At 37.7% G+C, this 72089-nt stretch overlaps 1 pseudogene; it reads right to left on the bottom strand.

The window, feature by feature from the left end:
- Positions 1-13042: 13042 nt before the first annotated feature.
- Positions 13043-26296, bottom strand: LOC132270466 (uncharacterized; annotated as a pseudogene).
- Positions 26297-72089: the final 45793 nt, after the last annotated feature.

Raw genomic sequence — 72089 nt, 5'->3', positions numbered from 1 at the left:
TCGTACCTGAACAAAACCCCCAGTAACTTCGGGGTGAGTAAACAAGTTTACTCGTAGAGAATGAGCATGCATAAACTCGATTTCTTTAAAGATTTTTACATTAACTTGAAACAATTGAAAAGGAACATGCCACATAAAGTTTATGTCAAAGTGAGACTCAGGGATCATCATAAGCTACTCATGCATTTGAAGTGAGTGATTGGTTGATCAACTAAACATCAACCTTCGCAATAGCACGAATCATTGTAAAATAGGGCTATTGGTCGGGTAAGTCGAACCACTGGGACTGCGCTAGTCTATGGCAACCTAAGTGTCTAGAATTGTTCTTAGAATGAGAAGGGGTTTATAGAGGGTTTTGTTTGTTTGTCACTTAAACTTAGAACTTAGAATGCATAAAATAGTAATGTGCTAGGAAGTAAAGAGATATAATACAAGTAGAGAAGCCTAAGGAAATGAATCCGCTCCATCCCTAAACACATGCTAGATTAGAGCTAAATTGGGGAAACAACATAAATATGTGACCATGGAATGCTACAACCAAAATTGCTACATTCCTTCAAGAAATTCATGAAATCAATGGCAAGTATAACCTATCAAAGATGCACATGTTTGAACTACCTAAACTAGTGTGTAGCCTTGGACATGCTTACTAAGTTAGAGATTATCAAGCCTTTAATCACATGATAGGAGCACATGGAGTCAAGAGTCAAGAATAGTCCATCAAAGGAGGGTCCTAAGCTATGGAATATCAAGATTCTCATACAACATGCCAAGAAACCCATTTCACAATCTCATTTCCAATGTCACTATAGAAATGCAAGGCATACAATCATGAGAAAATATGATCTAAGACAAGATAATACATTCATCATAATCATTTATAAGAAATTAGGTTCATTACATCAAGTGTAACTCTAGATTGTGAAATAATCACATATATACATCATTTTCCCCAAAATAAACTAAGGCTAGAACATGCTTACTAGAGAGGGCTTCATCACCTCCCTAGAAGAGGGTTTAGTTACCTATGGTGGCCCTAGATTGAAGAAGAAGCTTGATCCTCATCTCCATTTTCGTGCACCCTCCTTGAAGCTTCAAGAACTCCTCCTTCTTGCTCTCTTCTCTCTCCTCTATCTTGTAAAAATGAAGCTTCATGATATTGTGTGGCTCTTATACCTCTTATCTACCACCAAAAGGCCACCAACCAACATCTCCAACCACTTCATTAAAGAGGAAAGCAAAATGAAGAAACCAAGGTGCAAGTGGGCTGAAATGAGCCATTTCCGAAGGGCATTCTGCCCAAAATTCGAGCACTTTAAGCAAGGCCTCGAGCACTCGAATTTAGTGTAAAAAGCTCCATGCTTCACTTGCTCCGCCCAGACCTACTTTGTTTAAACGGCCATAACTCTCTGCTCCAAACTCCGAATGATGAACCGTTTGAAGATTTAGAAATATAATTCAGAGCTCTAAATATTTCATGTTTTGGTGGAGATCCAATTCTCAAGGATGGTTGGTCGAAAATGAAGATCAAGGCAGAATTTCATTGCTGCCAGGCAGTTCTGCGCGCCTCTGGTAACAAGGCCATAACTCTCTGCTCCAAGCTCCGAATGACAAACTGTTTGAAGATTTAGAAAGATAATTCAGAGCTCTAAATCTTTCATGTTATGAGGGAAGTCCAGTTCTTGAGTTTGGAAGGTCAAAATGGCGAGCAAAGTCCAGGTTCTACTGCTGCCAGAATTCAGCATTGGCACCTTTTGTTGCTCAAGATTCCACAAGGCCTTATTCTTGTTCCATTTTGGCCAATGAACCTGAAAATGCATAAAAACATAGAAATGAAGATAATCTACATAAATTAACATACAACGGACTTTACTAATGCAATTTAGGGCGCTTGAATATACAATATTCGGCGCTTATCAGTGAGATACATGACATACAAGCATACCGGTTACAAGTGTACTAAACGAAGATTAAAAACATGCAAGGCAAGTATACAAAACACAGGTATACTAAACGGGATCAGAAACACACAAGGCAAGTATACGAGACATGAGTATACTAAATGGAATCTAGATACAAGAAGGAAGTGCACAGTTTCAAGTATACAGAATGAGGTCTAAATACATGAAGTAAGCATAATGTCTATGCAATTAAACAAGGTGAGAAATACTCCATATAACACGACAAGGTTCTTAGATATTTAAGAGCTAACACTTGAAATCTAAGAGTTAAGAGATTTTACATGTTGATATAAATCATTACATATGGTCTATGCCACCTAGAATCTAAGTCAAAATGCTTATATAGGATCATTCCTAAATCATATCAACATGAAGCAACATGAATCACGATGTCTATGAAACTGAACAAGGTTGGGATAATCCATACAACATGACAAGAGGATACTAGAGTACAAGGATCACATTATCAATGCAATTTACATAATTAGGACATACCAATTAACACGACAAGAGTTATACATGAAATCAAGAACAAGGTATAATATCTATGCAATTAAACAAGGATGGAACATTTCATATAACACGAAAGAGTTTTAAATATTTAAGGAATGCAACACTTGAAATTTAAAGAGTGAAATCAGACAATGTGGAAACTTGGATATCGCCCAGATTAAAACCGTACTCTTGGGATCACTTTAGGGTTACTAACCCAAGGGTACCTTCCCCTAGTCTTGGGATCACTTTAGGGCTACTAACCCAAAAGTACTTCCCCTAGTGCGCACGATGGTATAGGGAACTCTCTATCTCCCATACTAGAGCCAAGTCCTAGCCATGTCACTTCTTGATTGATATCCCCGAGTTTCCAAAATCAATAAGTTGTGCAAGTTAAGATGGCATCAAGATACAAGTAATGCATTAAACAAGTTTCACACAGAACCAAGATTTTGGAAACACACAAGTCATGCCTAAGTTCTCAACTATCATGGCATGTGAAATGTCAATGAATCATAGTATGCATCTACATAGACTACGACTAAGATATATAGCACACGAAATCCACTAATGTAAATATGCCACAAATATAATATTAATGATTAAATTGTTTACTAAACAACGCATGAGTAATCAAACCAATCCAAGATAAGGGTGCAAGTTCGTTGACTACATTAATGAATCTAAGTTACAACAAGTCACGATACATGATAAAAAGTAAAAGCCCCATGAAATACAAGTTTAATTCATTAGAACACTAAGTAGAAATTGATTAGCCTAATTAATTAATTTCTCTAGAAATCAAAGTTGTCCAAAAATTCTTAAAATAACATATGTGAATGTCCATTCCATGGTGATTGCAAATATCATATCAATTTCACAAGGTGAGCAAGATAACATTATGTGGAATTTAATTAATTTAAATTAATTAAATCTCTAGATTTCAAAAGTTGTTCAAATGATCCCAAATAAATATATAACAAGGACTAAGTCATGGTCATACCATATATCAAGTCAAAAATGAAATACAAGTAAGGTACAATTAACTAGAATTTAAATCAAATTAAATTCATTAAATCTCTAGATTTGAAAACTCATTCAAATGGCTCCAAATAATTATATAACAAAGATCAAGTCAAGGCCATGCCATATATCAAGTCAAAAGTGAGTTATATGCAAGTCTAATTAATCATTATTTTCTCAAATTAATATAAAACATGCATACAACTTGTATTTCACTATAAAAACAATTAAAACCACTTAGAAAATAAATTATAACACCCCCTACCTTACAAGAGGATTGTTCCTCTTGAATTCAAGGCAAATCAACACAAAATGGTAAACCCTTTAAAGTTTATGTAGAGGAGGATGAGGGGAACAAAAAGTATTCCCAAGGTTAAGCTTGGAAATCAATGGAAGGCTCTCAAAAATCAAGGTCAAAGCTTAAGGCTTTAAGCTTCATCCATGGAAGCTAAGGTTCTAATGTGAAGGATAATGAAAAATGTGAGGGAGATGAAATGTGAGTGGAGGATTTAGAAGTCCTCCACTCACTAGGTGAACTAATACCATGGTCAACACACACTAATCTTGGTCAATTGCACAAAAACCCTTCTTTAAAACCATAATCCCAAAGTGGCCCAAAAAAAATAATTGCAAGACTTAATTGTGAGCCTACACTTGTCACAAATCAATGGCTCCTTCCTAGGCTTAATCTTAAGCCTACACTTGTCAACTATCCAAGCTAACAAGTGCACCAATCCTAGGCCAACAAGTGGTTGAATCTCCACCATCCACATGTTATCATCCAAGGTATCAAAGTGCTTCGACACAAATGTCAATAAGTGGACCAATGAGAGTGTGACACTTGTCACACTTTTTGAAAATTACAAAAAGGTCCTTTTTGAAAATATCTTCCAAATTAAATTGAAAAATGGTCCCCAAGACGAAAAATAATTACTTTAAGTAATTGCACAAGTAACCCCAAAAACAAGAAGGTTTCCAAAGAAAGTGTGCATCCACACCCCTAAAGAAGAAAGAGCACAAATGGCATGCATTTCTAGGAAAGTAAAAATACACGTTTCTAAGAAATCATATATCATGAGTGCATGCAAAAGTGGAAGCAAAACCAAACGCGAAAAGTGAGGTTGTGCCAACAAAGTGACAAATTGGAAAAAGACAAAAGATGAATAGTGTTCGAAAAGTGAAAATTCGAAAATGACTTGGTCCTCAAAGGAAGTTGTCAATCCAAGGAAAAGAGTCTCGGAAACCATTTCCAAGCACTCGAGACGACACCCAGTGACGAGAAACAGAACTCAGAAAAGAAATTTAAACAAAAAAAATTTATCCGTAAAATTTAAGAAAAAGGAAAGAAGGGAAAATGACCGGGTCATTACAGTTCTAACTCTACAGGAAGATGGCACCTTTTACAATAGACAAGTCGGTAAGGTGACATACCAATCAGAGTCTTATATGCTGTTCGGTAAGCCCACAAAGCATCGTTCAGTCTAAAAGACCAATCTTTACGATCAGTCTTACAGATGCTTCGGGAGCACTAGTTATATGCCAAGTTCAAGAAATATGAATTTTGGCAGCGGGAGGTGAAATTTTTGGGTTACGTGGTGTCAGAAAGGGGAATAGCGGTGGATCCAGCCAATGTTTCAGCGGTGGTTGAGTGGGGACAACCTACATCACCTACCAAGATTCAGAGTTTTCTCGATTTGGCAGGATATTATAGGAGGTTCATCAAGGGGTTTATCCAGGGGTTCTCAAAGATAGCGGGACCACTCACTCATTTGACTAAGAAGGGTGTACGGTTCGTGTGGGATAAACATTATCAGAAAGGTTTTGATGAGCTGAAGACTAAGTTGACTTCTGCACTAGTTTTGTCTACCCCACAGAGCGGAATAGAGTATCTTGTCTACACGGATGCTTCTTTACAGGGTCTTGGATGTGTTTTAATGCAGGATGAGCGACTGATTTCGTATGGATCTTGGAAGCTTAAGCCTCATGAGCTTAATTATCCAACACATGATTTGGAGTTGGCAGCTGTGGTCTTTGCCTTACGTATTTGGAGGCATTATCTGTTGGGTGAATCCTTCAGGTTGTTTAGTGATCACAAGAGTCTACAGTATTTATTCAATCAGCGTGAGCTGAATATGAGACAGCACAGATGGTTGGAGTTTGTGAAAGACTATCACTTTTCTATACAGTACTATCAAGGGAAAGCGAATGTGGTGGCGGATGCACTCAGTCGCCAACTTGTTGGTAGTCCTTCCGCTCTATTCACTACTAAGTGGAATGCATTAAAGAAGGTAGATGAATTGTCGGCTGTTTCATGGCTTGCATGGTAGTTACACCTTCTATCATTCACAAGGTTTTGAAGGCACAACTAACGAATCAGTAGTGCATTGACAAAGTTGCAGAGATAGCTTCCGGTGAGGTTCCATTTTACTATATTGGGACTGATAGAGGTTTGCGGTACAAGGGACGGTTAGTGGTACCTTCTGCTGATGAGTTGAGGAAGGATATGATGACTGAGACTCACCACTCTAAGTTTTCTGTTCATCCGAGAGGCAACAAGATGTATCAGGATATGAAACGACAGTTCTGGTGGGTGGGTATGAAGAGGGACATTACTCTTTTTGTTTCACAATGTAGTATTTGTCAGATGGTTAAGATTGATCATCAGAGGCCGCCAGGAGCTTTACAGCCACTACCATACCGGAATGGAAATGGGAGAGCATTTCAATGGATTTTATGGAGGGATTACCTAATTCTTTCAAAGATCACAATTTCATTTGGGTTATCGTGGACAGATTGACGAAATTGGCTCATTTCTTGCCTATTCGCACTGACTTCACTTCGGAGCAGTTGGTGAGACTTTACATTTCAGAGATTGTAAAGCTATATGGAATTCCGTTGTCTATTATATCGGACAGGGATTCGAGCTGTGTGTCAGGATTTTGGAAGAGTTTTCAGCAGGCTTTGGGTACAGAATTGCATCTTAGCACTTCTTATCATCCTCAGACTGATGGACAGACTGAGAGGGTTAATCAGATTATGGAGGATATACTTCGGTGTAATGTTCTTGATTTCAAAGGCGACTAGGAGGATTACATACCGCTTATGGAGTTTACTTATAACAATAGTTTCTAGAAGACTATTGGGATGGCACCATTTGAGGCGTTATATGGCCGACCTTGTCGATCACCTATTTGTTGGATGGAGGCTGGTAAGAGCAGATTCTTGGGTCCTGAGTTCATCAAGGATACTTCTGAGAAGATAACTCTTATTAGGGATCGTATGCGCACTGCCCAGAGTAGGTAGAAGAGTTATGCGGATCGTCGTACTCATGCTTTGGAGTTTCAGGTTAGGGATTAGGTTCTCCTCAAAGTGTCTCTTATAAAGGGTGTAATGCGCTTTGGGAAGAAAGGGAAGTGGTCTCCGTGGTTTGTCGATCCATTCATGATTACGGATTGGGTTGGAGCTGTTGCTTATCAGTTGGCACTTCCAGATAATTTAGATCGCGTACACAACGTGTTTCATGTTTCCATGTTGCGGAAATTTCTGCGAGATGAAGATTGGTATCAGCATATCGATGTTGGGGAGATTGGGTTGCAGCCGGATGCAACTTATTTGGAGCCACCATGTCATATTATCGACCGGCGGGAGCAAATCCTTCGTAATAAGGTTATTCCTTTGGTGCGTGTTCAGTGGAGTCATCACAATGAGGCTGAGTCTACTTGGGAATAGAAGGATGTCATTCACTCGCAGTTTTCTGAAATACTAGAAGAAGGTAAGAGCGAATTCTGAGGACGGAATTCCTTTTGTTAAGGGGGAAGAATGTAATACCCCTAATTTTAAAAAGGATATTCCTGGTATTTATTTATTATTAAATTTTGTTTTGGTTGTTTTATTTGTTTATATTTGCATTAATTGTTAACGTGCATATATGTTAATTTTATTGCTTTAATTGTGGTTAGTTATTTAATTGTTTTCATTATGGTGGTTTAATTGAATTTAATTATTTAATTGTTTTAATTTAATTGATTTAATTATAGTTAATTATTTAAGTGGTTTAATTTAGTTTTTTTAATTGAATTAAGTTAATTAAATTTAGTTGGTTTTAACGTGACTGTATGGTGGCACACATATAGTTATATTAGGGATACAGTTTATAGCCGACATAGATTTTAAATGTAGGTTGTTATATGGGCCGACTAAGGTTAAGATTAGGGCTCTGTCTCTATCACACTGGGAATAGGTTTATATTCACGTCTCTATATATATAGAACAGTACGTTGGTTTAGGGTTTGGGAAAAACAGACATGAATTGAGTTCTGTAAAGACAGAGCACTGTTGGGTCTGTCATGGGAAGAATAGGGAGGACCAAGGAGGTGTGGTGGTGGACTAACTAGAACCAGAGGAGGCTTGACAGTGGTTCGTGTTGCCGGAACAAGCAAAGTCTGAACATGCAAGTTCTTTTCTTCCTTCTTCCCTTTGCCTGTGTTCTGTGCACCTAGATAGCCTCTAGGAGATTTATTGGACAATAATTGAACCATGCATGATTGTTATATGTTATAATTGATTATCTGTACTCGGTGAAATTGATCTGAAATTTTTCTGTCATATATGGTTTTGTATGTCTCTGTTTTTGCATAAAAACGTTCATCTGTTTTAAATCTTTTGTTGAATCTTCTGCAATAAATCAAGGACTTAATCATCACTAGATGTAAATTAGGACCTGTAAGTTCAAAGTAGAGAAAGAACAGTAAGGTTCAAATGACCGGAAATAATGCAGGAAGTCATAGAAGTAGTAGAGATTGACGAAGGCTCCCGGAGAGGGAGAGAGCTGGCTCTGGAATGCAAAGAGCTGGCTCCCCCCATTGCAGAGCCAGCTCTAGGAGAGGTAGAGCCGGCTCTACCCTTCCAAGAGGCAGCTCTAGGTTGATATAGAGCCTGCTCTTTTATTTTTAGAGCAGCCTCCCATATTTCATGCAGTTCTGGGTTATTTAGGGGCACTGTTTGGCCGAGCTGTGGATTCTGAACAGTTATGAGAGTTAACTGAGGTGTTTAACAATGCCATATGGGTGTTATTAAGAGTCTCAGTACATAATTTAGATAGTTATGGGAGTAGGATGAATAGTATGAAAGTAAATGCCTTTGCATGCTATTACCGGTTAAAACATATTTGAATTGCATAATTTTAAATTAGTGAATTGCATAATTCTAAATTAGTGATTTAATAGATTATAACATGAGATTAAATCATATTTGAGAGGCACTATAGGGTCTTTAGTTAACTGGCTAATCCTATGCAAAACTTGGATTTTGGTTGCTTGTCTGTTCTTTATATTTCTGGGGTTTATCCAAATTGAACTAGATTATACTTTGAGTTATAATTACTGTACTAACAAACATTGCTTCTACAAGTCATTAGATGATGGATTTGGGATTTAAATGTTGAAAGCTTATGTATTATACTGCTTTTCACTGGAGGATAGTTTTAAACTGTAGTTGCTGAAATATCAAATATCTTCCTGCACTTATTTGGATTACGGTTTGGATTGTAGATTATTAAACTACTATATATGTGTTGTAATTTACATTGACATTGAGGATTGTATGCACCGGTATGGGACGGTGACATACTAGGGATGGTTTAGCTTAAAAACGCTAACCTAACCTACCAGATGGAAAGAGTGGATTGTAAAATATTGAATCCATCAATGTGTTTAAGTCAAATCAACTGACTAAGTTGAGTGACTTCTTGGATTAATTGGTTGTAGTTAAGCCATATCAACTGAGTAAGTTGACTGCTTAACTGGACGGTGTTTTGTATGTCTTCTCAATGAATAACTGAATGACATACTATGGTTTCGGACGGACTTTAGATATATGATTATGGTACCACGATATAAGCTTGAGTCTCAGAGTCGTTAGTTAGGGTGCGTATATGTAGTGGATGCGTAGCTGGATATAATAGGTAGGCATAACTTGTTAGGTCTAGGTACTCATGCCCACCTTTGGGTGTGTTTTTGTATGTTGCCTTCTATTCAGGTTGAGACCCCTACTATAGTCCAGTGAATGTCCTTAGTGTGTATATATATGTATACTTATGGACTAAATAGATATGTTAAGGGTATCTAGGGTGTATCTGCGTATCGGGTCACTATACGGATTACAGTTAGATTGGGACTTGCATGTGGGCCTAACCCACTCTCTTATTTTTTAGGTGCTCGTCAGTTCCAGGGTGATCGGTTGAGAATTCGATCTATAATAAATCAACCTTCGCAATAGCACGAATCATTGTAAAATAGGGCTATTGGTCGGGTAAGTTGAACCACTGGGATTGCGCTAATCTATGGCAACCTAAGTGTCTAGAGTCTTTTTAGAATGATACAGGGTGTTCATAGAGGATTTGTTGGTTGTTACTTAAGCTATGAAATTAAGATGCATAAAATAAAAGCTTGCAAGAATTGAAAGGAGATGAAATACAAGTAAAGAGGACTAGGGAAGTGAATCCGGCTCCATCCCTATACACATGCTAGGTTAGGATTAATTTAGGGGAAAAACAACATATATTATGGTCATGAAACATAGCAACACTTGGTTGCTATAGTATCCTCAAGAAGTTCATTAAATAAAAAGGCAAGAATAAACCATCAAAGATTCACATGATCAACTACTTAAACTAAAATGTAGCCTAGAACATGCTTACTAAGTCAAGGATTATCAAGCCCTAAATTCAATGATGAATGCACATGAAGCTAAGAATCAAGCATAGACCATCAAAGGGGAACCCTAAGCAACGAACTATCTAGGTTCTCTAACTCCATGCCATTAAACCATTTCATAACCTTGTCTCCATTCTCACCATGAAAACTCAAGCAATATGATTAATATAAGACATCATCTAAAACAAGATAATCAACTTACTGAAATCATCCATACATAAATCAACATTCATTATAACAAATGAAGTGCTCTTGGTTATAAAAAGACCATAGAATATACATTATAATCCCCAAAATATAGCCTAAATTAGAACATGCTTACAACGGAGGGGCCTCATCACCTCCCTAGATGGAGGTTTAGTTACCCATGGGAGCCTTAGAAGAAGGAAGAAGCTTGGTCTCCATCCCTATTTTCGAGCTCCTTTGTTGTAGCTTCAAGAACTCTATCTTCCCTTCCTCTTTCTCTCTCTAGAAATCTTGTAAGATGAGATATATCTTTGATATGTGGTTCCCCTCACCTTGTTGTAAACATTATCCTACCAAACCCTACCAAACAAGGCTCAACTCCCACCAAAAGACATCTCCAACCAACCCATAAAGATGGAAATCAGAAATGAGGGAATCAAGGAGCAAGTGGGCTGAAGTGATGGATCCCGGATTGCATTCTGCCCAAAGTTCGAGCGCTCGAAGTAAGCCCTTCGAGCGCTCGAAGTTCCATCAGCTTGCTCCTTTCTCTTGACCTACTTTGCACTACTTTGGTAAAATAGCCATAACTTTCTGCTTCAAACTCCAAATGATGAAACGTTTTAAGATTTGGGAAGCTAATTGAAAGCTCTAAATATGTTATGTTTTAATGGAAGTTCAGTTCTTGAGTTTATTAGGTCAAAAATGGTGAGCAAAGTAAAACTCCACTGCTGCCAGAACTTTAGCCTTGAGCACATTGATATTCAAAGAATCAACAAAACGTCATTTTTACTCCTTTTTGGCCAATGAACCTGAAAATATATAAAAACATGCAAATGAAGTTAATCTACATAAAATAATCAAATAATGGACTTAACTAATGCAACTAAGGGCGCTTGAATATGCAATATTCGGCGCTTGTCACACCCCCAAACTTACATTTTGCTAGTCCCTTAGCAAAACCAAAATGAAAAACTCAATGAAATGATAACAATGGGAATGCTACCACAAAAATATCAACCATGGCAAAATGAAATATATACATAGCTCAAATATAACTCGAAACAAATACAGGACTGGAGACGGGGTCATTAAGTAAACTACCATGCATATATGAAGCATTGATACAAAAATTGGCTAAACACATTTCAACATACATTCATCAGCATCTAAATCTATATAAATAACTCAATTGTCATCTCTTGAATGGAAATCAACTCTAACTTCAGTGAAAGTGGATTGGATTCTCAACATGCGGCTTTTACTTTCTTTTCCAATTCCAAGACACAAGTCTTCAAATCATTGGATTCCCTTTTAAATGAAGTCCCTAAGGCATAAATTTATTTACAAGACAACTTTTGCTACTTGCTGACAATTTATTATAACTCAAAAATGATACATAAAATGGTTGTGCAATGCTGAAATCCTTTAAGCTTTCTAACCAACCCATGTAGCAAGCGTTAGGCCAACAACTCCCAAACCAGATGGCTTTAGGGTGCTGAGTGTAGAGACACTTCTAGGGCTTAATAGCTCGAATTGGCATGGCTACGAACTCCAACGAACCATGTTTATTACAATATATATATATATATATATATATATATATATATTTTTTTTTTGAATGACCGTGCAATGTCTAAGTCTTTTAAGCTTTTTAACCAACCCATGTAGTAAGCGTTAGGCCAACAACTCCTAAACCAGATGGCTTTAGGGTGTTGAGTGTAGAGACACTCCTAGGGCTTAATAACTCGAGTTGGAAAGGTTACAAACTCAAACTGGTCATTATTTTCTTTTTCATTCTTTTCTTTTCTTTTTTCTTTTTTTTATTTTTATTTTTTATCATGCCAAAGGTATCCATCTATTAGGTTCATCAATTCAGATTAACTAGGTCAAGATCAAGGTTAATCAAGTTACATGCCTCACGGTTAAGTTTCCAATGTGCATCTGTGTATTGTGAAGCATAAAAGAGTATAAGATCCAGCGAGAATTTAATTGAAACATTTATAAAGACTAAATTGCATCCACATGATCATTTCAAATTCACATTTTTCTTTATTTTCAAAAATTCACAATTGCTTCTATATACAAGGTATTAAACATATGCTTCATCTCCGACAAGTTTCAAATTATACTATCATTGCTTAGCAAAAATGTGGAACCAAAAATGCAATATTGCACCCCCAAACTTGAATGACACATTGTCCTCAATGTGTGAAGACAAAGATGTATAAATAAAGAGCATATGGGGTAAAAGGAACAATAATACCAAGTGGACTGACGAAGGCAAAGGTTTCCATCTATGTGAATGCGCAAATGTTTCCCCCAAACTTGAAATGTGCCACCTGAAATGGGACACGAAGAAAAGGTAGAAACAACTACAAAAATAGTAATAAACAGTAAAACATGGAAGGAAAAATGCTGAACAGAAGATAACAGAAAAGCTAGAGAATTTACATTCAAAATGAAGTGGACATGATTACAAAAGGAACTGAAAGCCAATCATATCTAACCAGAGAAACCCGTGCATAGCACAGTCCTAAAGTTTAAAAGTAAAACAAAAACAGAAAGGAGAAATATACACATGTGAAACAAAAAGATAAAGTCCAATACTAGCAACTATCTACGAGGCCGGGGGAAAACGGGCGAAGATGGTATTGAGGAGAGATTGAGTCACACGCCATTCCTCCTGGGCCATGCGATGGTCCTCTGCCGCAACACGTCGGTCGTCTGCAGTAAGACGATGGTCTTCTTATGCACGGAAGTAGTCCTCACCACGGTCCGAGTGTAGTCTGCCAAAGAAATCTCAAAATGATCCATTCGCTCATGAATACAGGCAAGGCTAGCCCTGATGAAGGCTTGGTCCGTTGGAAGATCAACAGGAGGCTCGTCCCATTTAGCATCCTCCGCCATGGGATCAGCCTCAAAAAAAGGAGGAGATAGAGAGCAGGGAAATAGAGGGGCAGCGAGCTGAGGGTGCCGAGAATGGCTAAGAACATTGGTCCACCGGCGGAGAGTAAAAGTCTGAATCTTTTTGCCTCTCGGTTCATGAGGGGAACAATGAAGCCTTTGTGTTTCAAGAGCGTGATAACAAAGAATGGCAATAGCAAAGGCCGATTTTTAAGATGCTGTTGCTGTGCATTGATACACTCGTCCCAGGACCGTATAAATGTGTCCCAAATGAGCTCCGGGATAGAGAACCATTTGCCTTGGTCCATGGCATGCAAGGCTTGCAACATCAAGCCTCGGCGCTTGGTGCTATGCGCCAAGGGGTAAACATTATGCTTGAGAACGGAGTCAAGGAACCAAACTCGCTCCGGAAGAATGGATTTGAGGGTAAAGCTCCGGGGTCGATGAGGGTCATCCACGTTAGAAATGGCAGCGACAACCTGCTCCACAGTTAAAGTATCCGGCTCCTCATATAAAGGAAGATTCTTACAATTGACAATGTCATCGGGGCACTCCAGAGGACAGCCAGAGACTACTACCATGTCAGCAAGAGTGAAGGAAAAAGGGATGCCATCAATGGATGTGGTGAGAGAGACAGGCGGCTCTTCAGGGTAATTGAGATTCTGGTAGAAGAGTCGCACCACACGGGGGTAGGTGACTTATGCAACGGGTTGGAAAATGTGCTGAAGGTGCCGGTTGACTAATTCTGCGGCAGCCCATGAAGTGGTGGGAAGAGTGTCAAAGACACCCGTGAGCGGGAAGAGAAGCTCATAATTGAGCTTTTTATCGAGCCAAGGGGCTCGGGGCTGCTCATAAGGAACGACGGGGACATCCTCATAGGGTCTAGGATGACGAGAAGGGCCAGCACGAGACATTTGGAGAGGCGGACGTGGTTTGGGAACTTCAGCGAGTACCTGGCATGCACCAAGAAAGAGAGAATGTGAGAATGAGAGGAATTGATGAAGAAACCCAAAAATTTTTACACACAATGCTCTCTATCTTAGAGCATAGCAACAATCACTACCAAACTCCAAGGATTTGATGCCCATACACCTCAAATGAAACACAAATGGAACAAAAAGAATGAAGGGAAAGAGTGAAGAGACATACCTTGAAAGAGGAATGAAGAGAAGTACGGATGGAATGAGGAGGAATAGTGGGGGTGATGGGTATTTATAGGGATGGATATGCAGGAATGAGATGAGTGAAATGGGTAGAGGAATTCTGGAAGGGAGGGGAAAAGGTAGGAGGACATGGGTGGTTGGTGCATGAATGAGAGTAGTGGGATGGGTTAGGAGGTAAGGGAGAAAGAGAGGAAGTTGGAAGGGTTGAGGTCGTGGGGTGATGGAAGGAGTGTGGGGGTGGGAGGGAAGTAATGGAGGAAAGGAAGAAGGAAATGGAGGAGTGAGGTCGTGGGTTGAGAGAACTGAAAGACGCGGGAGAGAGAGAGTCAAGATTAAAAAGGAGGGAGGAGGTTCGAGCGCTCAAACTTAGTCCTTCGAGCGCTCGAAGTTTGGGTAGTAAGTTTCGAGCGCTCGAAAGTGACACTTCGAGCGTTCGAAGTTTGGACAGTGGGCATGGATGGAATTTCGAGCGCTCAAAGGTTGTCTTCGAGCGCTCGAACTTGAGGCAGTAGCTGGTTGAATGAAAAATGAAAGCTTCGAGCGCTAAGCTTGGACTTCAAGTGTTCGAAATTGGACCAGTGAGCAAAAACCTGAGTGAACTGACTGAAATTGCAAAATTTTCAACATCCCTTCAATGCATGGATGGAATTTGGGGAACCATGATCCAACAATGCATTAAAAATGAGAGGTTACACACATGTGTAGCATTCCAAAGATCCGATGAAATTGCTAGAAAGAGATGGAAACATCCGGGAATGAAAACAAGGGTTGAGAAGGTCTAAGAAAACTAGTCTGAATTGTGGGAACACAATTTAAGATAGTTCCAGATAAGGTTAAAGTTTTGGCTTTTCTTAACCATTTCCCCGAAAATTTCAAGGCTCAGGCAATTGGAAATTAGGGAAGCATGGAAATAGAAAGAATTTCTTCCCTTGAGTTGCTAAATTTAAAGTCGATAGCTAGACGAAGCTAGAGCAGGCATTAATCCTCATAAATTGGGTCCGTCAAGAGGACTTTCTCAATTTTTCAGGTTGGGGCTATGCCATCAATGCAAGGCTTAAGCCGTTGGCCATTAACCTAGAAGAGCGATCCTTTTGCAGGATCTTGGAGTTCGATTGCTCCATAAGGGAAGACAGTAGTGACGATGTATGGACCATCCCATCTTGACCGGAGTTTACCGGGAAAGAGTTTCAAGCGGGAATTGAAAAGCCAAACCTTTTATCCTGGGGTGAAAGACTTGCTGACAATGTGCTTGTCATGAAAAGCTTTAGTCTTTGCCTTACAGATTTTTGCACTTTCATAAGCATCATTTCGGATCTCCTCAAGTTCATTTAGTTGCAAAGCACGATTAGAGCCGGCCTGTTTGAGATCAAAATTTAGCCTTTTTATGGCCTAAAAAGCACGGTGCTCTAATTCTACCGGGAGATGACACGCTTTGCCAAAGACAAGTCGATATGGCGACATGCCAATGGGTGTCTTATAAGCCATCCGGTATGCCCAAAGTGCATCTTTTAGCCTTAGTGACCAATCTTTGCGGTCCGGTGGAACCGTTTTTTCCAAAATGTGCTTAATCTCCCAGTTAGAATCCTCTACTTGACCGCTCGTTTGAGGATGGTAAGGGGTAACAACCTTATGAACAACGGAATACTTAGAAAGAACGGATTTAAGATAATGATTTCTGAAATGTGATCCGCCATCGCTGATGATTGCTCGGGGCGTACCAAAACGACTAAAGATATTAGATTGAATGAACTCGATCACGACTTTATGATCACTGGTTCTGGTGGCTGCGGCTTCCACCCATTTGGAAACGTAGTCCACTGCTACAAAGATGTACTCATAGCCATAAGAAGGTGGAAATGGTCCCATGAAGTCGATTCCCCACACATCAAAAATTTCAATTATTAAGATGGAAGTGAGGGGCATCATGTCTCTTTGGGACATGGATCCGAGCCTTTGGCATCTTTCACATGATTTACAGAAATTGTATGCATCTCAAAACAAGGAGGGCTAATAGAATCCGCTTTGAAGAACTTTGTGAGCGGTGTTTTTGGCACTGAAATGGCCTCCACAAGCAAGGGTATGAGAAAAATTGAGGATGCTTGTGGTCTCAATTTCGGGAATGCATCGCCGGATGATTTGGTTTAGGCAATACTTGAATAGTTCCGGATCTTCCTAAAAGAAATGCTTGACTTGGGAGAAGAACCAGTCCTTCTCTTGTTTGGACCAATGAGTTGGAATTTTACCTACCGCAAGGTAGTTGACAATATCCGCAAACCATGGAAGATTTGCATGAGAAATCTGGAAGAGTTGCTCATCTGGAAAGGAATCACGGACAGCAGCAAAATCGGAAGATTTTTCAATGAGTAAATGAGAAAGATGATCGGCGACAACATTGTCTGCCCCTTTTTTGTCCCGGATTTCAATGTCAAACTCTTGAAGTAAGAGTATCCATCGAATCAAGTGGGGTTTTGTCTCTTTCTTTGCTAACAAGTGCCGAAGGGCGGCATGATCCGAGAAAACTATGACCTTGGAACCTAGAAGATAGGAGCGAAATTTATCCAAGGCATAAACTACAGCTAGCAACTCTTTTTCAGTAGTGGTGTAATTTAATTGAGCATCAGAAAGAGATCGACTAGCGTAATAAATAACGTATGGGAGCTTATCCACTTGTTGACCCAAAATCGCGCCTACTGCATAGTCGGATGCATCACACATGATCTCAAAAGGAAGAGACCAATTAGGCGGTTTCATTATTGGGGCAGATGAGAGGAGAGTGTAAAGTTTAATGAAAGCTTCCATGCAAGCTTCATCAAAATTGAATGGAACATCCTTGGCTAAGAGATTGCACAAGGGCCGTGAGATTTTGCTAAAGTCTTTGATGAAGCGACGATAGAATCCGGCATGGCCAAGAAAAGAACAGATTTGACGGACGGAATTCAGAGGAGGAAGATTAGAGATTAACTCAACTTTGGCATTGTCTACCTCGATTCCCCGTTTAGAGATGACATGTCCTAGAATAATGCCTTCTTGGACCATGAAATGGCTTTTCTCCCAGCTTAGAATTAGATTTGTCTCCTAACACCTTTGGAGCACCAGAGATAGATTTTTGAGACAAGAATCAAAGGAGGAGCCAAAGACGGAAAAATCGTCCATGAAAACTTCCAAGAATTTTTCAACCATATCGGAAAATATGGACATCATGCACCTTTGAAACGTTGTCGGAGCATTGCATAGCCCAAAAGGCATGCGACGATATGCAAAGGTTCCAAAGGGACATGTGAATGTTGTTTTCTCTTGATCTTGGGGGGCGATTGCCACTTGGTTATAGCAGGAATAACCGTTAAGAAAACAATAGTAGTTTTGGCCGGCTAGCCTTTCTAGGATTTGATCAATAAATGGGAGTGGAAAATGATCTTTCATAGTTGACGAATTGAGCTTCCGGTAGTTAATGCACACACGCCACCCGATGGTGGTTCATTGCGGCACCAGCTCACCCGCTGAATTTTCAACAACGGTGAGACCGAATTTCTTGGGAACAACTTGTGTGGGGCTTACCCACTTTCTATCAGAGATAGGGTAGATGATTCCTGCATCTAGCAATTTTATCACTTCCTTCATTACCACTTCCTTTATGTTAGGATTTAACCAATGCTAAACCTCTCTAGTAGGCTTTGTGTCCTTCTCCATATGAATGCGGTGCATACAAATGGAGGGGTCAATTCCTTTCAAGTCAGCCACTGCCCAACCAATAGCTTTTTTGTGCTCTTGTAGCACCGCTAAAAGGTTGGTTTCTTGGTCCTTTAGAAGGTCTGATGCAATGATGACCGGGAGAGTTTGATTTGAACCAAGGAATACATACTTGAGATGGGCCGGGAGTGGTTTAAGCTCAAGTTGTGGTGGAGATTTCAGAGATGAAACCGAAGGAGTAGTGGAAAGCTGAGGAAGTGGCTCTTTTGGAATTTTCCAAGGGGGAATATCCATGATAGCGTCAACATAAAACAGAGAATTAACATCTTGGATGGATTGATCAATGTCAAAGTTTGAGAAGTCGAAATGAAACATGTAAGTTTCATGGGGATCCTTGCTTAGAATGAAGGGGAGAGATTCTTCGACCACTTCATCAATGACATCAACAAGGAAACAATTATCCTCATTGGAAGGATGTTGAGTTGCATGAAAGATGTGGAGTTTGACTTGCATGTTTCCAAAAGCAACGCCCATCACCCCGGTTCGGCAATTAATTGAAGCATTAGCCATAGCTAAGAATGGCCTACCAAGGATCACGGGAATGCGCTTTTTTGGATCATGGACTGGTTCCGTGTCAAGGACCATAAAGTCTACCGGGAAGTAGAATTTATCCACTTGGATGATAACATCGTTAAGAATGCCTCGTGGATGCTTGATTGATCTATCGACAAGTTGCAAAACCACGGAAGTCGGCTTTAGATCTCCCAAGCCAAGCTATAAGTAAACTGAGTATGGAATTAAATTCACACTAGCTCCTAAGTCAAGAAGGGCTCTCTCGATTTTGTTGTCACCAATGACACAAAAGATTGTGGGGGCACCCGAATCCTTATACTTTGGAGGAGTGCTGTGTTGAATGATAGCACTAACATTTTTAGTTAACCTCACTTTCTTTGACAAATGATTTTTAGAAGTGCGCTTTTGAGTGCATAAGTCCTTGAGAAATTTTGCATAGGGAGGGATTTGCTTGATGGCATCTAAGAGGGGCAAGTTGATCTTCACTTGCTTAAAAACTTCCCACATGTCTTGAATTTTACAATTCTTGTTCCCAATATGTGTTGACTCTTGAAGACGTTGAGGAAACGGAGCTTTTGGCTCATAAGTAATTTCCACATTCGGGTTAACATGTGTGGGATTTTCGTGAATGGTATTTGGACCAGAAGAGCTTGGAATTTGATTGGAAGAGCTTGAATTTGGATTTTTCAAAGGAGGTTCTTTTTCATTTTTGTCTCCACCAACCTTGTTGTCAACCACTCTACCACTCCTAAGGGTGGTGATTGCTTGAACATGCTCACGGCTCGGCCCTGCTTACTAAGTCAAGGATTATCAAGCCCTAAATTAAATGATGAATGCACATGAAGCTAAGAATCAAGCATAGACCATCAAAGGGGAACCCTAAGCAATGAACTATTTAGATTCTCCAACTCCATGCCATTAAACCATTTCATAACCTTGTCTCCATTCTCACCATGAAAACTCAAGCAATATGATTAATATAAGACATCATCTAAAACAAGATAATCAACTTACAGAAATCATCCATACATAAATCAACATTCATTACAACAAATGAAGTGCTCTTGGTTATGAAAAGACCATAGAATATACATTGTAATCCCTAAAATATAGCCTAAATTAGAACATGCTTACAAGGGAGGGGCCTCATCACCTCCCTAGATGGAGGTTTAGTTACCTATGAGAGCCTTAGAAGAAGGAAGAAGCTTGGTCTCCATCCCCATTTTCGAGCTCTTTTGCTGTAGCTTCAAGAACTCTATCTTCCCTTCCTCTTTCTCTTTCTAGAAATCTTGCAAGATGAGATATATCTTTGATATGTGGTTCCCCTCACCTTGTTGTAGACATTATCCTACCAAATCCTACCAAACAAGGCTCAACTCCCACCAAAAGACATCTCCAACCAACCCATAAAGATGGAAATCAGAAATGAGGGAATCAAGGAGCAAGTGGGCTGAAGTGATGGATCCCGGGGAGCATTCTGCCTAAAGTTTGAGTGCTCGAAGTAAGCCCTTCGAGCGCTCGAAGTTCCATCAGCTTACTTCTTTCTCTTGACCTGCTTTGCACTATTTTGGTAAAACAGCCATAACTTTCTACTCCGAACTCTAAATGCCGAACCGTTTGAAGATTTGGAAAGCTAATTCAAAGCTCTAAATATGTCATGTTTAATGGAAGTCCAGTTCTTGAGTTTGTTAGGTCAAAAATGGTGAGCAAAGTAAAACTCCACTGCTGCCAGAACTTTAGCCTTGAGCACATTGATATTCAAAGAATCAACAAAACGTCATTTTTGCTCCTTTTTGGCCAATTAATCTGAAAATATATAAAAACATGCAAATGAAGTTAATCTACATAAAATAATCAAATAATGGACTTAACTAATGCAACTAAGGGCGCTTGGATATGCAATATTCGGCGCTTACCACCGGCTTAGAGCTTGGTCGTGTAGTGCAGATATGGACTTCCATTCCATCGAATACGTAGGACTCTCTCTCCATAGCTTGTTGCTGGATGTTTCTTTCAGTTGTTTTTAATTCAGTTTGGTTTATTATTAGGGGTCCACCAGAGATAGATTACGGAGTTGTTAAATCTTTTGGAGGTTTTGGATTATTGGGATTTAAGTATTTATTTTAAAGGATTTTGTTTTAGTTTCTTTCGTCTTTTAATATTTATTCTTATTTCATTTTGGTCATCTGTGTTCATTTTAAAATATTAATTGTTTGATATTCCCTCGGGTTTGGGCCTGGGCCTGATCAACCCGTGTCTCGGATCCGAAGGGTATCACACTTAGTGTCATCTCGAGTGCTCTGGAATGATTTCTGAGACTCTTTTCCTTGGATTGATAACTTCCTTTGAGTACAGCGTCATTTCAACATTTTCATTTTTCGGACACTATTCACTTTTCATCATTTTCCCTATTTTGTCTTTTCCCCATTTGTTACTTTGTTGGCATAACCACACTTTTTGTGTTTGGGTTTTGTTTTTGACTTCATGTATCTTCATTCTAAGTGGTTTCCATGAAATACGTATCTTTACTTTTGCAGAAAAGTACTTTGGTTGGTCCCGGTGTCCAAAGGGGCTTGGATGCACAGTTCTTCAGAATGTCTTTCTTTTCTTGGGGTATTTTTCATAAATATATTTTAAAGATATTTTATTTTAGGAGTTTCTAAAAAAATATTTTTGGGTGATATTTTCATTCAGGGCTAGTTCAGCAGTTTTCACTTTTTGGAGGGGCCATTGTGTAATTAATGAAAGTTATTACAAAATACCTTATTTTAAGCCTGGATCCTCGTACGGGATTCATTTTCACTTTTCGTTGAGTCGCGTACTATTAGAATTTCCTTCTGGTTGTTTTTCTTCAGTTTCAGGGTTTTTAGCCCCCGTTGCCGAACTTGTTCGGGACATATCTCTCTGCTCGGGACTCAATTTTTGACGCCGTTTCCTCCGTTATTCATATTTTCTCATTTTGGTTCTTTTTTGTTCACAGGGTTTTTCCGTTTGAGTACGTCTGCTCAAATTTCACTTTTTCAGATTCAGTGGGGCCAGTTCGGGACACTTTTTGAGTTTTTCTATATATAGGGTGTCTTTAAGTGAACAATTAGATTTCACTCTCTCTCTCCCCTATCTTGGCTGGATCCCTTTGCTGCCATCTTCTCTCTCCTCTTTTGAGCTCCTTCTCCTTAGTGAAACGCCGTAGTGCCTTAGTGTTTTGTGTTCGCCTTGCCGAGTCCTTCGTTTCCACCGATTAGAATCTTGTTTTAGCTATTTCTTGAGTTAAAGTTTGAAGTCAAGTTGTGATTTTGATGGGGCTTCCTTGGGGTTCTTGTTCACCGTGTTGTCCCCGACAAAACCTAGAACTTTCGTTGGATTTGGAGCGGTTTCATTTTGGTGGCTTTTGAGATTTTCATCTCAAATTGAGGTAGGGGGTGTTTTAGGATTTTATATGTGTTGTATTGAGTGTTTTCCATGATTATACAACTTGTTTGCATGCCTTGTATCAATCTAGAAAATTAGTAATATTTATTTCTTTGTATAAGATTTAAATTTTAAGGATGTATATAACTTAGAATTGAATTGAGGCATGATGATAAATTATGCTTTGATATGTTTGTTAACATATATTAAATTATAATTATTTGAATAAGAATTGCACTTTTATTTAATAATTATCTTTTGTGATAGTTTAATTCTTATGGACGTACATTGCATAAAATTAACTTGTGAAATGCTTTTAAATTAACTCTTTGCATGTTTTTTAACATACTTTAATTTGAGGGCATTTGGATGAGTATGAAAATCTAGAGATTTTAATTAAAAGGATTAATTAAAATCTATTTTAATGGTTCCATTGGCCTAATTAAGTTTCTAACTTGATATTTGTGATGACTAGGACTTGTATACCAGCATATGTTAATTTGGGACTATTTGATGTTGTTTTAGAATTTAGGGATTTGATTATCATGAGTTAATTAAATTTCATTTTATTGTTCAAATGGCCTAATCAAGTTTTTGAATTGATATATGTAATGATCAAGCTATGTTGTATAACATGTATTAATTAGGGACCATTTGGTTGAGATTTGAAGCTTAGAGAAGTTAATTAGTTTACTTGATTAATTTCCATTCTATTGCATTATTGATTTAAATCATGTGTTTGACATTGGTATTATGTTTGAAGCATGATTTTAGACTTATAATGGATTTATGAGATTATGTTTTAATATTAGATTATATTGTTATAGCGTGTAACGAATCGCACACTGAAGATTCGACATGTGATGTTATTATAGCGTGTAACGAATCGCACTCTAAAGATTCGACGTTGTCATCTTATAGTAGTTGTGGATTTAGAGCATGTATTGTGTGGTTTCAACCTATTTGTGCATGAAGGTAGTTTCGTGTATTATTTAATACGTATATAAGTTGTTAACTTATTTATTTTGGAGTCACTTGGGACATTGTTACTATAATATGGCTAGAGTTTGGCTCTAGTGCGGAAGGTATGAGTTCTCTCCGTCTAGATAGTACGTACTAGGGGTGGTATTACCAGCGGGTTAGTGCCCGTAGTAGCCGTTGAGGTCTCGGCAGAATTCCGAGCTTATATGTCCAAGTCTTCCACTATTTGATTTCGCACTTTTAGATTTGAAGTTGATAACTTTGAGAATCTATGTCTTGATGTGTGGTATTAGAAATTCTAATTATACTAAATTGCTATATTTAATTGATTTCGCACTTTTAGATTTCAAGTTGATAACTTTGAGAATCTATGTCTTGATATGTGGTATTAGAAATTCTAATTATACTAAATTGCTATATTTAGTTGATTCGCACTTTTAGATTTCAAGTTGATAACTTAGAGAATCTATGTTTTGATGTGTTGTATTAGAAATTCTAATTATACTAAATTGCTATATTTAGTTGATTTCGCGCTTTTAGATTTCAAGTTGATAACTTTGACAATTTATATCTTGTTACTTTGTATAGCATGTTTTTATATTGGTTAAGTTGCATAGATATTGTGATTTGTGTTTTATTATTCAAATGTGACTTAGGACTGATCCTATAGATTCATTTGGAACATAGACGTTAGGTGGCATGACTCACTTTGGTTTTCGCATTTTAGATTTCAAGTTAATGACTTTAGGATGCTCCATGAGTCTCATCTTGACATAGACGTTAGGTGGCATGAGCTCCTTTAATTAGCATGTTTCACCTTAAGGTGATAAAATTGTAAAATGCTAGGTCGATGCATGCTCATTTCCTACGAGTAGCTTTATGTTACTTACCTATGTAGTGGGGACTTTTTTTTCAGGTACAGGAATCAAGGTTAAAGATTTTCATTATACTTGGATGATTTGTGGACTTGAAGGTTTCCATTCTTGTGAAGGTTGGCTATAAATGCCATTTGTAGCCTTATGTGTCAAATGTGTATATTTGATTATGAACTTGTAATGTGTGCCTAAGCACACTTTTTGATTCTTATTTTATGCATATGACATGAGGCCAAGGGCCAAACTTATTTTGGAATTACATATATGTCGTGGATGTTAAATCTTGTCTTTAATGAGAATATACGAAAAATCATGCATTTTAGTATGCTATTTTGCACTGGAGCATGCATTGTGTATCAAATTCATCCATTAGCATTCATTAATCATGTATGAAGTGTGGCCAAGGGCCAAACGACATTTTGACACCATTTCATAATTTTGAATTCCAAGTTTCATTTTTTGTCATTTTGGCCGTCGGGGGGTCGTATTTTGCATTGGCGGTATTTTTAAGCCGTGGATAATTGTAACACATCCTAATAAGTAAGTTACATTTGTGTGCACAATCATTTTCAAGAAAAACTTCTTCTTTGGTGAAATGAGCCTCCTATGGACTCATTTTGCATCTTTATTGCATAATCTGGTCTAGGGGCATTTTGGAGTTTTTATTCAAGAAATAAATTCCTGTCTCGACATGGTCACTTAGAAAACATGATTTTATGGGGGGTTTCTTCTTCATGTTTTTTCATAAAATTTCACCTTGGTACCGGAAATCCATCGCAAAGTTCAGCTTTCTGTTTTCCATTTTAGCAGCTTTTTGACCCTCATGACCTGATTTTATAGAGGGGCATTTTGGGCATTTTGCAGCGAGTTTTTTTTTTCAATTTCTTCATTGTCACATAGAAAACTCAATTTTCAGGGGGGTTTCTTCTTTGTGTTTTTCCAAAAAATGTAATCTTGGCCCTTAAAAACCCATTTTTTCCCGAAAAACCCCTACTATCAGCTTTTTGCTAAGTTTCAGTACAAGTGTGTGAGTAGTAGGCTCCTCGTAACCGGTTAGATGAGTTGGGGTAGAGTGTGAACCTTCTATTTTTACCTCCTAACCAGTTAGGAAGGTCTCCTAACCGGTTAGATGTGCTTGGTAGGCTACTTTTGACCGTTTTGCCCTTTTTTCTTCCGTTAGCCATATCTTCTTCATCCGGACTCCAAATCAAGTGATTCTTGAGTCTAAGTTTATTGATTTTTTGTTGTCTTTCTAATGGTGTGCTCAGTAGTGCCCACTTCCATGTTAGAAATGACCATTTTTTTCCCTCAGTTCATTCTTGTTCGTTTTTGAAATACCGCTTCCGCATTTGTTTCCTTTGGGTTCCGTGACCTCATTGAGGGTCACATTGGTGTCTTAGAGACGTGTTGCATCTCTAAAGACCATTGTTTCATCTTTTGCTTCCATATTCTGGATTCGTTTTGGGTCATCACAGGACACACTGGATTGTAAAATCCAGGATCATCACAAAAGTATTACCCCGCTAGTAGGACCAATGCAATGAGAACGACCGTTTGGGAATTTTCTCAAAGTGATGGAAAGCCATTACATGAAGCTTGGGAATGTTTGAATAATTTACTACGAAAGTGTCCACATCATGACTTTCCTAAGTGGTAACTCGTTTAATGTTTCTATTAAAGCTTATTCGACACTCATAAGCAAATAGTGAATGTTTCTTGCAGAGTCACATTTTTGCTAAAGCATGAAGATGACCTATGGGTTCTTTTTGAGAATATGAGTGAGAACTCCATGCACCATTCTACATCTTCTCGGTCAGGGCATGTTTCTAATGTGGGGGGAAGGAAATTTTCAAATCTATGTCATGTAGATAATTCCATGGAGATTGCCACTGAGGTTAAGAGTCTTACTTAAAGGTTTGATCAATTTCTTTCGAGTCAAAATTTGGCAAGTTAATTATCCTCTCATTCCCTTCCTCAAAATGAATCATACATGACTTGTCTTAGCTTTACTCATAACACTTCCAATTATCCTCATGGACATTCTTCACCGAATGAGTCTCAAGAGCAAGTCATTGCTGCTTTTTCTCGTCTGGTGCAAAATCCCTACTCCAATACATACAATACCGGATGAAGGGATCATCTAAATTTCTCTTGGAGAAATCAAGGAGCTGGTGCAAACCCTCCTCATCCTCAAAACGTTCAAGGGAAGTATGTGCCTCCATATCTCCAAAATTCTCATACTCAAGCTTATCATCCTCCATCCTACTCTCATCAAAATCATCAAAATGTGAATCACTCTTCCAATCATCAAGCTTCAAATCCTCAATCATACTATCATCCACCTCAAGCACCTCAAAGGAACTCTACCTTTGAGGATAAGGTTTTAGCCGCTTTGGGTAATCTCGAGGCGAATACTTAATTGCTCCATTCCCATTCCCAATCTATTATAAAACTTGATTCCCAAATTGGGCAAATTGCAAATTCTGTTAATGTAAGGGAGAAAGGAAAGTTGCTAAGTCAACCCGAGCCAAACCCCAAGGCACATTACATAGTGGAATCAAATCCTACATTAGGATTTTCTGACCATGAATAAGTGCAAGCCATAACCACCTTGAGAAGTGGTAGAAGAGTTGATAAAAAAGGTAGAGTTGCCTAGTGAAGTTAGTGATCCAGTGCAACCAAGTGGTTGCCCGCTCCTAATTCCCAAATCCATTCCTACTTCGTTGGAAGAAAGTGGTCATATTAAGGATATTCTATCATCATCATCATCCTCCCATTTGGAGAAGCCTCATGAGCCTATAACTCCGTTTCCTCAAACTTTGAGAGACACTTCTCCTTTTAGAAGACAAGAAGGAAAGATCCATGATATGATGGAAATTTTCAAACAAGTGATAATTAACCTTCCTCTTCTTGCAATTCATCAAATTTCACCGTATGCCAAGTTCTTAAAGGACTCGCGTACTCAAAAGAGGAAGTCCAAGACTCAAGCACCAAAGAAGGTGTTTCTTATGGAGTAAGTGAGCTCCATTATCAAGTATAACACCCCCCTAAGTTCAAAGACTCCGGCACCCTAACCATTTCTTGTGTTATAGGGAACCATGAGGTTCATAGGGCTCTTTTGGACTTGGGAGTAAGTGTTAACCCCATTCCGTACTCTGTGTATTGTCAATTGGGTTTGGGTGATCTTAAGCCTACTTCGGTAGTTCTTCAACTAGCTGATAGATCTACGAAATAACCAAGGGGAATTGTTGAGGATATCCTCATCAAAGTCAAAAAATTCTACTTTCCAGTTGACTTTGTAGTGCTTAATACCGAACCGGTACCCAATCCCACCAATCATATCCCAATCATCCTAGGTAGACCATTCCTTGCCACCGCCAATACCGTAATTAATTGTAGGTCGGGCATCATGGACATTTCCTTTGGCAACATGATAGTTAAGCTCAATGTTTTCAATGCAAGCTAGCATCTGATAGATGAAGGCGAGTGTTTCCTAGTAGATGTATTGGATGACTCGTGGAAGAATCTCTTCCCTCCATTCTTTCAAAGGACCCTCTTGAAGCGTGCCTTGCTCACTTCAACATGGATGCTTTCGACATCGATAGCTCCATTTGCAAAGTGAATACTCTCATGGATACTCATACAATTTTGGTGTGTGCACAAAAATGTGTTTTAATATTTAGAATTGAGAATGTGCTAAGTGGGTGATCGGTTGATAATATGACCTAAATTTAATCAACCTTCGCAATAGCACGAATCATTGTAAAATAGGGCTATTGGTCGGGTAAGTCGAACCACTGGGACTGCGCTAATCTACGGCAACCTAAGTATCTAGAATCATTTTAGAGTGATATGGAGTGTTCATAGAGGATTTGTTGGTTGTCACTTAAGTTATGAAATTAAGATGCATGAACTAAAAACTTGCAAGAATTTAAATGAGATGAAATTCGATTAAAGACAACTAGGGGAGTGAATCCGTCTCCATCCCTATACACATGCTAGATTAGAGCTAAATTAGGGAAAAACAATATATAATGGCCAAGAATTATATAGCAACTCATGGTTGCCATATAATTAACAAGAAGTACATTGAATCACAAACAAGAATAATCCATCAAAGGTGAATATGTTTAGACTACCTAAACTAGAGTGTAGCTTAAACACATATACTTAAATGAAAGACTATCAAGCCCTTGACACAATGATGAAGCACATGAAGGTAGGGATTAAGCATACACCATCAAAGGGCTTCCCTAAGCAATGATCTATCAAAGTCACCTATCAACATGTCATTAAACCATTCCATAACCTAGTTTCCATTCTCACCATGAAAACTCAAGCAACATGATTAATGTAAGAGGTCATCTAAAACAAGATAAACAACTCAAATAAATCATTCATAGCAATATTAACATTCATTACAACAAATGAAGTGCTCTTGGTTATGAAAAGACCATAGCATATACATTGTAATCCCCAAAATAAAGCTAAACTAGATCATGCTTACAAGGGAGGGACTTCATCACCTCCCTAGAGGGTGAGTTAGTTACCCATAGAAGCTTTAGATGAAGGAAAAACCATGCCTTTTCCCTCCATTTTCGAGCTCCCTTCTTGTGGCTTCAAGAAAACCTTCTCTTGCTCTCCTCCCTCTCTCTAGAAATTCTGCCCTTCCAAGATATTTGATAATGAAATGCTCCTTTAGCTTTTGTAGGCAAGAAAACCAACCAAAACCCCTCAAAACAAGGCCCTCCACACATCTTCTACCAACTCCAAAAAGAGGAAATAAGAGATGAGGGTGACAAGGCACAAGTGGGCTGAAAATGAGGACTTCCGGAGGGCATTCTGCCCAATTTTCGAGCGCTCGAAGGTGGCTCTTCGAGCGCTCGAAGCTACTTTCCAGCTTGAGCCACTTTGGCAAAATGACCATAACTTCCCGCTCCGAACTCCAAATGACGAACCATTTGAAGATTTGGAAAGCTAATTCAAAGCTCTACATAAACCATGTTATAATGAAAGTCCAGTTCTGAAGGTTGGAGGGTCAAAAATGAGGAGCAAGGTCGAAATCCATTGCTGCCAGGCTGTTCTGCGCACCTTTGGTGAAAATAGCATAACTCTTTGCTCTGAACTCCAAATGAAGCAAACTTTATGTCTTTGGAAAGCTGATTCATAGCTCTTCATGTTATATGTTTTGATGAAAGTCCAGTTCTCGAGTTTGCTAGGTCAAAAATGGCGATCAAACTCACTTCCCACTGCTGCCAGAACTTCCTTAATGAGCACCATGACATTTAAGGCTTCAACAAAAACTCATTCTTGCTCCTTTTTGGCCAATGAACCTGAAAATAAATATGAACATGCAAATGAAGGCAATCTAAATAAAATAAACAACTAATGGACTTAACTAATGCAAATAAGGGCGCTTGAATATGTAATATTCGGCGCTTATCAGTGGGCATCAATTTTTTACATTTATAAAAGCCATAAAACACTTATACGTGAGTATATAGTGAGAAGGGATCGTCCACAGGGATTTACGACTTGGAATCTAACTTGACATTAATGAGCGTGAGATTGAAAGGATGTTTTCTTAGTTGATTAAACTAATGTGAACAATGTGAATCGTGTAATGAAATTAAACTAAATTAAGGTAGAGTTTAGTGATAGGAAGAGAGGCTTAGGGCATGGAATGCACCACTAAGCTCATGCAACTAAACTAAGAGCCTTCAATTAATGGGGAGAACTTATTGTAATCAAAATGTGGCTACAAGCACACATCAGTAATCAAGAGGATAATACAAATTGCAATAATAAGCATGGAATATGAAATTCAAGCATGAATTGTGTACCTAACGACAATTTATCTAAGGTATAGTACAACCCATTAAGACTAATCATAACCTATCAAACTAATTAGCAATTGTATCCAATAAGAACCATGCACGGCCATCACTAAGCACAATTACAAAAAGCACCTAGTATAGAGATTAATCCTCAATTAATTACACATAAGATAATATGCAACCAATATAGAGAATCAATAGAAAGAATTATCAATATAAACCTTGGTACAATCAAGTTTGAATTCACAAGACCATAACACTAATTACAATTAATAAAACCCTACATTGAAAGACAAAGGTTTAATTACACAAGCTTAGGGCTCATCCAAGCCTTAAGTGAAGAACTAGCCACTCATGGAGAAGGTAGATGTCATCACGGTAGCTTCATAATCCATTTCCAAGCTTTAGCTCATTGTCTTCTTCTTCTTCTTCCTTGGTTGAAACCCTGGAAAGAGAGAGTGTATGAACTTAGAGAGATTATGTCCCAAAATATCATAATTCTAATATAATCCTTCCAAAATGTCCAACCCTCTTTGCCAAAATGGGCTAATTCCCTTATATAGTAGGCTCTAGTGACCTCAAATTGGTCAGACCTCGGCACCTTTGAATTGATTCAATTATATTTTTCACAAATTTTGAGGCAAGTTCAATCGATTACAAGAGTGGTTCGATCAATTACGGGTAGCTGGAGATATTTATGTGGATAAGGATAAAGCTCGAGATATTTATGAAGATAAGAATAAAGTCTTCGATCGATCATAGGATGGTTGGATCGATCACAAATGATGGGAGATATTTATTTGGATAAGGATAAAGGCATTTATTTAGATAAGAACACGGCCCTCAATCCATCAATGGTTATAGTTGGATCGATCGTGCATGATCGATCATGACTTGACTCGATCGATCCAAGAGGGAATTTTGCAGCTTCAGCCACCTTTTTGGTCTATCTTCTCACCAAGACTTTGGTTAACTCTCCCAAGGCCCTAAAAGATCAGAGTTATCTCATTTTAACCTTATACTCCTTAAAAGGGGAAAAACATATAATAAGACTAAAGCGGGAAAATAAAGATAGAATGAGGTTCTAATATACTCAAGATTAGGGTTAAAATGTGTATATTTCAGCACTTAACACACCCCCAAACTTAAATATTGCTAGTCCCTTAGTAATAAACAAAGAATGAAACAAAATGAAGCAACTATACAACTAGAATGAATAAAGTAATAAAAAGATAATGTCGTTTTTGTAGGGATCACGTTTGCATTTAGCATATGCAACAAGCTTTTTAAACCCCTAGTGGACGAGTGAAGTCTCGTGAGGGTTTCCCAAAATGATACCCACAAGCATCAAAGAATCTTTCTCACTTAAAAAGCATTAACACATTTCAAACAAGTGTCGAGAGAAAACTACCTCAAGTATGCAATTTCCAGCCTTTTCTAAGCTATTCTTGATATCTCAACATCATGCAAGCGATTATAATCCCCACACATCAAGCAATTCAATCATATAGATCAAAATCAATTCTAGCATCCTTTTGAGTGAATCGGCATCAAAATATGTAGTTGTCTTAGCAAAATCAATGTAAAGATCACAAACCGGCCTCAAACTAGCACACATCTCAAATATCAATCATCAATCTCTCTAGAAGATAAGAGTATGGTATAATGTAAAGATCTTAAGCTCTCTAGAAGATTTGTGTAACGAGCGTTAGGTCAATGACTCCCAAACCGGACGGCTTTAGAGATTAGGTTTAAAGACACCCCTAAGGACTTAAAAGCTCAAATCAACTAGGTTACAAATCAAAACAACTCTTACTTTTCATTTCCCAACTCTGCACCTTTTGACGCGAGAATTCAATGCTTAATGAGGCACAAATCCCAGTTACTCGGTGAAAAAGTTCTTATTTCAATTTGGCCCTTCACTTTTTGACATGAGAATTTAATGCTTTATAAGGCATAAATCCCGATTACTCAGTGAAAAGGGTTTGTTATTTAGCATACAAGGTCATTTGGTCAAAAAGGATGATTTTTCAAAGCCTACTAGCTCAAATGGGATATAACCAAAACAAAAATCAACTAAGCATGTACCCCACAAATTGAATGCTAGTGTACGCCTGTGCAAATGTAGTACTCTAGAATTAATTCTTAAAGCATTTTCAACAAGCAAGATGATGTGAACCACTAGAGCAAGCATGAAATTTAAAATTTTACCCCTAAATAGCATCCAAAGGCATACAAGAAGTATTAGACTCTCAAAACTTGCCATTCCAAGGTAACTATGCTTCAAAAGATCAAAATCATTGCCATTTATGGACTAAAAATGAATCTCAAAACTCACATGCACATATTGATATGTCTTAGTTAATTACCACTCGCAATAACATGAATCTTTGTAGGATAGTACTATATAGAAGGTGTCGATCCCACAGGGAGATGAGTGTTCTTTGCTTCATTTTTAACTAATCAAACTTATTTCTTGGTTTACAAGTAACTAGTTGAATTAATTGATTTCTTGGTTGTCACGAACATAAATAAAATTAAAGTGATCAGAGAGAGAAAAGTCTTAAGGCTCTAACTTCACCACGACCTTCATACTATGGTTAACTATTCAACTCTGGGGATTTAACAATTTATATTTCAAATGAATTGAACTCAATAACATTCGTTCAATTTGGTTTTAAAGAAAGATGTTTTATAAATTGCAGTTAACTATAACCTATCTACGGTTAGCATGGACTATCCACCTGCCTACTTTAACTACTTTAACTAATTTTGTAAACAATCCATCTTTCCTAAGCATATATTATGAAAACATTCATTTATAAAAAATATTGGAACACTATTACATGATCTCCATTCTTATATCCGACAGGGCTCCGCTAGATACCGTCCAATAAGAATGGGGTGAGTATAGTTTACGAACAGTTATATCTAAGACAAGGTAATAACTATTTAGAATCTATTTAAAACATTAAAATCCAATTGAGTTGTCTCAATTGCTTATAATCATGTAATCAGAAATATAATATATATTAAAAATATCCCAGAGTTAAAACAATCAAACCATAGTACTTAGATTGGGTTATATCAGTGCCCTAAGAGAGGAATTAGCTCCTCATGACGATGCAAAATATCATCTATGTTGCTGTTGTCTTCATCGTCATGGATAACACTTCTCTTCTCAGGATCTTCACCTTCTAAGGTTATAGAAACCCTAAAAGTCACCACCACAATATCAGCCTTCTGAATAATGTGAGAAAAAAGGAACTTTTTCTATCAAGGCCCGTGCCTTCTTTTATAGAAGAAATAAGGGTTTGGTAGGCTTTTAGGTCTTCTGGCCCATCTGGAATAGAATACGACTTGGAAAAGAATAATCGCCGTAACTTATAAATCCATCTACCCTGGAAGGCTTGAGCTTAAGAAGTAGAGCCCGAGCTATAGGGCTCAGGCTCGAGCTTTAGGAACAAAGCTCAAGCTTTCTTGAATTATTGCTCGAGCTTCAAGGGATGGTGCTCAATCTCCAATTTTGTACTTAGTTAGTCAAATTTCTTCAACTATTTTTTGAAGCGTCTTTTCCATCAACACTTAGAATATTTTGGGGTTTGCTTCTTTTAACATTGCTCAATACAAGCTTCATAGAGCTCGAGCTTTAGGTACCAAGCTCAAGCTTTTGGGACTCAAGTCTCGAGCTTTGAATGATAATGCTTGATCCTTGAGGTCTGGCATGAGGCCCTGGGAGCTTGGTTTTCTTTAAAATCAACTCTTCAAATTCCAACGCCTCATGCTCGAGCTTGAGGGCTAAGGCTCGAGCACCCTGGGGTAAGGCTCGAGCACCACTGAGTAGGGCTCGAGCTCTGGAGGTACAAGGCTTGAGCTTTAATGCCTTATTAATTTTCTTCTTTTTCTTGCAGGGTTCGAGCCTCAGAACTTAGGCTCGAGCTTTGGTACTTAAATTCTTCTAAACTTCACCATTTAAGCTCTCGGCTTGCTTTGGATGACCGGCAACGACTCTGTAAGCTTTGATATCCATCTTTTCATCATAAAGTCCCAGTTTTAACTGTTTATCTAAGAAAGTATCAACAAACACACAATAAGCATAAATCAATCTAATAATGGATAGAAGTATTACTTTAGGTCTTAACATATGTATATTTAGGGGCTCGAATATGCAATATTCAGCGCTCGTCACATATCATATTTAGATTTTTGAAATGAATGCCAAAAGTCCACCTTACCCCCAAACTTAAACTGCACATTGTCCTCAATGTACAATGAGAACAATGGAAAAGATGGAAAGAGTATACTAGTGGAGCAATGGAGAGATGAAACAGGGAGCAAGGATCTTAAATGGGTGGTAGTACCCCCCCAAACTTGGGATTAACTATGGTCCTGAAAAGATCACACTGGGACAAACCTTATCAAAAACACAAATGGTGGAACGCCCCAAATTCTAAGAACTGATGCATTAACTAAAAGACTAAAACCCAACCCGATATCGAGTTTGAAACGCGGAACCAAGAAAAGGGAAAAGGTTTATGGAGATAGAAACTACCTTTAAGACAACAAAGTGACCTCCTAAGAAGTCACGAGACTCAAATAGAAGATAAATGCAGAAGATAAGGTTGATACAAACCAAAGACAAAAATAGGGGTAAAATGGTCCTTTACCCTAAGAGGAGTAAATTTAACTTCCACCAAGTCAAATGAGATTAAAAAAATATCCAATAACATCCCTGTTCAAACTAAATTCCTAAGGTCATTAGAAGAGAAACCCGATAGGAACCCTATCCCGGTTCGAACTAAATTCCGGCATTCTCTCACTAAAATAAAGATATATTGAGATAAGATAAAATTTGAAACTATGATTGATACCATTGGAAAGCTTATTCCGACACAGTCCATTTAAACTCAAGAATGGGCTAATTTAAAGTTAAAATAAAAGAGATATGACTATTTGAAGTTGGAAGGTCAAAGCTAAAATTTTGAAACACGAAAAAGTTCTGGGGAACCTGAACCGGTTCAGGACCCCTGAACCGGTTCAACATTAGTAGAGTGCCCATGTTGGACCCTAAATCACCCTTGAACCGGTTCCAAGAGGCTGAACCTATTCCACTTGACCAGAATGATGGAAAATAGCCCAAAAAACCCAAATTTTGGTGCAAGGGGGGTTAGGGACATGCGACGGCCTTGGATTTTCCCAGTGCGTCCTATACTGACCCATTAATGGATCCGAAATTCGGAAGCAAATAATAAGACAATGGTCTCCCAAGGCATAACACATCTCTAACACACTTTGAACACCTTCCATGAGGTTATGGAACTCAATGAGAATTGACGCGAAAGCAAAAGATCAGAAAAATAACAATTAAGCCCCCCAGGGACAAAATAGTCATTTCTAAAAGTATGGATTCTAGTGCCACCGAGCACACTACTGGGAAGAAAATGAAAAAATAATCAAGATGGACTCAAGAATCGCATGATTTGGAGTCTAGACGAAAGAGAAACGGCAAGACGAAGAAAAACAAGCACTTAAGGCTAAAAGGGTATATTGGTAATTATCTAGGAAGATCTGGGTACAACCAAGCATACTATTGGAAAGATAGTGAAAAATTAGTCAAGTTCAAAAAAAAGTTCACTCGATTTGGAGTCCGGACGAAGAAGAACGAGCGAAAACAAATGTCGACTTCACGACGTCAAGACGAGCACCCCACGAGCACCCCGACTAGCACCATGACATGCTAAGGGAAGAAAAGTTCCAGCCAAAACTGAGAGCAGAAACAAGGTCCGAAACGACTTTTTCTAGAAAAACACGAAGAAAAAACCCCCCTAAAATCGAGTTTTCTACCCGACTTCGCGAAAGGAAAAGAAAAAAGCTCATTGTGAAATACCCAAAATGTCCCTAGATCAGAAGAGGTCAAGAGGGTCAAAAACCTGCTACAAGATCTATCTGCAACTGAGAGCAAAAACGGGCCATCAAACAATTTTTTTGGAAAAACATGAAGAATAAACCCCCCCCCCCCCCCCCCAAATCAAATTTTCTACCCGACAATGCGGACGAAAACAAAGAAATTACACTATAAAATGCCCAGAATACCCCCAAGAAACTCAGGTGAAAAAGTTTAAAATCTTTCCGAGCTGCTGCCAAAGGAAAGGAAATGGGTCTTCGGGAGCTTCTTAAATTGCCTAAATTGAAAATACAATCTTAAAATACACCCATAAGACCCCCGGAAGTTTCGGATCGGTCGACACATTTTTCAAAAAAAAGTCAATGAATAGTACCAAGTACTAAAATCTCAAGTTTTAAAAACATATTTGTAAACTTTAGAATTAATGGCCCTTGGCCTCATGTCATACATACAAAATAAGCATCCAAAAAGTGTACTTAGGTACACATTACATATTTGGAATCAAGGATATAAGTTTTGATATATAAAGCTACAAAATGACATTTCACGCTAACATTTGCATGAAATGTGAACTTAAAAGCAACAAGTTATCCAAGGATTGATGTGCACCTCGAACCAAGGTATCCGTACCTGCAAATAACCCGGTAACTTCGGGGTGAGTAAACAAGTTTACTCGTAGGGAATGAGCATGCATCGACCTAACTTTTTACAAAGTTATTACATTAACATGAAACATTTCAGAAGGATCATGCCACCTAAAGTCTATGTTAAGGTGAGACTCAGGGATCATCCTAAGCTACTCATGCAATTGAATTGAACCACGGCATGTAAGTATACATGCTCAAGTATGTGAGTCAATATTAAAACATGGTATACGATATACAAGCATACATTTACAAGTATACTAAACCATATTAAACAAGTTATGCAATGTCTAAGCATGCATATACAAATATACAATTAACATGGAAAACTCATAAATCAAGTATACAGGCACAAGTATACTAAGCTAAATGAATTACGCATAAGACAAGCATATACGACACAAATATACAAAATGAAATCCGATTGCACAAATCAAACATACAATGTGTAAGTATACTAAATACGGTTTAGATACACAACCAAGGATACAAGTTTAAGTATGTTAAATGAGATCTAAATACATAAAACAAGTATACAGTTTCAAGTATACTAAATAAGATCTAATTACATGAAGCAAGTATATAGTTTCAAGTATACTAAATAAGATCTAAAATGAAAGGCAAGCACAAATTCACAAGTTACAAGTAATCCATGATTAACAACTTGAAATTAAATATGAAATCAAATAGTGGAAAGACTAGGACATGCGTCGCTAGACCAAACAAGTATTTTCGGGTAATTACGATCCACAAGGTACCACCTAGTGCACACTTATGACTTAGAGGACACTTGTCCACGTACTAGAGCTAAACCCTAGCCATCACATAAATTATGTCCTCACAAGCTTTCCAAAATCAATAAGTTCAAAACTTATACAAAATCAAATGCAAGTTACCACATTCCATACACAAGTAAGGTTGAATCCATACAAACCATGTCCTAGAATTCAAGTCTATATAGCATAGACATGTCATGTCCTTAATATGCAATTTATACCCAAAGCAAGAATATTTTACAACAATTGAACCAAATTACCATCCTAAGCCACAAGTACTAAATAAGTTACAATTTAGTAACTAGCTTTCAAGGTAAACAATTGTAATATTCTAACAAGCTATATACCTACACAAGATATATTTAAACAAGTCATGTAAGACATTGGCCTCCTTTTGATTTCATCTCCCTCACATTTTTCATTATCCTTCACATTAGAACCCTAGCTTCCATGGATGAAGCTTAAAGCCTTAAGCTTTGACCTTGATTTTTGAGAGCCTTCCATTGATTTCCAAGCTTAACCTTGGGAATACTTTTTGTTCCCCTTATCCTCCTCTACATAAACTTTGTAGGGTTTGCCATTTTGTGTTGATTTGCCTTGAATTCAAGAAGAACAATCCTCTTGTAAGGTAGGGGGTGTTATAATTTATTTTCTAAGTGGTTTTAATTGTTTTTATAGTGAAATACAAGTTGTATACATGTTTTATATTAATTTGAGAAATTAATGATTAATTAGACTTGCATATAACTCACTTTTGACCTGATATATAGCATGGCCTTGACTTGATCTTTGTTATATAATTATTTGGAGCCATTTGAATGAGTTTTCAAATCTAGAGATTTAATGAATTTAATTTGATTTAAATTCTAGTTAATTGTACCTTACTTGTATTTCATTTTTGACTTGATATATGGTATGACCATGACTTAGTCCTTGTTATATATTTATTTGGGATCATTTGAACAACTTTTGAAATCTAGAGATTTAATTAATTTAAATTAATTAAATTCCACATAATGTTATCTTGCTCACCTTGTGAAATTGATATGATATTTGCAATCACCATGGAATGGACATTCACATATGTTATTTTAAGAATTTTTGGACAACTTTGATTTCTAGAGAAATTAATTAATTAGGCTAATCAATTTCTACTTAGTGTTCTAATGAATTAAACTTGTATTTCATGGGGCTTTTACTTTTTATCATGTATCGTGACTTGTTGTAACTTAGATTCATTAATGTAGTTAACGAACTTGCACCCTTATCTTGGATTGGTTTGATTACTCATGCGTTGTTTAGTAAACAATTTAATCATTAATATTATATTTGTGGCATATTTACATTAGTGGATTTCATGTGCCATATATCTTAGTTATAGTCTATGTAGATGCATACTATGATTCCTTGACATTTCACATGCCATGATAGTTGAGAACTTAGGCATGACTTGTGTGTTTCCAAAATCTTGGTTGTGCGTGAAACGTGTTTAATGCATTACTTGTATCTTGATGCCATCTTAACTTGCACAACTTATTGATTTTGGAAACTCGGGGATATCAATCAAGAAGTGACATGGCTAGGACTTGGCTCTAGTACGGGAGATAGAGAGTTCCCTACACCATCGTGCGCACTAGGGGAAGTACTCTTGGGTTAGTAGCCCTAAAGTGATCCCAAGACTAGGGGAAGGTACCCTTGGGTTAGTAACCCTAAAGTGATCCCAAGAGTACGGTTTTAATCCGGGCGATATCCAAGTTTTCACATTGTTTGATTTCACTCTTTAAATTTCAAGTGTTGCATTCCTTGAATATTTAAAACTCTTTCGTGTTATATGAAATGTTCCATCCTTGTTTAATTGCATAGATATTATGCTTTGTTCTTGATTTCATGTATAACTCTTGTCGTGTTAATTGGTATGTCCTAATCATGTAAATTGTATTGATAGTGTGATCCTTGTACTCTAGTATCCTCTTATCATGTTGTATGGATTATCCCAACCTTGTTCAGTTTCATAGACATCGTGATTCATGTTGCTTCATGTTGATATGATTTAGGAATAATCCTATATAAGCATTTTGACTTAGATTCTAGGTTGCATGGACCATATGTAATGATTTATATCAACATGTAAAATCTCTGAACTCTTAGATTTCAAGTGTTAGCTCTTAAAGATCTAAGAACCTTGTCGTGTTATATGGAGTATTTCTCACCTTGTTTAATTGCATTGACATTATGCTTACTTCATGTATTTAGACCTCATTCTGTATACTTGAAACTGTGCACTTCCTTCTTGTATCTAGATTCCATTTAGTATACTCGTGTCTCGTATACTTGCCTTGTGTGTTTCTGATCTCGTTTAGTATACCTGTGTTTTGTATACTTACCTTGCATGTTTTAATCTTCGTTTAGTAAACTTGTAACCGGTATGCTTGTATGTCATGTATCTCACTTCAAATGCATGAGTAGCTTAGGATGATCCCTGAGTCTCACTTTGACATAAACTTTATGTGGCATGTTCCTTTTCAATTGTTTCAAGTTAATGTAAAAATCTTTAAAGAAATCGAGTCTATGCATGCTCATTCTCTACGAGTAAACTTGTTTACTCACCCCGAAGTTACTGGGGGTTTTGTTTAGGTACGAAGACTTGGTTCGTGATGCTCATCATTCCGTGGATAACTAGTAGCTTTTAAGTTTCCATTTCATGCAAATGTTAGCATGAAATGTCATTTTGTAGCTTTATATGTCAAAACATGTAGCTTTGATTCGATATATGTAATGTGTACATAAGTGCACCTTTTGTATTGTATTTGACATGTATGAGATGAGGCCGGAGGTCAATGACATATATCTGGTATCCTATGTAACTTTTGACTTCATGAAATATTATGAAAATATTGTATTTGACATTAAATATCGAATCAAAGGATTAAAACACATAAAATAAAATTAATTAAACTCATTAATTAATTTTCTCTAGATTTTCAAATAACTCCAAATGTCCTCAATTTTATATAGGTTAAAGAACATACTAGGGCCTATTTTAATATCACATTATAAGTTGATTTCATACTTTTTACAACTATGTGAATTAATATTTCACAAAAGATAAATATTAAATAAAATTTGCATTTCTTATTCAAATGCTCCCAATTTAATATATGTTGATGTACATACCAAAGCCTAATTTACTAGCATGCCACAATTTAATTCTAAGGTACATACCTTCATGAGAATTAAAGCTTAAATATAGAAAATAATTAAATTAAATTCTAAAACTTGAACAAAGGCATACTTAAAAGTTGTATATGCATATATAACAATCAATACAACATAAATATAAATCTAAGACATCCCCTACCTCATTTTGAGATGAAATCTCAAATCCCCACCGAAATGAAACCGCTCCGAATCCGACGAAACTTCTAGGTTTTGTCGGGGACAACAAGGTGATCATTAAACCCCGAGGTCACACCAAAATCAAAACTTGGCTTCAAACCTGAACTCAAAAAATGGCCAAAAATGGATTCTAATAAGGAGGAAAGATGCATGTCGTCAAGGCCTTCGATAAACACTAAGGCACTAGGGTATTTATCACGAGAGAAGAGGCTGGAAAAAGAAGAAGAAGGATGGTAGCCCCTTAGCAGCCATGGCTACCAGCCAAGAGAGGGGAGAGATATAAGAAAATCTGATTTTCTCATTTAAGACCCCCTATTTATAGTAAAACCCTAAAAGTGCCCCAAACGGGCCCTACGGGGTCCAGAAAAGTGAAATTTGAGCAGACGCACTCAAACAACAAAACATCATGAACAAAAAAGAACCAAAATGAGAAAATATGAATAACAAAAGAAACGGCGTCAAAAATCGAGTCCCGAGCAAAAGTTATGCCCCGAACAAGTTTGCCGGCAACCGGGGTCAAAAACCCTAAAACAGGGGAAAAATGACTAGAAGGAAATTCTAAGAGTACACGACTCGATGAAAAGTGAAAATGAATCCCATACAAAATCTAGGCTCAAAATGAGGCATTTTTGCAATAACTTTTATTAATTGCACAATGGCCCCACCAAAAAAGTGAAAACTGTACTAATGACCCAGAATGAAAATATCATCCAAAAATATTTTATTAAAAACCCCTGAAATAAAATATCTCCAAAATATATTTACGTAAAACACCCCAAGAAAGAAAAAAGATTTTGAAAAATTATGCATCCATACCCCTATGCACACCGAGAGTAACTAGAGTACTTTACTCTAAAAGTAAAGATACGTATTTTGTAGAAATCAGTTAGAATGAAGGTACATGAAGTCAAAAACCAACTCTGAACACAAAAAGTGAGGTTATGCCAACAAAGTGACAAATTGGGAAAAGACAAAATAGGGAAAAAGACGAAAAGTGAATAGTGTCGAAAAACAAAAAATGTGGAAATGACTCAGTCCTTAAAGGAAGTTGTCAATCCAAATGAAAGAGTCTCATAAACCATTTTCGAGCACTCGAGATGACACTAAATGACGAGAAACTGAACTAAGAAAAGAAATTTCAACGAAAAAAATTCATCCATGAAATTTTGAGGAAAAGGGAAAGGAAGGAAATGACCGGGTCATTACAGGACAACTCTTAGGTCACATGGAAGATCATTAGGGAAATCCCCAACCTTCCTAAACATAAAAATGAAGTTTCCAAAGCTCTTACTATAGATAGGCTAAGGAAAAATGAAAATGCCCCCAGATGCATAAAACGAAAAAATGAACATTTTGATACAAAGTGCTATAATTTACATACATTGAAGGTAAATGGCCCTTGGCCTCATTACATACATGTCAAGTTATTATAAAGAGAGTGCTTGGGTGGAATTTACACATGTTGGCACAAATGGCCTTAAACCACCTCATACTATTTTGATAATAACAAACAAAGATAATAAGTGTTTTTAACATATCTCCTTTTGAGATGCAGTTATGAAGGAGTACAAGCATAAATAAAGAACATTGGCATGGACTCATCAAAGAAGGGATGACAAATAGAAAGCCTCTCTTCCATCCACAGGGGTAGCTTAGAAATGGTGAAAGTAGATTTAATGTAAGGCAAATAGATAATAGCACTTTGGTTTAAAGCTCAAAATGCATTTCATTCATCGTACAAACTATAACTTTTGTCACTTGAACTGACCAAATAGATGCTCAATATAACTGAACAAATAGCCTTATCAAAATGACAAAACTTATATGATGTAACCGATCACTTCACACATATAACCGATCAGATGATCTCAAATGATCGAGCAGATCACTTCATGTTAACGATAAGATGCATATTACAGTGAGTTTTGAAGGTTTCAGAAATTATCATATAACCGATCACTTCGTTCATATAACCGATCAGATGATCTCAAGTGATCGAACAGATCACTTCATGTTAATGATAAAATGCATATTACAGTGAGTTTTGAAGGTTTCAAAAATTATCATATAACCGATCACTTCGTTCATATAACCGATCTGATGATAAGTGATCGAACAGATCACTTCATATTAACGATAAGATGGAGAAAACAGTAGGTTTGGAAAAACTAAAAGTTTTTATATGACCGATTAGATCTTCTATGTAACTGGTCAGATGGGTTCAAATCTTAAAAGTGTAGGGAAATAGGATCTCATCCTATTGATCACATTGTCAATCTTACCGATCAGATACTTCAACTATCCCAACAAATGAGGCATATGTTCAATCACTTGACTTCAAGTGACGTCACAGATGAACCATATGTTCGATCAGATGGGCAAAATTCAAGATAATTTTTTGCTGTAACAGTATTTTTGGCAAGCTTTGAAACCTTTAAACCTCTATATAATATCTTCAAGGTTTTCATTTTACACATGCGATTTATATCAGAGAGAAAAACCTTGTGATCAAAAAGGAACTTACATACATTTACTATAGGTTTGAGAGTCACGATCTGTGCATCAAATCAGAGAGTTTTCTTTTACCATTATTTCAAACATCTTTATAAGGGTTGGTGTAACAAAACAGAAGTCTAAGAGAAGATTGTTCTCTTAGCAAGAAGATTTAGAAGCGGTGGGCTTCTTATACCAGTTTGCTCTCTACCTTTAAAGAAAAGCCTTATTGGGTTTTTGGGAAGTCTCAAAAGGGATCTTGAGTCGAGGAGTAGAAGTTTTCGAACCTCGCTAAATCTTGGTGCTCTGAGTTTGCTTTCTCTCTCTCTACACTTTTACTTTATTATTCAAATATTATTACATATGCTGCTTATCTATTGACATGCTTTCAATAAATCATTTATTGTGGTTATGCGGAGCGAGAACTCCGTTATTGTCTGGACAAATATGCCATTATAGTCCATAACTCCGTACCCAAAGTAGTAATGCCCCGCACCTCTCCTCGCAAGTTGGTTATGTCCTCTTATAGAGTGATCACACAGTCCTGCAGAGTAGTCACATGGTCCTGCAGACCTGTAATGTTCCCCTAAAGGGACTGGTAGTGCTCCTGGCTTATGACAAAAGGGGCCTCTGGATCAGGAATGACTAGGTCATCCTCATCATGCATGTGCGAGTTAACGTCATACTGCTACTCATCTTGGTCACTGTGAGCTCGATAATGAGATGCTGCTGGAGGATCATGAACTGGATCGGCCTCTGGGTCTACTGGATTTACTAGGTTGGGAGCTAGAGCGACCTTCACAAGTTCATTAAAGCTCTTGGTCCAGTTCTTTCACTGATAGTGGTAGGATCATTTCTCAATCAGCTCATCCGGGGCAAAAGGGTACTGTTGATCAATTAATATCTGGGTGATCAAGTGTGAGAAGGGCAGAAACTTAAGCCTCTTGGGTTTGGCCTTCGACATGTAGTCATCATAAAGCTTGAGCATCATGCTCTACATGACAGTGGGCACTGAGAACCAGTGGCTTGTGTGAATAGAATAAAGTGCTTCTAAGAAGTCCCTTCGCCTCTACACCTTATGTCCAGCTATGTAAACATTTCGGTTCAAGACATAATCAATAAACCACATACTCGGGGGTAGATCTTGGCGGTTGGTATAGGTGGTGGAAACTGTTGCCCTACCGTTCAGAGCTAAAATCATGTCGGCGTCTGACGGTCTTTATAAGACTGGGAGGTTAACCCCAACTGGTGGTAAATGAGAGCAGTGAGAGGTTAACTCAGGGGTCTGAACAGCGACGATAATGGGGTAGCCATCAATAGAAGTAACCAACTCTGTAAGGTTGATCGGACTCAGCTTGAGGTACTGGTAGAAAATGCACAAAATTCTTGATATGCCTTGGGGGCAAGAATAGGGCTAATGTGCCACCAGTAGATCTCGTCATAAGACTACTAGGTCTCCTCTGCTGTAGAAAAATCATCCTCGAAGAAGGTGGTCTTGTGCTCCACCACTAGACGGGAATACTTCTTTAGCACCTTGTCCCTGACAACAGCCTAGCCCGGATGAGGCTAGGGAGTAGGTGCTGGGGTTAGAGTAGGAAAAGAAGGAGCTGAAGATGAAGAAGAGGCTGCATCCTTAAAAGGAGGTGAAGGCTCTGGTAGAGCAATCCTGGGATGAATTCTCCGTCCATGCTACCTGTTGGCAACACTCTTCCTATCCATAGCCTGCAAAATAGTCAACACTTGTATTCTAAGTCAGTAACAGGAGTGATACAAAATACATAGAATTGAAGTACAGAATTGAAGCAACATTTTAGTCAGATAAAGATAGACAAAGCAACATGAAATATAACATGAATCATGTATCTCAGCAAATAAATCACTTGATTGCTAGCAATGCAACTCCATATACAATTCCTAACTTAGAAATTTTTGACAAAATAGCTTGCATTGCATATAACCAAGGCAAAGTAACGAATGTCACGACATAAACAAGTATGGTATGCTACCAATGTGGAAAAACACAGGCATTGGGCATAAATGAAGGAGCATGGAACATGGGGTAAGATGGGGGACATGCATAGCAAAACTGGTTTACTCGATCGATCATGAACTATGTGTGATCAATAATGTGAGATCGATCATGCCCTTGGTTCGATCGATCTGGTGAGATCGATCATGACCTTGGTTGGATCGATCGAACTAATTATAAATCTCTACTTTCCCATGTGACACAACCTTATACATCGCGTACATAAGACTCGTAACCTTAGTCACAGCAACCAACCGACTTATCAGAAAAATGGAATGCCTATATGGCAACAACGTCTTCACTAATCTCAATGGGTAAAACAGTCTACATTTTCCTTGACAAACACTTAACCCCGGCACATATCAAACGGCAGTCAACAAGCAACCCATAACTCCCAATCTTCGTTCGGGCCATACCTTAAACCATCTTACTCATCAGCACCAGAACAATCACGCCTCATCACCTCTATTACCATTCTTACTGAATGACAACTCGAACCTCTCACCCCCTCAAAAAAATGAGTTTCTGCTAGATCACTTCCCTCTTAGCATCAATAAAAGATACAAATACAGTGTGAAAGTTGATGAGCGCTGAATATATGCATATTCAAGCCCCTAAATACATATATGTTAAGGCTTAAAGTGATACTTCTATCCATAGTTAGACAAATTTATGTTTCATGTGTGTTTGTAGGTATTTCCCCAGAGAAATGTTTAAAACTGAGACTTTATGATGATATCGAAGCTTACAGAGTCGTTGCCGGTCATTCAGAGCAAGCCGAGAGCTTAAATGGTGAAGTTTGAAGATATTCAAGCCTTAGAGCTCAAGCCCAAGTGTTGAGGCTCGAGCATTACAACAAAGAAAGAAGAAAAGTCAACAAGGCTTAAAAGCTTAAGCCTCGTACCTTGAAGCTTGAGCCTTACCATACAGTGCTTGAGTCTTAACCAAGGGTGCTCAAGCCTTGACCCTCAAGCTCGAGCATGAGACATTGGAAATTAAAGAGTTGATTTAATTGAAAGGCTATGCTCCCAAGTCTCATGCCTCATCTCCAGGATCGAGCACTAACAACTGAAGCTCGAGCTTGGAGTCCAGAAGCTCGAGCCTGGTATCCCAAATGCTCAAGCCTTGTACCTAGTGCTCGAGCCCAAGAAGCATGGATCAAACAATGTTAAAAGAATCCAGTCCCAGAAATATGCTAAGTGTTGAAGAAAAAGACGCTTTGAAAAATAGTTGAAGAAAATTGGCTAAGTGTCAATGTGAAGATCGAGCACCATTCACTGAAGCTCGAGCATACATTCAGAGAGGCTCAAACCTTGTTTCTGAATCTTGAGCCTGCGCCTTAAAGCTCGAGCCTTGTGTTCCTAAAGCTCAAGTCTTCTATGACATGTCACATTTAAGGTACGAGATTGCACTCTTCAGCCGTATCTCATCCCAGTTGGGTCGGAAGACCTAAAAGCCCACCAAATATTATTTTCTTCTATAAAAGAAGGCGTAAGCCTTGATAGAAGGGGTCTGTAATTTCAATCTTTTTGTCAGTGTTTTCAGAAGGCTGAAGGTATGGTGGCTTTTAGGGTTTCTATAACCTTAGGAGTGAAGACCCTGGGAAGAAAAGTGTCGTCCATGACGAAAAAGATGAACTCAACACAAATGATATCCAACCTTATCATGAGTAGCTAATTCCTCTCTCAGGGCACTAATGTAACCCAACCTAAATATTATGGTTTGATTGTTTTAACTCTGGGATTAATTTTAATATATGTATTTTCTAAATTATATGACTATTAGCACTTGAGACAACTCAAGTGGTTTACATGCCTTAATAGATTATGAACTATTACTAGCTTGTCTTAGATGTAATAGTCTATTTGCTATTCTGAACCTACCTTATTGTACGGTATCTGGCGGAGCCCTGCTGGACACGAGAATAGAGGTCATATAATGGTATTCCAACGTATTTTGCAAAAGAATGTTTTCATAGTCTATGCTTACGAAAGGTGGATTGTTTGCAACATAGTTAACGTAGTTAAAGTAGTTAGATTAGGTAGGCGGATAATCCACGCTAACCATAGATAGGTTATAGTTAGCTAATTTTGTAAAACATCTTTCTTTAAAACCCGAATTGAACGAATGTTATTGAGTTCAATTCCTTTGGAAAATCTCATTATTAAATTCCCAGAGTTAGTATAATTAACTGTAGTATATGGTTGTGGTGAAGTCAAAGCCCTAAGATTCCTCTCTCTCTCTGATCATTAAATTTATTTATAGTGCTTTTATTTAATTTTTAAATCAAGTTTATTAAACCGTGACAACCAACAAACTTTCCAACCAAGTTTCCTATAAACCATAGAATAAAGTTAAAGACTAAATATAAATCTCTTCTCCCTGTGGGTTCGACATCTCATTTTATATAGCACTATTCTACAAGGAATCGTTCTATTGCGAGTAAAATTAACACAACAATTTTTTACGCCGTTGCCAGGGAGATTAGTTTTTATTTTAGTTTTTAATTAGTTATTTTGGTTTACCAATCTTCGAACTCTCTGATATCTCACCTTACTTCTTTTCCTTTTCAGGTACAAGTTAGCAGTGAGGGCAAAAACACGCTTAAGGGAGAAAAAGCTTTGGTTTATTTTACTTTTTATGAGTTCTTATTGTTTTCTATTGCTTGGAATATTTTATTTTTCCTACTATTAGGATTCGTGGAACCAGTGCATGTTAACTCGCCATAAATGGACAACACCTTTAGTGTATGATCCTGAAATAGAAAGAACTCTTAGACAGTAAGAAATCTTTAAAAACATCTAAATTCAATAGGAGGTTCTTCTGATATTATGGCGGAACAACGTAATGAATCGGGTAATAATGGTAATGGAAATGGAGAACAGGTTCCACCTGTCCCTCCACAACCACAATTGATGGACCTTTTTATTCCTACCACATACACTTCTCCTTCATGCTTTGTTTTTCTGGATGCTGATGCAACCCATTTTGAGATCAAGCCTGCTATGATCCAAATGCTTCCTACCTTCCGTGGGTATGCAATAGAGGATCCATATGAGCATCTGGATGTGTTTTTGGAATTGTGTTCCACTACCAAGTTGAATACTCTTACCAATAATTCCTTCAAAATGCGACTTTTCCAATTCTCTCTCAAGGAAAAAGTAAGAACTTGGTTGTAGTCCCTTCCAACAAATTCCATATCTACATGGGACATGTTGCAACAGGAGTTCTTAAAGAAGTACTACACTGTGGGTAAAACCACACAAATGAGAAGAGAAATCATGGCATTTTCCCAAATCCCGGGAGAACAGCTCCATGACACATGGGAGAGATATAACGATCTTCTGAGAAAGTGTCCACACCATGATATTGCTAAATGGAACTTAATACAGATCTTCTATAAAAGTCTTACTGATTCTTATAGAAATATGGTCAATGCTTCCAGCAATGGAGCTTTTCTGTGAAAGAGTCCGGCTGATGCTTGGGAACTATTTGAGGCCCTAAGTGAGAACTCAGTACAACACGCTTCTTCCTCTAGGTCTAGGTCTTCACCTGGAATGCATAAGGTTGAAAAACTTTACGAGGTAGATAAATCTAGTGAGTTAACCGCTCAAATAGAAGCCTTGAACCGTAGGTTCGATCAAATTTTATCATCTGGCTTTGCTCCTGTTGCTAATCCACAAACTGCCTTACCCAAGGAAGTTTATTCCATCTGTATTAATCCAAACCATTTTGCTGACGCTTGCCCTATGCTGGGATAATCACCTAAGATCCCACAGGAGCAAGTGAATGCTGCATACTCTAGACCAGCCTATAATCCATATTCTTCTACATATAATCCTGGCTGGAGAGATCATCCCAATTTGTCATGGCGTAATCCAAATCAAGGAAACATTACTCCCCAATCTCAGGGGCAGTATGAAAATTCATCCAATCCTATGCCACAAAATACTTCTTTCAACCAATCTAGTATTTACCGTTCACCTCAGTTTAGAAATCAACCCACTCAAGCTCCTAATCTTCCACCTCCTCCTAGAAATTTTGTGTTTGAGGAACAAGTATTCAATGTTCTTGTTGATCTAAAAGCCAATACCCAACTTCTTAATTCTTATTCTCAAGCCATAACAAAGCTAGAGGCACAAGTTGGACAAATAGCGAGTACTCTATCTCGAAGAGAGGATAGAAAGCTGCATAGTCAGCCAATAGCCAACCCCAAAGGGCTGACTTATATGATTGATGACACCAGTTCCTCAGGTATTCATCATGAGCAAGTTTAGGCTATCACTACATTGAGGAGTGGTCGAGTGGTTAATAACCAAGTTGCAGAAGGACAAGAGGAAAAAGAAAGGCTTAAGATTCCCATAATTCCTATCATTCATAATCCACATCCTAGAGATGTTTCCTCAAGTGCTATTCCACAATCTACAAGAGGAGTTGAAGATGGAGTCACTTCTTCATCTGCTTCTAACCTTGAGACAGCTTATGAGCCAAAAGTGCCTTATCCTGAACGTCTCAAGGAACCCTCCCACTTTGGTAAACAAGGGGAGAAAATTCAAGATATGATGAAGGTCTTTAAACAAGTCAAAATTAATCTTCCTCTGCTCGATGCTATAAAGCAAATTCTAGCCTACTCCAAATTTTTAAAGGACTTGTGCACTCTTAAGAGAAAATCCAAAAGCCAAGTTCCTAAGAAAGTTTGTCTCACTGAGCATGTCAGTGCTATTCTAAATTACAACACTCCTCTAAAGGTTAAATTTCCTAGAGCTCCTATAATTTCTTGCACCATTGAAAACAATGTGATAGAGCGAGCACTCCTTGACCTTAGAGCAAGTGTTAATCTTATTCCTTACTCGGTGTATAAGAAGTTTGGTTTGGGAAAGTTAAAACCTACGTCGGTCGTTCTACAGCTTGCTGACCGTTTTGTCAGACAACCACGAGGCATTGTTGAAGATGCACTCATAAAAGTGGACAAGCTCTATTTTTTGGTCAATTTTCTAGTTCTTGATACAGAACCAGTCCATGATTCCAAAAAGTATATTCAAGTCATTCTTGGGTGACCTTTTCTAGCCACAGTGAATGCTTGTATTAACTGTAGGACTGGAGCCATGGATTTATCTTTTGGGAATATGAAAGTCAAGCTAAAGATCTTCAATGCTATTCATCATCCCCAAGATGATAGTGAATGCTTCTTCTTTGATTTTATTAAAGAGTTGGTTGAGGACTCGCTCCCAACTATTTTGGCAAAGGATCTATTAGAAGTTTGTCTAAATCATTTCAACTATGAAGATTTCAATATCGATGCTTCAATAGCTAAAGTAAATTCCTTGCCCAACTCCACTCCTATCAAAGATTTTCCTCTATGGAAATCTAGGTTAGAGCCTCTTCCGCCACTTTCTAGTACTCCGCCTATTCCTTCTTTAGAGTCTCCACCTAAGCTTGAGCTAAAGCCACTACCGGAAAAGCTCAAGTATGGTTTCTTGGGTTTAAATGACACCCTCCCAGTGATCATTGCTTCCAATCTTATAAGTTCCCAAGAAAGTAGTCTCTTAAAAGTTCTTAAGCAAAATAAAGAGGCTATTGGGTGGAGTGTGGCTGATTTGAAAGGAATTATGAAGTTGCTAGATGCAGGAATAATCTACCCTATCTCAGATAGCAAGTGGATGAGTCCTACTCAAGTAGTACCTAAAAAGATAGGTATTATAGTAGTTGAGAATTCCGAGGGAGAATTAGTTCCACAGTGCACCACCACTGGATGGCATGTGTGTATTGATTACCGGAAACTCAACTCCACTACTAGATAAGATCATTTTCCACTTCCATTCATTGATCAGATTCTAGAGCGATTGGCTGGCCAGAGCTATTCTTGTTTTTTAGACGGATATTCCGGCTATAATCAGGTGGCCGTTGATCCTAAGGATTAAGAGAAAACTACTTTCACTTATCCATTTGGTACGTTTGCATATAGACGGATGCCTTTTGAATTATGTGATGCGCTAGCAACATTCCAGAGGTGTATAATGTCTATCTTTTCGGATATGGTTGAAAAGTTTCTCGAAGTCTTTATGGATGACTTCTCTATTTTCGGGTCCACATTCAAAAACTGTCTCAAAAATCTTTCACTAGTGTTTCAGCATTGTAGGGAAACCAATCTTATTCTTAGTTGGGAAAAGAGCCATTTTATGGTTCAAGAAGGAATTGTGTTACGCCATATCATTTCGGAGAGAGGTATTGAAGTTGATAGAGCTAAAGTAGATTTGATCTCCAAATTGCCTCCTCCTACCTTCGTAAGGGGAGTACAATCATTTCTTGGGCACACCAGGTTCTATCGACGCTTCAATAAAGACTTCAGTAAAATTTCTTATCTTTTGTGTAATCTATTTGCAAAGGACGCTCCTCTTGTCTTTGATGAATCATGCCTTGAAGCTTTCCATAAGCTTCGTTCTCTTCTTTCTTCAGCTCCTATCATGAATCCTCCGGACTGGGCTCTTCTATTTGAGATTATGTGTGACGTATCTAATTATGCTATGGGTGCTGTCTTGGGACAATGAGTGGATAAGCTTTCTCATATTATCTACTATACAAGCAAAACTCTATCAGATGCACAATTGAATTATACCACTACTGAAAAAGAATTGCTTGCAGTTGTCTTTGCTTTGGATAAATTCAGATCCTATTTATTAGGTTCCAAAGTCGTAGTCTATTCTGATCATTCTGCTTTGAGACATCTTCTTTCCAAAAAGGAAACCAAACCCCGTTTGATTCAATGGATCCTCTTGCTTCAAGAGTTTGATTATGAGATCCGGGATAAGAAAGGGTTATTAAATATTGTCGCTGACCATCTTTCTAGAATTCGTATTGAGGATACTTCAACTTCACTTCTAGTTTGTGATTCCTCCTCGAATGAACAACTGTTTGGGGTTTCTTAGTTGGATTTGCCTTGGTTTGCTGATATTATGAATTATCTCGCAATAGGCAAAATTCCTTTATCTTGGTCAAAGCAGGAAAATGATTGATTCTTCTCTCAAATTAGGATGTACTATTAGGAAGATCCTCAGCTATTCAAATATTGTGCTGATTGAATCATTTGTAGATGTGTTCCTGAGAGTGAGTTTCATAGTATTTTAACCTTTTATCATAGTTTGGCATGTGGAGGTCATTTCAGTGCAAAGAAAACTGCAGCTAAAATTCTTTAGTGCAGATTCCTTTGGCCTTCACTCTTTCGGGATGCATACTTATTCTATAGATCATGCCTTAGATGTCAGCAACTAGGATCAATTTCCAGAAGGAACATGATGCCCTTAACTCCAATCTTAATTATTAAGGTTTTTTTATGTTTGGGGTATTGATTTCATGGGTCCTTTTGTTCTGTCTAACATGATTTCATAGGTCATTTTGCCCTTAACTCCAATCAACTAAAAATGAATACATTCTTGTGGCTGTAGACTATGTGTCTAAATGGGTTGAAGCAATAGCTACCAAAACCACCGATCACACAGTTGTGGTTAAGTTCATTCAAATGAACATCTTTAGTCGATTTGGTATGCCACAAGCTATAATTAGTGATGGATGTGCTCATTTCTGTAATAGGTATTTCCGTACCTTGATGCAAAGATACTTCATTACTCATAACGTTGCTTCTGCCTATCATCCCCAAACAAGTGGCCAAATAGAAATATACAATCATGAAATTAAGAGAATTCTTGAGAAAACGGTTAAGCCAATATGAAGATGTCTAGCATGATTGTCCTCTGACCTCGAGTAAATCAAAATGTCATCTATGAAGACAATGACAAATTGATCCAAGAAAGCCCTGCAGACTCTATTCATTAAATCCATGAAAACTGCCAGTGCATTAGTTAACCCAAACGGCATCACTCGAAACTCATAAGATCCGTATCTTGTGAAAAACGCCGTCCTCGAAACATCCTACTCCCGAACCCGAAGTTGATGATATCCAGATCGTAGATCAATTTTAGAGAAGTACGTAGCTCCCTTCAACTGATCAAAAAGATCATTAATCCTGGGTAACGAATACTTGTTACGAATAGTAACCTTGTTCAACTCCCTGTAATCTATACACAGCCGAAGTGAACCGTCCTTCTTCTTCACAAATAAAACTGGTGCTCCCCAGGGTGATGTACTCCTGTGTATAAAACCTTGGCTGAGTAGTTGCTGAATCTGATCCCTCAGCTCTCGCATCTCCACTGGTGTCATCCTATACGGTGCCCTAGCAATAGGCATAGTGCCTCTCGCTAAGCCTATCACAAAGTCAATCTCTTGACTGGGCGGCAACCCTGGAATTTCCTAAAATACATCCGGAAAATCCTGTACAATTGGTATGTTATCCAATGATACAGTAGTCCCCTCCTCCGTTTCCTCCTCTATATGAAACAAATAGGTGCTAATGACCTCGCTAGAACGCAGCATAGTAACAACGTACATGTCCTGACTAGGTATGGTGAAAATAACTAACCTATCATAACAATCAACTTGGGCATGGTAATGCAATAACCAATCTATCCCAAGTATCACATCATAAGTGTGCATGTCTAGGACCAAAAGATTGGCAAGAAATCTGAGTCTATCAATATCTAGTGTCACAGGCCCATCACTCTCATAAAGAATGGCTGTATTGCCTAATGGTGTAGAAATCCCCTGTGGTCTACTGCATACCCGAGTCGTCATTCCAAGCAAATTAACAATAGATCTAGCTACAAATGAGTGTGTAGCACCCGTGTCAAATAATACACGTCCATGTAAACCATGAATATGAAACTTACCCTCAACAGCCTGAGGTGCCTGCATATCCTGTGGCATAGGGTTGTACACCTTGCCATAATGTAGCTGTTGCGGTGCCTGTCCCCGAGGCTGCGGCAGTGCTAGTAAAGCTGAATATGTCTATCCCTGAATCCGTGGAACCTATGGAGCCAGTAGAGGCACTGACGCCCTCTGCCCCTGCTGGACATGCTGTCCCTGTCCCTGTCTTTGTCCTTGTCTTACTGTAGGACACTGCCTAGAAGTGTGACCATACTCTCCACAAGTGTAGCAACTACCTTAGAAAGTACCAAATGGCGTCCTCTGTTAGCCTATGGCTGACCTTGTCCTACCTGTGGTCCCCTATTCTGCTGTTGCTGAATAGGTGCCATATCCCAGTGAGCATCTGAACCACCCTTGTGCTTCTTCTAAGACTGTTGTCCCTGGAACTTGCCCTTGTCATTCTGTCGGTGTTCGTTCCTATTCCCTTTCTCAACTAACTGATTAGCAGAGTCTTTGTCCCCCCGCTTCTCACCCTTGGCTTGTCTGAAGTCCACGATCAACTGATACTACTGTAGAGCAACGTCTACCACCTGAGCATAGGTAGTATAAGCTGGACTACCTATAATAGCTCTCTTGATAGACCACATCAGTCCCTTAATGAAACTGTTACGCTTCTTTTCCTCGGCATGCACCTCATCCGGTGTAAAAAGAGATAAGCGCGTGAACTGCTGCTCATACTCTGCCACTATCATGTTTTCCTGCTGCAGATTGAGAAACTCAGTCTTCATGGCTGCCCTGACTGCATAAGGAAAGTACTTTTCATCAAAGCGTGCACTGAACTCATCATATGTCAATGCCATCCTCTCTTCTATGGTGGTAACTGACTCCCACCACTGCAGTACATCCCCAACTAGCTTGAAGGTAGCAAGCATCTGCTTCTGAACCTCCATGCACTGAACCAAGCGAAGATGTCGCTCGATGTCCTATTTCCACTGGTGAGTTTCTCGCATCGGTGGAGCCTATGAACTCAGGTGGGCTCCCCTTTGTGAAAGAGCTCCTGGCCTTCTCCCAAGTATCAATCTAAATAACCGGTGCTGGTAATGGTGCCGACTGTACCTAAGGCTGATTCCGAAGTGCAGCTATTACCCCTGCTTTTATAGCCCGAGCAATGAGGTCATTGATGTGAGGAGGATACTCTTGATCTCTGACCTGATCTTGAGCCTGCTGAACTTCCTCCTGCTCTACATAGAACTGACCATCATCCTGAAATTCTGGCATATGCTGCTCTTCCTAACGCCGCAGGCGTTCCTGTTGCCTACGTGCCACTCTCCTCTGTCAACTATTCATTTATCCTCTTCTAACGTTAACCATGCTGTTAACAAAGTAAGACAGATATCAGTACGAGTTTAAACAAACCGTAAAGGAATACAATGAATCCTAAACTTAAGCTCTAATCAAGAGAAAATGCTATGCGGAAATCTTAATACGAAACATCCTAGAGACACTTGAACCTGAAGTGCTCTAATACCAACTGTGATACCCCTCGGATCGGAGACACGGGTTGATCAGGCCCAGGCCCAAACCCAAGGGAATATCAAACAATTAATAATTTAAAACGAACACAGATGACCAAAATGAAATAAGAATAAATATTAAAAGCTGAAAGAAACTAAAACAAAATCCTTTAAAATAAATACTTAAATTCCAATTATCCAAAACCTCCAAAAGATTAAACAACTGGGAGTCCATCTCTAGTGGACACCTAATAATAATCCAAATTAAATTAAAAACAACTAAAAGAAACATCTAGAGAGAGTCCTACGTAGTCGATGGAATGGAAGTCCGTATCTGCACTGCATGACTAAGCTCTAACCCTGGAACTGACGAGCACCTAAAAAATAAGAGAGTGGGTCAGGCCCATATGTAAGTCCCAATCTAACTATAATCTGTACAGTGACCTGATACGCAGATACACCCTAGATACCCTCAACATATCTATTTAGTCCATAAGTATACATATATATACACACTAAGGACATTCACTGGACTACAGCAGGGGTCTCAACCTAAATAGAAGGCAACATGCGAAAACATACCCAAAGGTGGGCATGAGTACCTAGACCTAACAGGGTACACTTACCTACTATATCCAGCTATGCATCCACTGCATATACGCACCCTAACCAATGACTCTAAGACTTAAGCTCATATCGTGGTACCATAATCATATATCTAAAGTCTGTCTGAAACCATAGTATGTCATTTAGTTATTCATTGAGGAGACATACAAAACACCATCCAGTTAAGCACTCAACTTACTCAACTGATGTGGCTTAACTACAACCAATTAATCCAAAAAGTCACTCAACTTAGTCAGTTGATTCGACTTAAACACATTGATGGATTCAATATTTTATAATCCACACTTTCCATCCGGTAGGTTAGGTTAGCGTTTTTAAGCTAAACCATCCCTAGTATGTCACCGTCCCATACTGGTGCATACAATCCTCCATGTCAATGTAAATTACAACACATATATAGCAGTTTAATAATCTACAATCCAAACCATAATCCAAATAAGTGCAGGAAGACATTTGATATTTCAGCAACTATAATTTAAAACCATCCTGTAGTGAAAAGTAGTATAATACAAAAGCTTTCAACATTTAAATCTGAAATCCATCATCTAATGACTTGTAGAAACAGTGTTTGTTATTACAGTAATTACAACTCAAAGTATAATCCAGTTCAACTTGGATAAACCCCAGAAATATAAAGAACAAACAAGAAACCAAAATCCAAGTTCTGCATAGGATCAGCCAGTTAACTGAAGACCCTACAGTGCCTCTCAAATATGATTTAATCTCATGTTATAATCCATTAAATCACTAATTTAGAATTATGCAATTCACTAATTTAAAATTATGCAATTCGAATCTGTTTTATCCGGTAATAGCATACAAAGGCATTTACTTTCATACTATTCATCCTACTCCCATAACTGTCTAAATCATGCACTGAGACTCTTAATAACACCCATATGGCACTATTAAACACCTCAGTGTACTCCCAGAACTGTTCAGAATCCACAGCTTGGCCAAACAGTGCCCCTAAATAACCCGGAACTGCATGAAATATAGGAGGCTACTCTAAAAATAAAAGAGCAGGCTCTGTATCAACCTAGAGTCGCCTCTTAGAAAGGTAGAGCCGGCTCTACCTCTCCTAGAGCCAACTCTACAATGGGGGGAGCTGGCTCTTTGCATTCTAGAGTTGGCTCTCTCCCTCTCAGAGAGCCTTCATCAATCTCTGCTACTTCTGCGATTTCCTGCATTGTTTCTGGTCATTTGAACCTTACTGTTCTTTCTCTACTTTGAACTTACAGGTCCTAATTTACATCTTGTGATGATTAAGTCCTTGATTTATTGTAGAAGATTAAACAAAAGATTTAAAACAGAGGAACGTTTTTATGCAAAAACAGAGACATACAAAACCTTATATGACAGAATAATTTCAGATAAATTTCACCAAATACAGATAATCAATTATAACATACAACAATCATGCATGGTTTAATTATTGTCCAATTAATCTCCTAGAGGCTATCTAGGTGCACAGAACACAGGCAAAGGGAAGGTGGAAGAAAAGAACTTGCCTGTTCAGACTTTTCTTGTTCCGGCAACACGAACCGCTGTCAAGCCTCCTCTGGTTCTAGTTAGTCCACCACCACACCTCCTTGGTCCTCCCTATTCTTCCCTTGACAAACCCTACAATGCTCTATCTTTACAGAACTCAATTCACGTCTGTTTTTCCCAAACCCTAAACCAACGTACTGTTCTATATATATAGAGACGTGAATACAAACCTATTCCCAGTATGATAGAGACAGAGCCCTAATCTTAACCCTAGTCAGCCCATATAACGACCTACATTTAAAATCTATGTCAGCTATAAACTGTAACCCTAATATAACTATATGTGTACCACCATACAGTCACGTTAAAACCAATTAAATTTAATTAAGTTAATTCAATTAAAACAACTAAATTAAACCACTTAAATATAATTAAATCAATTAAATTAAAACAATTAAATAATTAAATTCAATTAAACCACCACAATGAAAACAATTAAATAACTAATCACAATTAAACCAATAAAATTAACACATATGCATGTCAACAATTAATGCAAATATAAACAAATAAAACAACCAAAATGAAATTTAATAATAAATAAATACCAGGAATATCCTTTTTAAAATTAGGGGTATTACACTAAGTGACGAGAAACTGAACCCAGAAAAGAAAAGATCAACGAAAAAAAAATATCCATGAAAATCTAAGACAAAAGAAAGGAAGGAAAATGATCGGGTCATTACAACCTACCCTCCTTAAAGGGATTTCGTCCCCGAAATCAGGAACAGACAAAAGAGAACTGAACAAGATCAAAGCAAGATCAAACCAAAAGGACAAACCATAAGGTGCGAAAGGACAACTTCAAAAGCCTGAAGGTCATCCGAAGGAACGCAAAAACCAAGAACTGAGTACATTCCCAAAACGAATCGGCATATTAACTCAATGTCAATCACCTAGAGAATCCCAAAACAACGATAAGTCAAATCATGACAGATTGCTAAGAATGATATGGCAGTAAGAACAATGACCAGAACCCGCCCAAGCTTACTCGTCAGTAAGGTAGTATGACAATATAAGGCATTAGTTCATAACCTACCCTTATCAGATCAACTTAGAAGGAAACTTTTCGATACAAATGACATCAATGTCGAAAATAATCATTACCAAAAACACTACAGGAACCAAGCATCTGCGAGAGTTAGGGTAACTAATCCCAAAACTCTAACAACATTGTCATTGGTACTGTTACACTTAAGGCCTTAAATCGTAAACGCTGGCGTACTAACGAACCCCACATCTGAAAACACAATAACAACACCAGTTACGAATCCACAGCTTGACAAGTCTGTGCCCTCAAGCCAATGGATTGGACCCATAAAATTGAAACCCTAAACATAGATCTGAAGTAGGCCTACCATAAGGCTACATACAGAAGACAAAACGCTGGGTCAAAATCCCTATAATGGACAACTAAAACCTCAAAACACAAGTATACTACATAGCTCACACATCTCTATCCCAACAACCACGGTCACAAAATCCCAACATAAGTACAGGAAAGATGAAACAGTATAAACCAGATACCCACATAGTGCATACTCACAAAAATTAAATGACATAAATCAAATAATATCATAGTACTAAACACATAGTACACATAAGGTAAACCAAATAAACCACCTATCACAAAGTCATATGTCCTAAACATGTTTCTAAGGCCTGCCCTAAAACAATGGGGCTCATAAACATGTAAAAGTGATCATACAAAAGGAATTTTCACAAAATAAGAAGAAATGAATGGAATGCCTCTCAAAAGGACAACCTCTCAGAAAACACAACACAAAACCTGGATGAGCCCAATCTCTCACTACGAGGAAATGAATCATCCCCTAACCAAGATGCCAATGAGTTCAATTGGAACTCTGCAGGATTCTACCAGAACCTTAACACAATGCCGCAAGTCTTTGAAAACAAAGGAGAGTAATTAATTGCACCAGCGCAATTAATTATGCGTAACCATTCACATCCCAACCGCAGCTCGTAAAAGCTGTCCAAGGCAACACAAGAAAGATCTAGGTCAACACACCTATCCAAATCCCAAAACCATCATCCTCAGAAAACAAGACACTATAACCTCACCCTGAGGCTCATAAAGTAACTTCTGACTCCTCAAGGAAGGATTCGAGTCAGTCCTGACTCATCGTCCTATGACGCTAGAAATAAAGACCTTGATGACAACAATGACGTCAAGACCACTACGAAGTCCTAAGAGATGATGACACCGACACCTCCAACACTACCATGACTATATCACGAAGAGATAAAAGAATATGAGATGAAACGGTGCCTCCGTAGCCTATGTTTCATCTCACCAAACGGAGACTACTACTCTACGTGCACCTGAGCCCTAACAAGAAGACTCTCCGCGAGTCAAGACTATGACACTATATGTGTAAAAAGGAACGAGATCAATAATAACATGAGTTATTATGATCGAATGCAACTCACACTATGAATGCATCAAATAAATAGCACGTCAATGTATGCAACATACGGTAATGCTAAAGCAATCAAAGAAAGTTGTTTAAACAGTTAAACACTTAAACAAATAAGCATACATGCCAAACAAGAATGCTTTTAAACACATAAGTATATAAGCACAGAGACGTGCCATAAAACCTAACGTGTTATCAAGAAACACATAAACATGATATAATGCCAAAACATGTTATCGAAAAGCATGCAAATGTATCAAAGTAGATCAACAAAAGCATGATATGCATCCAAAGCCCGTCGTCCAAGGTATTCAAACCTAGGAGCTCTGAACCCCCTGTGACGACCTTGGATTTTACAACCCAGTGTGTCCTGTGATGACCCAAAATGGATCCAGAATACGGAAGCAAACGATGAAACAACAGTCTCTAGAGATACAACATATCTCTAAGACACCAATGTGACCCTCAATGAGGTCACAGAACCCAAAGGAAACAAAAGCGGAAGGGCGTTTCAAAAACAAACAAGAATGAACCTAGGGGAAAATGGTCATTTCCAACATGGAAGTTGGTACTACTGAGCACACCATAGGAAAGACAACAAAAAATAAATAAACTTAGACTTAAGAATCACTTGATTTGGAGTCCGGATGAAGAAGATATGGCTAACGGAAGAAAAAAGAGCAAAACGGTCAAAAGGAGCCAACCCAAGCACATCTAACCGGTTAGAAGACCTTTCTAACTGGTTAGGAGGCAAAAATAGAAGGTTTGTGTTCTGTCCCAACTCATCTAACCAGTTATAAGGAGCCTACTACTCGCACACTTGTATTGAAAGTTAGCAAAAAGTTGACAGTAGGGGTTTTTCGGGAAAAAATGAGTTTTTGAGGGCCAAGATGACATTTTTTAGAAAAACACAAAGAAGAAACCCCCTTCGAAATTGAGTTTTCTATGGGATAATGTGGAAGAAAATGGAAAAAAAAAAAAGTCGCTGTGAAATACCCAAAATGCCCCTCCATGAAATCAAGTCATGAGGGTCAAAAAGCTGCTAAAATGGAAAATAGAAAGCTGAACTTTGCGATGGATTTCCGGTACCAAGGTGACATATTTTGGAAGAACACGAAGAAAAAACAACCCCTAAAATCTTGTTTTCTAAGTGATTGTGTTGAGACAGGAATTTATTTCTCGAAGAAAAATCCCAAAATGCCCCTAGACCAGATTATGCAATAAAGATGCAAAATGAGTCCATAGGAGGCTCATTTCACCAAAGAAGAGGTTTTTCTTGAAAATAATTATGCACGCAAATGTAAATTACTTATTAGGATGCGCTATAATGATCCACGGCTTAAAAATACCGCCAATGCAAAATACGGCCCCCCGACGGCCAAAATGACAAAAAATGAAACTTGGAATGAAAACTTGGAATTCAAAATTATGAAATGGTTTCAAAATGCTGTTTGGCCCTTGGCCACACTTCATACATGATTAATGGATGCTAATGGATGAATTTCATACACCATGCACGCTCCGGTGCAAAATAGCATACTAAAACGCATGATTTTTCGTATATTCTCATTAATGGTAAGATTTAACATCCACGACATATATGTAATTCCAAAACAAGTTTGGCCCTTGGCCTCATGTCATATACATAAAATGAGAAACAAAAAGTGTGCTTAGGCACACATTACAAGTTCATAATCAAATATACACATTTGACACATAAGGCTACAAATGGCATTTATAGCTAACCTTCACAAGAATGGAAACCTTCAAGTCCACAAATCATCTAAGCATAATGAAAATCTCTAACCTTGATTCCTGTACCTGAAAAAAATATCCCCATTACGTGGGTGAGTAACATAAAGCTACTCGTAGGAAATGAGCATGCATCAACCTAGCATTTTACAATTTTATCACCTTAAGGTGAAACATGCTAAATGGGCTCATGCCACCTAACGTCTATGTCAAGATAAGACTCAGGGAGTATCCTGAGCTACCCTAGATCATTTCTAGCACAAATCACATCATTCATGCAATTTAAACCACATAGAAGCATGCTATACAAAGCAACAAGATAAAAATTCTCAAAGTCATTAACTTGAAATCTAAAATGCGAAAACAACCAAAGTGGGTCATGCCACCTAACGTCTATGTTCCAAATGAATCTATAGGATCATTCCTAAGTCACATTTGAACAATAAAACACAAATCACAATATCTATACAACTTAACCAATATAGAAGCATGCTATATAAAGCAACAAGATATAGATTCTCAAAGTTATCAACTTGAATCTAAAAGTACGAAATCAACTAAATATAGCAATTTAGTATAATTAGAATTTCTAATACCACACATCAAAACATAGATTCTCTAAGTTATCAACTTGAAATCTAAAAGTGCGAAATCAACTAAATATAGCAATTTAGTATAATTAGAATTTCTAATACCACACATCAAGACATAGATTCTCAAAATTATCAACTTGAAATCTAAAAGTGCTAAATCAACTAAATATAGTAATTTAGTATAATTAGAATTTCTAATACCGCATATCAAGACATAGATTCTTAAAGTTATCAACTTGAAATCTAAAAGTACGAAATCAAATAGTTGAAGACTTGGACATCTAAGCTCGGAATTCTGCCGAGACCTCAACGGCTATTACGGGCACTAACCCGCTGGTAATACCACCCCTAGTGCGCACTATCTTGATGGGGAGAACTCATACCTCCCGCACTAGAGCCAAACTCTAGCCATATCATAGTAACAATGTCCCAAGTGACTCCAAAATAAATAAGTTAACAACTTATATACGTATTAAATAGTACACGAAACTACATTCATACACAAATAGGTTGAAACCACACAATACATGCTCTAAATCTATAACTACTATAGGATGGCAATGTCGAATCTTCAGAGTGCGATTCGTTACACGCTATAATGACATCACATGTCGAATCTTCAGTGTGCGATTCGTTACACGCTATAACAATATAATCCAATATTGAAACATAATCTCATAAATCTATTACAAGTCTAAAATCATGCTTCAAACATAATACCAATGTCAAACACATGATTTAAATCAATGGAACAGAATGGAAATTAATCAAGTAAACTAATTAATTTCTCTAAGTTTCAAATCTCAAGCAAATGGTCCCTAATTAATACATGTTATACAACATAGCTTGATCGTTACATATATCAATTCAAAAACTTGATTAGGCCATTTGAACAATAAAATGGAATTTAATTAAATCATGATAATCAAATCCCTAAATTCTAAAACAACATCAAATGGTCCAAAATTAACACATGCTAGTATACAAGTCCTAGTCATTACAAATATCAAGTTAAAAACTTTATTAGGCCAATGGAACCATTAAAATAGATATTAATTAATCTTTTTAATTAAAATCTCTAGATTTTCATACTCATCCAAATGCTCTCAAATTAAAGTATCTTAAAGAACATGCCAAGACTTAATTTAAAAGCATTTCACAAGTTAATTTCATGCAAGGTACGTCTATGAGAATTAAAGTTTCACAAAAGATAATTATTAAATAAAAAGTGCAATTCATATTTAAATAATTTCAATTTAATATATGTTAACAAACATATCAAAGTATAATTTATCATCATGCCACAATTCAATTCTAAGCTATATACATTCTTGAAATTCAAATCTTATACAAAGAAATAAATATTACTAATTTTCTAGATTTGATACATGGCATGCAAACAAGTTGTATAACCATGGAAAACACTCAATACAACATATACAAAATCCTAAAACACCTCCTACTTTAATTTGAGATGAAAATCTCAAAAGCGATCAAAATGAAACCGCTTCAAATCCGACGAAAGTTCTATGGTTTTGTCGGGGACAACACGATGAACAAGAACCCCAAGGAAGCCCCATCAAAATCATAACTTGACTTCAAACCCAAACTCAAGAAATGGCCAAAATGAGATTCCAATCGGTGGAATCGAAGGCCTCGCAAAGACAAACATAAAACACTAAGGCACAACAACGTTTCACTAAGGAGAAGGAGCTTAAAAGAGGAGAAAGAATGTGGTAGCCATGGCTGCCATGGGATCCGGCCAAGAGGGGGGAGAGAGAGAGTGAAATGTGATTTTTCACTTAAAGACCCCCTATTTATAGAAAATCTTAAAAGTGTCCCGAACGAGATCCGCTAGGTCCGAAAAAGTGAGATTTGAGCAGACGCGCTCAAACGGCAACACTTTATGAACAAAAAAGAACCAAAATGAGAAAATATGAATAATGGAAGAAACGGTGTCAAAAACTGAGTCTCGACCAGAGATATATGCCCCAAACAAGTTCGGCGGCAAGTAGGGCTTGAAACCCTGAAACCGGAGAAAAATAACTAGAAGGAAATTCTAAGAGAAGTGACTTGACAAAAAGTGAAAATGAATCCCGTACGAGGATCCAGGCTCAAAACAAGGCATTTTGAAATAACTTTCATTAATTGCACAATGGCCCCTCTAAAAAGTGAAAACTGCTCAACTGGCCCATAATGAAAATACCTCCCAAAAATATTTTCTTAGAAACCCATAAAATAAAATATTTTCAAAAGATATTTATGAAAAACATCCCAAGAAAATAAAAAGATTCTGAAGAACTGTGCATCCATGCCCCTATGGACACCGGGAGCAACCAGTACTTTTATGCAAAAGTAAAGATACGTATTTTGTGGAAACCACTTAGAATAAAGATACGTGAAGTCAAAAACAAACTCCGAAAGCAAAAAGTGTGGTTATGCCAACAAAGCAACAAACGGGGAAAAGATAAAATAGGAAAAAGGACGAAAAGTGAATAGTGTCTTAAAAATGAAAATGTGGAAATGACGCTGTTATCAAAGGAAGTTGTCAATCCAAGGAAAAGAGTCTCAGAAATCATTCCAGAGCACTCAAGACGACATTAAGTGGCGAGAAACTGAACCTAGAAAAGAAAAGATCAACGAAAAAAAATATTCGTGAAAATCTGAGACAAAGGAAATGAAGGAAAATGATCGGGTCATTATAAATTTTTGAGGAACTCTTGTTGCATTTGAGCCCAAGAGGTAATGGTATTAGCCCCCAAGTTATTGAACCAATATTTAGCCTAATCTTGAAGAGAGAAAGGGAAAAGTTTCATTTTAAAGACTTCCCGAGAAAATCCGTGATCTTTACGGTGGAACGTATTGTGAGTTGTATGCAGCGAAAAATATTTAGAAAGTTTTGATTATTTTAAAATAGATCTATGTCTTTACCAACTTTCTTTATTTTAGCAATTAATAAATCAATATCATGCAATATAAAGTAAAGCAAAGTAAAGTTAAAGATGACACCAGGATTTTAGCAAGGAAACCCTAGTTGATAAAATACGTCAACTGTTTGTATGGGAAAAACCTCGTGGATTGTGCAGTCCAAAGTAAATTGACCCACTATACTTGAAACAAAGTACACTGAACTTTGACTCTGGCTCACACCCTATCGTTCTACCAAACATCAACTGCTAACAATCCTCTGGCTTTGCGACTCGCCGTCCAATAGTAACTTGATCTCAGGCTTATGCTTGATATTTGTAGAAGAGTAGCAGGTAGATTAGATAACATTCCTCGAATGCTCTAACCCTTTTAAAGTGTGATCGTTTTTGCTTTTGTTCTTCAATCTTCTGAATTTGATGTAGAAGAAGATCTTCTTTCGTCTGATCAATGTAGATGCAACTGTATGATCACGATCAAGATTTGAATACCACAACTCTAAACTCACTATGTATTTATGTGTATGTGTTCTAGAAAGATGACAGAATAATCAACTCTAATTTTCTGCGAAAATAATCTTCCTAAGGCTTTTAAGAATAATGAATTTGTAGATCAAAAGCCGTTAATAAACCTATGTATATGACATGGTTTATATAGAGGTTTGTAAAGTCCTATTCCTTCTGAAAATAAAGGAAATTTCATACATAAGACTTGAAAGGTAAGTTGGATAAAAAAGGAATTAAACAGAATAAGGAAATTGAAAACCTTTTACAAACAGGACTTCTAGAACCGGTTCCCAATCTTGGTACCGGTTCCCAAAGGACTGAAAGAAGTTCTTCGAATCTTAGCTCCTGGAACCGGTTCCCAAATGCAGGTACCGGTTCCCACTTGACAGAATCCAATTTAAACTTGGATCTTCTATTTTTTTAAACTTCTGGAAAATATACCATATAGGTATTTGTGTCCTAAGTGGGAAACGAAGTCCTAATGTGTTGTTCTTTCCTTTTCGATGATCAACAGTACTTTCCTCTTCTGAACAATCTTTTTATTCCGCAGTTGATGTCGATATGGTAACTGAAATTACAACTCAACTAGGACTTGTTTTGTTATAGAAATTTGCCAATTATAAAAATATATCTCACATATACTCCTAAGAATTCATCCAAATGCTTATATGGTTCTTCATGACTCAACCCACAAAATGTGTGGCATATTTGAATGGTTCCAGGCTTGATTTCATAGTGGTTAGCCCTAAAAGTTGGTAATTGGTAACAAGTCGGAGTATTGTTCACATTGGGAGTGTAATGATCTCGGAGGACCATTTGAGGATTCGGTGGAGGATAAGTTCCTTGAGGTGGTTGCACCACATGAGGAGGTCGCATTATTTGGGGTGGTTGACCTACTAGAGGTGGCTCACTGAAAATTGGAGAAAAATTGTTTTGTTCCATTTTACAAATTGGATGGTCTAGGATTGGAAGAGTTCTACTTGCACTACCTCTTAACTGCCGAAGGGAAGAATCAATTTCTTAGTCTAGAGGGACGAGAGGAGTATGAAGAGACCTTCTACCGTGCATGCACAATAACATACCATAACAACAATTCATCACATCAACATCCACATACGATGATCCCTTCCTCCTCAATATCACATTGCAATAAAATCAATGGCCTCGATAAGGACCTATGCTTGGATAAGAATGTAAACAATTTGATAGCCCCGACAAGGACTATCTCACAAGCATATATAGAAATGTGCAATAATGGTTCAAGGGTTCAGGATACGCTCACAACGGTCCCAAGCAAAATGCCATGATCCAAAACTTGTTTCTCTTGTGATCAAGTACCTAATTGCACATAGAATAAAAGAATAAGAAAAGAGTATGAAATAAATCCTACTTGCAATCAAATGAACATGAATGTCTAACTTGATTCCAAAACAACCATCAATCCCCGGCAACGGCACCAAAAACTTGATGCTGGTTCTTGTGTTTCTAACAAAATGTGTTTTATATTTAGAATTGAGAATGTGCTAAATGGGCATCAACTTTTACATTTATAAAAGCCACTTAACACTTATACATTAGTATAGTGAGAAGGGACCATCCTCAGGGATTATCGGCTAGGAATCTAACTCAACATTAATGAGCGTGAGATTGAAAGGATACTTGTTTGGTTGATTAAACTAATGTTGAACATGTAAACATGCAATTGAAATTAAACCTATATTAAATGTGAGATAAGTGATAGGAAGAGAGGCTTGGGGCATGGAATGCACCACTAAGCTCATGCAACTAAACCAAGTGCCTTCAATTAATGGGGAAAACTTATTGTAATCAAAATGTGGCTACAAGCACACATCAATAATCATGAGAATAATAAAAATTGCAATAGTAAGCATGGATTATCAAATTCAAGCAAGAATTTTCTACCTAATTACAATTAATCTAAGGTGTAGTACAACCCATCAAAACTAAGCATAACCCATCAAACTAATTAGCAATTGTATCCAATAAGAACCATGCATGGTTATTACTAAGCACAATTACAAAAAAAAACACTTAGTGTAGAGATTAATCCTCAATTAATTACACATAAGACAACATGCAACCAACATAGAGAATCAATAAAAAGAATTATCATAAAAAACCTTGGTACAACTGGTGTTTGTGGCAATCTGACCCAAAGTTTGTGCACTAAAAGATAGTGGTGTAGAGCTATAATGAATGTGGCCAAGTTTTATATTTAGAAATTGCTACTACTACCTTTCACTAAAAATATAACTAGGGCACGTAGGGATCGTCCCAAGGGATTGGTGGGTCGTACTAGGTTGTGGAATCAAGATTAGGGTTAGTAGGTCGAGTGATCAAAAGATTAGTTGGTGGTTGAATTACACTAAAATGCAATTTAAACTAAAGTAGGCAATTAAATGTAATGGAGAGAAAATAAGATAGAGATCTTGGGGTTTAGAGATCACCACTAAGCATAGCTTTTCTACACCCTTAATGAATGATTGATGAGGGGAAAAACATGTATTGTAACAAAGTATGTGTGTGTAGTTGTTTCAACAAGCATGGATTGACAAATTAAGCATATATTGTCTAAGCAACATGGTGTATAACACAACATATCAAATTAAGCCATTAATCCTTTCTTTAAGTTCACAACCAAACACATCACAAGGTTAGAGATATGTGCTACTTGCTTTCATAAGTATGGAACATCAAACAACAAGCATAGATTGCCTTCCCATTTAACATCTAAACTACAACTACACTACAATTAAGCTAATGACATGAAATTAAACTAATTAAACAAAGGGAGAGGTACAATCCATCAAGAAATGAGTATGAACCACCAAATAAACCACAAGAACATTCCATTAAGCACTATGTCTTGACAATCTCTAGATCTATAGCATTAATACACAAAGACATGCATCAATAACATAAGAAATAGAGACAAACACATGAACATCTATTCTAGCATGCATAGACAGATGGATAGAATAAAATGATCAATTGGAAGCATTAAACCATACAAATCATTGAATAAACAAGATCTATATATATATAAGTGTCAAAACATGTATCACAATACAAATCCCCTCAAAAATACATAAATCAAGATGTAGAAAGCATGCTTAGGGCTAACTCTAGCCCCAAGAGGGTGTCTAGCCACTCATAGATGGTGTTCTCCAACCCTCAAGGGGTAACTCCATGATAGAGATTGCTCCTCTTCTTGGTTGATGGAAGAACTCCAAGCTTGTGTCTTTAGCCTCCTCCTTTCTTTTCTTCTTCACTAAGATATGAAAATTGTACCTCTCAAGTCTATCAAAAGTCTCTAGTCTCCTATCCCAAAAAGTGGCTCATATTCCTTATATAGGTAGGTCAAATATCACCCTAAATGAGATGGGTTCGTACACCAATTTTCCTCCAATGATTGAATATGAGATAACTTTTAATGAGCTGCAATTTGGATTTTCTCGAGATTTGGAAAGTTCGATCGATCGAACATGGCTAAGATCTATCAAATTGAAGCTGGATCGATCCTCTATAGCAGCACCTTTTTGGATAAAAACAAATCTAAGATATTTTGAAGATATTTTTGGGAAAAGGACAAAAGTGGTTGGTAGAGTAGTACAGCTGGATAAGATCTAGTGTGTGGATAAGGATAAGAAAGTTCGATCGATCAGAGAATCAAGTTGGATCGATCGAACTTTGAGATCTTTGAATAGGGACAAACATGGCTCAGATCCATCTTGAAGTGCTGAGATCGATGAAAGTTGGATCGATCGAACTTTTCTTGAGATCGATCGAAGTTGCTGAAATTCCACCCTTTGCTTCCTTTTGCTCTACTTTGCTCCTTTCTTTGATTCATCCCAAAATTGCTTCATTTCTGCTCTTATTTGGCTGAGTTAGCTTATTTTAGGGATAAGTACCTAAAAATAGAAATAACATGAAATCAATACAAAGCGGTAAAATAAAATAGATAAAGGTTCTAGAGTACCTAAACTTAAAGGGTTTAAATGCGCACTTTTCAGCGCTCATCACATTCCCAAACTTAAATATTGCTAGTCCCTAGCAATGAACTAGAAAGCAATAAATGGATAACGCCACTTTCGTAGGGAACATGATTGCATTTAGCATATGCAACAAGCCTTTTAAACCCCTAGGTTACCCCTAGTGGATGAGTGAAGTCTCGTGAGGGTTTCCAGAAATGATATCCACAAACATTAAGCTCATTCTTCCAAAAGAGGCACCAATATTGCAAACAAGCATCGGGAGAAAACTACCTTAAGTATGCAATTTTTCAAACATTTCCAAGCAATCTCCTAAAATCTCAACATCAAGCAAACAAGTATGGTCCTCCACATATGAAGAAAATGATCATGAAAATCAAAACAACTCTAGAATCCTTTTTGAGTGGACCGGCATCAAGTGTGTTGCTATCTATGCCAACTAAAGAATTAATCACATCCTTACCCTCGAACTAGCACACAAATCTAGTACCGATCATCAAGACAAAAAGTGGACCTTTTTATAAAAGCTTTATTGTTCTAGGTGCGCTTATTCTTTTCATTCGATATATATATATATATATATATTTATAGGATCAAAGATGGAAGCATAATGCAATGTGTTGATCTATTAAGCTTTCTAGCGATCCATGAGGTCGAGCGTTAGGTCAATGACTCCCAAACCAGACGGCTTTAGGGCACTAGGTGTTCAAATACCTCTAAGGACTTACAAGCTCAAATCAACTAGGCTACAAATCAAGACAACATCCATCTAATCATTTCCCACTTCTCACCTTTTGGGAGAAGTCCTCACTTTTTATTGCTTTTGCAACTTTTTCTTTTCTTTTTTCTCTTTTTATTTATTTATTTTATTTATTTATTTATTTTTTTATCATACATTTGTTAACCTAGAGTTTGGGCCCTCCACCTTTCGGTGCGAGAAATTTAGTGCTTGATGAGGCTAGAATCCCGGCTACTAAGTGAAAAGGGGTTGTTATCCACCTTTATCAAGAATGAAAGCTTTCAATACACTACTAGCCCAATTGGGATATAACCAATTCAATAATCAACAAAGCATGTACCCCACAAATGAATGCTAGTGTGCGCCTGTGCTAGTGTAGAATACTAGAGTGAATCTCAAAATAATCATAAAATCAGGATGATGTTGACCACAAGTGCAAGCAAGATATCAATCTTCCAAAAAATTTACTCCTAAATGGCATCAGGCATACAAGGAGTATTGGACTCTCAAGTTAAGTAATTTTTAAATTTTAAGCAATATAGTTCTCAAAAGATCAAAATCATAGCTAGTTATGGACCAATCATAGAAAATCCCTCAAATACACAAGTCATGCTCAAAATTTTGAATTTAAAGCAAACACTGCAAATCACACTATTACCCCCAAACTTAAATAGAATAGTGTCCTCAATGTGCAAAGAGAACAAAAGGAAAGAGTATACCAGTACAACTATAGCAAAGATTAGCCGGAATAGAAGTATCCAAAGTAGGTGGCATAGCCCCCCCAAACTTGGGATTAACTGTGGTCCTGAAAATTTTGCACTTCGATAAAACTCATCAGATAACAAAAGGGATAATAACAGTGCACAGTGGATATGCAAGTGTAAATAGGATAGCAACTGAAAATAGAGAGAGGTGTAAGGGTGGTCCTAAAAATTTTGTGCAGTACGCTCTCTCAGTGAAGTCACTAGGATACACCTGATGGAGTCAATCACAAATAGATATATCAATACAAGGTATGGCATCCAATATATAGCATGTATAAACAAAAATAATATACATCATAGCACAGTATCAGGGCTAACAGACTGGCTGCAAAAATATAGTAACAGTAATAATGTATCACAGATATATAAAATGACAAGAGTAAAGGAATAGAGAGATCAGGAAGAGGAGGTAGGACGGGCAGGGCATGCTCTCGAGATAAGTCTCGCAACGCAGCCATGACATCAGTACGGAGAGATGTAATGTCAGCTTAGTTGGAGACAGCATCCTCTCGAATAGAGACCGTGTCGGCACGGATAGATACTACATCATCCTCCAAAGCCTGGAGTCGCTCTTTAAAGTCGGGTGTCTGTGCTAGAACCTCAGGTACCACTAGAGCAGGAGAATGATGATCCTGAGCTTGCTCCTCATCATGAATGGGCGACCTAGCCAGAGAGTGATGCTACTGGTCCTATGCGGACTGCTCCAAATCAATATCTATGTGTATGGCAGGTGGATCGACTGGTATATCGTCCGCCGCCTGCACTGCTGCTGCTTCCGCTACCTACTCCATCTCCTCTAACTCTAACTCCTCAGCTGCCTCAGCAGCGTCATCCCGCAGACTCTTAATAAGAGCGTTGTAGCTC

Source organism: Cornus florida, unplaced genomic scaffold, assembly GCF_030987335.1.
Source record: "Cornus florida cultivar Cherokee Brave unplaced genomic scaffold, ASM3098733v1 CherokeeBrave_3.0.0_Hap2_Chr08, whole genome shotgun sequence".
In the NCBI taxonomy this organism is placed as follows: domain Eukaryota; kingdom Viridiplantae; phylum Streptophyta; class Magnoliopsida; order Cornales; family Cornaceae; genus Cornus; species Cornus florida.
Note: the sequence above shows the minus strand (reverse complement) of the source record. Positions and strands in the feature narration are given on the sequence as shown.